The sequence below is a fragment of the Notamacropus eugenii genome, chromosome 2 (assembly GCF_028372415.1).
Source record: "Notamacropus eugenii isolate mMacEug1 chromosome 2, mMacEug1.pri_v2, whole genome shotgun sequence".
NCBI lineage: Eukaryota > Metazoa > Chordata > Mammalia > Diprotodontia > Macropodidae > Notamacropus > Notamacropus eugenii.
In genome coordinates this window covers 185,366,250-185,438,338 of record NC_092873.1, presented here as the reverse complement: position 1 = coordinate 185,438,338, position 72,089 = coordinate 185,366,250, and the positions used below count along the sequence as shown (strand labels likewise).

The 72,089-nt window shown below is 39.7% G+C and overlaps 1 protein-coding gene across 4 annotated transcripts; it reads right to left on the bottom strand.

Annotated features, from left to right (window-relative positions):
• Positions 1–37,352: 37,352 nt before the first annotated feature.
• Positions 37,353–62,793, bottom strand: PRDM1 (PR/SET domain 1). 4 transcript variants are annotated; one of them, XM_072642951.1, is made up of 7 exons: positions 62,502–62,793; positions 60,533–60,781; positions 53,032–53,151; positions 48,889–49,141; positions 42,270–43,381; positions 41,292–41,420; positions 37,353–40,902 (listed from the first exon to the last, which is right to left on the bottom strand). In XM_072642951.1, exons 1-7 carry the CDS (start codon positions 62,541–62,543, stop codon positions 40,327–40,329), a joined length of 2,481 nt encoding a protein of 826 aa, XP_072499052.1. In that variant the 5' UTR covers positions 62,544–62,793; the 3' UTR covers positions 37,353–40,326. The 4 variants fall into 4 exon arrangements, with proteins under 4 accessions (XP_072499052.1, XP_072499053.1, XP_072499055.1 ...); XM_072642952.1 differs by lacking the exon at positions 62,502–62,793 and adding an exon at positions 61,069–62,452; XM_072642954.1 differs by lacking the exons at positions 53,032–53,151; positions 60,533–60,781; positions 62,502–62,793 and adding an exon at positions 50,581–52,989.
• Positions 62,794–72,089: the final 9,296 nt, after the last annotated feature.

The following is a 72,089-nucleotide window of genomic DNA, read 5'->3' as shown; positions in this document are numbered from 1 at the left end:
TATAATCTAATGGAACAACAAGAAAATAAATATAGAGAGAGTAAGGATACGTATACAGCATACCTACTTCAGAGGATGGCTGAGAATAAAGTGTTTTGTAAAACTTGAAAGTGTTATAGTAACATGAGTTAGTATTATTAAAATTATAAGTATCAATAATTGTGCTCTGATATAATAAAAAGATTCCCTCAGGAGCTACTGAGGAATGCACAATCGCTATACTAAATGATCCCAGATGAATATGCTTCCTAAGTTCTTGTATCTGCTTTTTACAGTTTTTCTGTCTCTCTTTTCTGCAGTACTTTCTTAAGGCTATCAATGGGTCTGCTCACACCCTCCCCTGCCTGTTTAAAAATTTCCTGTATGTGATCAAAGACCAGAACACTAGATTTATTAGGATTAAGGGTATGCAAAAGTCAGTTCAACCAAGGTAGTATTGGTTAAATTTTCAGCATATGCATCTACACCCTGAAAATTGGCAAGTATGGCATAGCACGGCTTGATTCTTTGCTTTGTTGATTGGCTTAAGAAAGTGATGGAGAAAAATTTATAATGCAAATTAAAAGTAAAAGTATGTGGAGTGTATCTTTCCCTCCCCTACTGTTAAACATTTACCACCATGTCCTTAATTAGGATTGTTTGTAAGCTAAAAATCAACAGACTCTGAGTGATAACCTGAAAGGCTTGTTATGAGTAAAGTACAGATATATTCCAACTGTTCAGACTCTTGTTAGGCTTATTTCCTTGTTTTCAACTATGTTCCTGATAGAAGCAATTGCCAGATACTCAAGTTCTAAAAAGATAAGGTTGTACTGTATGTTATTTTAAGTTGAACAATACTTTTTTTTTGTAATATATCACATTTGCCTACAAAAGAAGAGACAGACTGGCATAGTGGATAGAGGACTGACTTTGGAGTCAGGAAGATCTGGGTTCAAGTCATACTTCTGACACATACAATAGCCATGTGACCATTAAAAGTCCCTTAATTTTTTAATGTTCCAGAAAACTCACTAAGATTATAATTATACATGAGTAGCCAATTTGAATTAATAGAGAGTTTCCATAATGAGAGTTTCCCACTGAAGAAATCACAGGTCCAGACCAACCCCCATACTTCTCATTATGTTCTTTTTTTTTTAAACTATCTTAATTTATGACTCATAACTAAAGTTCCTCACACTATATGGAGTCCACCCAAGTTGTTAAAAAAAAAAACAAAACATTGATCAGAATCAAAGGCACTAGCAAAATGTAGTTGAAAGAACACTGGATTTGGAATCAGAGGTGGCCATTTTACTCCTTGTGTGACTTTGGGCAAGTCACGTCACTTCTTCTAAGCCTCAGTTTCTCCCTCTGTAAAATGCAGAATCTGGTCTAGATGGCTAACTTTCTTTCCAGATCTAGATGCTATGAACCCAAGGATAAATTGACAGGAATTCATAACACAAGAACCACAGTTCATCAAAAAAATAATTTTTAAGCCTAAAATCATTATGTTTGTTGAGATAATGATTAGGTAGGGGGAAATGAGACTGTGAACTAAGCTTTGAAATGGAAAGAAAAAGGAATGAGGATACCCTTTCAAAGCCTCTGTGACTATCCCTATCCCAGTCTCTACCCCTGCCCCTACCCTTGTCTGCATTTCTGCTCCAGGGGCCCTTAACCTTTTTTGTGCCATGCTCCCTTTTGCAGTCTGGTGAAGTCTATGGACCGCTTCTCAATATAATAGTTTTAAGTGTATAACAAAATACAGAGTTTTACAAAGGAAACCAATTATATTGAAAATTATTTATCAAAATATTTTCAAAACTACCTTTATGATCACAGATTAAGGATGACTACCCAGTTCCTATTCTGGATACCTTCTGCTTTAGACTTTGGGGACCCAGGGTTGAGGGAGGTAGGAAGAGGATAGCATAAAGGAAAAAAAAACAAAAGGGAACAAGAGGAAACTTCAGAAAGGTTTGCAAATGTCTGGAACTGTGGAATGGAATTTAAAGATGTAAAGGAAAACAAGTGTATTGGGCACCTGGGCATCTAGTAATTTTTTCTTTCTCTGAATCCTCAGTTCCTGGTACCTAGCAGGTGCTTAATTAAGGCTTATTGATCAACTGTCCCTTGTCTTAAGCAAAAATGATTGCTTCTCTTCTGCAGACATCTAGAGCAGGATAGAGAAGGAACCTACAAAGCAATCTATGCTCACCTGGAGGGGTGATTCAGAGTGTCAGGATAAGATAGACCAGCTCCATTAACTTAGGGTGTTCCATCCCTGTCTTTGTAACTGCAACAATTAGCACAGTGCCTTCCGTGTTGTAGGTGCTCAATAATGGCTTGTTGCATTGAATTTGATGGAAAGGAAGTTATTTCAAAAGAACAAATACGGATTTTAAAAAACCTGTTGTGGGATAGAGGAAAGAACACTGGCCAGAATCAAAGATCCTGGATTGGACACTTACCAGCTGTGTGACTTTGGGGAAGGCTGAAAAAAAGGGAAATTGACATGCTAAGTTTATTTTTTATTTAAAAGGAATAGCAAGTTACACATTATACATTTGCATTTTCACATGATTTATTATTATTATACTATATTATGGAAATACTTGTTTTATTCCATAAATTAAAAATTAAATAAATAAAAAATTTTTAAAATGGAAAACAGAATAGTAATACTTGACTATGTATCTTGCTGGGTTGTTGTAAGGCAAAAGTGCTTTCTAAAACTTAATGTGTTCTGTAACTATGAGCTATTGTTACTTTTCTACCCCCTTTGGAATGATTCCTTAAAGCATACAAGCATCTCATATGTAGTAGAATGGATAGAGCATGGGACTAGGAGTCAGGAAGACCTTAGTTCCAATCTAACCTCAAACACTAACTGTTTGACCAGTCCAGTTCAATCTGATAATTATTTCTTAAATGCCTACAACATGCTGGTATTGTGTCTTTATATAATGGGGATACACAATTAATAAAAAGAAAGACAGTCCTTACCCTCGATGAGCTATCAATGTAAAGGGGGACTTGACTCTGGGCACTTACTTTCTGTTGCCTTAATTCCCTCAACTGTAAAGTGAGGATAAAAATTTCACTTCCCTTTCCAGCATTGCTGTGATGGTCAAATGAGATAATATTTGTAAAGTGTTTAGCACAGGACATGGGACATAGTAAATGCTTAATGAATATAAATTTCCTTCTTTCCTTAACAAATTCAAAAACTATTGACTTGAAATATGGTAGTTAAAGTTTTGAAAGGCCAACAGCACTAATGAATGAAACTAGGAGTTAGAGTAGATGAAAAAGAACTGTTCCTTCCATAATTCTGTACTTCTGGGAAACTTGTCTTAGAAGCAAATAGTTAATTCCAAATTAACCATACAAATCAATATGGTTAATTACATATTGATTCTTTCAATGAAAGGTTGGATATATGGTATGAAGTGTTGAAATGCTCAAATTTTCTCCATCTGAACTGTTTCGTTGTTTTTCAGGGGGAACCTGTAAAGTCATTTGAGAAGTGATTGGAAAATGGGGTAAACAAAGTCAGGCAGAAAGATTTTGAAGGCAGTAATGGACAAAGCACTTGGCCTGTAGTCAGGAAGACCGGAGTTAAAATCCCTCCTCATATACTTATTAGCTATGTGACCCTGGGCAAGTCACTTAACTTCTGTTTGCTTCAGTTTCTTCAACTGTAAAATGGAAATAAAATAGCCCTTGCTTCCCCAGATTGTTGGGAGGATCAAATGAGAAAATATTTGTAAAAACCACTTATCACTTAGTTACTTACATTAATCACTTAATGCCTGGCCTCATAGTAGGTGCTACATATAAATGTTTATTTCCTTCCCTTTTGAAATCCAAGGGCCTAGACACTGAGCTCAGGAGTTGTTCAGTGAAAGTCAGTGAGTTTCCTCACCTCCCTTCTGCAAGAAAATGAAAGGACCAAGGAAAAGCCTCACTGATCAGCCTGAATCATGAGTTGCTCCAACTACCTGGAGAGATTTTGGCTCCATGAACACACCATGAGCAGCTAGCTGGAGGGTCTTCATTGTAAACAGTCATAACCCAATAGCAGGCTCCATTACGAATTAGGATGTGGATGGTGATCAGTTTTTGACTCATGCAGCCTAGGTAGAGGAAATCCCATTGGTCAGAGGAGGAATGAGACGAGACAAAAATAACTCAGGTGTCTGTGAACCAGGGTGGGGATGGGAGTGGGGGAGGGAGGGTGATTCATAATCATGACTAAGAGGAGCCAATTCTTGTCATTAGAAACTCCAAGGAGTTCATAGTCCATGTTCTTTAGTCATTACTGAAGAGGAAGTGTATTTTATTTTTAATCAATTGAAAGTAAAACATGTCAGGAATCCAAAGGTGAAACTTCCAGTGGGAATCCCTAGGGCTTTTGAGGTAAGTAAATATTTATGGAAGCTATGAAACCCCATTAGTAAGCCACTGGGATAGAGTGTCTACATGGTTTTTCCAAGATAATCATGTGGCCTTAATTTGATCACAAACACAAGGAGGGTTCTCACTTCATAAATGGACCTGTGGTGTCCGAGAGAATCTTTATTCATGCTTTCTTATCTTATTTTTCATGAGTTAAAAAAAAATAAATCCCATTGCCAGGACTTTTGTCTGTCTTTCCCTGGGTATAGAGAATCATGGCAGCTAGGTGGAACAGTGGATAAAGCACCAAGCTTGGAGCCAGGAAAATCTGAATTCCAACCTGATCTCAGACACTTACTAGCTATGTGACCCTGGGCAAGTCACTTAACCTTTATTTGCCTCAGTTCCTCATCTGTGAAATGAGAACGCACTGGAGAAGGAAATGGCAAACTGCTTCAGTATCTTTGCCAAGAATGAATAGAGTCAAGACACCAATGAACAACCAAACAGCAAAAATCCCTAGCATAATGCCTAACACAGGCACTTATGCTATTGATTTTTCCCAATCCAAGATTCTCTGAGGCTTCTTGATGGTCTTGCTAAGTCACACACACCAATGATAAAAATGGTGGCCTAGGTTCAATTTTATAAGGAATGATCATTGATTAAGGGAAGTAGGGGAGACTTTGATACTGAGGCTGTTGAGCTGGATTTGATCAAGGATGGCTGATAATCTATGATACAATGGAAAGAGAACTGGCTATGGAGTCAGAGGCTCTGGGTTCTGATAATTACTATCTGAGTAACCAGTAGCAGCCATTTAAGCCCTCTTAGCCTCAGTTTCCCCATCTGTAAAATGAAGGAACTTGATATGAATGGCCTCTGTGGTCCTCTCCAGTTCTAGATCTCTGAGCCTGTGATCCACTAGGCTAATTTGTTTGAGGTCTGTAAGAGAATTTAATTTCTATTCAGGTTGGGATACCCTAGTAGAACACTGTCTGGATAACCTGGACTTTTCTCACAGATTTCCCTGGACGTTCCTTAGTGTCCAAGGCAAACCAGGAAGTTTTTAGACCTTCCATCTTTTAGGTCATTAGAATTGTTTTAATTCTACGCCTAGTGGTTGCTTCTTTTTTGTGTGGGAGCTTATTGAATTTTTTTTTTATGTAAATAGTATTTTATTTCTTCCAATTATATTTACAAATCGTTTTCAACATTCCTTCTTTTATAAAATTTTGAGCTCCAAATTTTTCTCCCTCCTTTCTCTCCCCCTTCACCAAGACCTTGAGCAATCTGATATAGATTATCCAGAGGTTACTTCATATTACCACCAATGGTAACCCCACTGAAAGCCAAAGATGCCAGGCCTAGAGGCCTGAGGGCTACCCGAGTCTTACCTTACCTGTCCCAGGTCTTCGGTTGGCCAAACCGGATAAACGTATGAGAGAAGAGACTTTCCGGAGTCGAACAAGGGTTAGGCTTTATTCAGGGTCCTGGTTACATGTGCAGGGAGAGCTCTTCCTTAGGAGGGAGAGAGAAATCTCCCAAGGAGGCAAGATCTTACGGTAAGAGATTGGAAGTAGAAGTGTAAGTGGGGAGAGAGGGGGAGGGGAGAGCGGAGAGAGGAAAAATGGAGCCCTCTGTCCTGTCAGGGCCCCTCCGTGCTAAGAGCTCCTTCAGGCTTTCCTGACCCTAATTAAGCTCTCCGGCCGTGTAGTTTGCACCTGAATACCGTGCCTGTTAGATAACAACAGGTGTGCCCAGATCCGGGACAGTCTCGAGGGCGGGGATGCTCCTCCCATCACGTTTCTCACGGGAAGAGGCGGAAATACACGAGATAGCTCGGTCTCACTCCTCGATTCCCTGGTGTTTCATGGGGGGCCTCATGAGAACTCTAAGATTTAGAAGTTCCCACCTTTACCCGCCCGAGACTGTCCACATGGAATTGAGCTTCCATCCCCAACACAAAGAAGGTTGTACTGAATTGTAATTAACAATGATAAAGGTTATCATATCTGCACTGAACATTAAAGGCATATTGTGAACGGTTGGTGGGATTTCCAAACCTCCAGGAAGTAAATTCAGGGGGTCCACAAACTTGGATAACAAAACAATTACATCTTTATTTTGATATGGTTTCCTTTGTAATTTTATGTATTTTATTTTACACCTTTAAATATTTTCTTCTGAGTAGGGTTCCATAGGTTTAATGGGACTAGATAAGGGTCCTATGACACAGAAAAAGTAAGAACTTTTGGTTTAGGACAAAGAAGACTGAATGTCAGCTAGCCAGATGGTATATACCAGGACTGTCCAATTCACTCTCTACCCTAACATAATAGATTAGTTATAGGTCTTTGGCCAATAGATGCCTTACTTGATGATTTCCCTGACTGACCTTCTCTCTGAGACCCTATAGAGTATTTTGTTCTGTAATACCCTCCTTGCCAGGTGTACCCTATCTTTAAATCCTAATAGCGATCTGTATTTGAGTTTTAACCCTTGACTAGATTGTAATGTCCTTGAAGGCAGGCATTGTGTTTTGTTTAAACTTTGTGTCTCCCAGAATGCCTACAGTGTTCTACATTCAGGAGGCATGTTGCAGTCAACGTATTTAGCATTTCTCCAAGCTGTAGGGCAGTCCCTTGGAAGTCCACTTGTCTTCCCCTGGGTGAAACTCATATGGGGTGACGCCACTAAGAATTTTCAGGTCAGGAAGAATTGCTTAGTCAATTGCATTTCACTCTTTGTCCCCCCACACAATCCTATGCAATCTTGCCTCACCGTCACCAGGAAGAATATATCATTGAACAGGGGTCAGAAAACTCTGCGTGTGGGACAAATAGGGCTGGTCTCCTATTTTCTTATGGCCCTGATCTGTGAAAGGCTTTTATATTTTTAAATGCAATACAACTTTAACTAACAAAAGTAAAAACCATTCTCAGCTCTTGGGCAGCACCAAAGAGGGTGGGCTGGATCAGCCCTACAGGCCAGCTCCAGCGTGCAGACCAGGCTGTTTTAACACAGTCCAATATATGCCAATATATCCATATTGTTGTTGTCTAGTCAATTAGTTGTGTCTGACCCCATTTGGAGTTTTCTTGGCAAAGATATAGGAGTGGTTTGCCATTTCCTTCTCCAGCTCATTTGACTGATGCTGAAACTGGGGCAAACAGGGTAAAGTGACTTGGCCAGGGTCATACTGTTAGTAAGTGTCTGAGGCCTAGTTTGAACTCAGATCTTCCTCATTAGATCAGCACTCTATCCAGTGTACCACTTAGCTGCCCATTTATATACGTATATGCTATATACCAAAGTTCTGACTTATTTCATGCATCACTTGCTCTAAACTTGTTCAATCCAATCCACACATGCACTAAGTGTCAGGTACTATGCTAGGCATTGAAGATACAGAGACATAACTCAAGGGAGTTTACATTCTACTGACTTGGGATTCCATAGAATAACAGGTAGGAAAGAAAACAAAATTCTATATAGGAATTTTGTACTAATGAAGCCCCAGAAGAGGTCTTGGGGTCATCTAATACAATCCATTCATCTTGCAGAAGAGAAAACTGAAGTAGCCTGCCCAGAGTGTATCAGCAAGGACCTGTCACACACAGGAAGGTCTGCTGTATAGGTTCTTAGATCTGCTTTTCTAAAAGGAAAGTAACTTTTGAGGGGTCAACAATCTACTTTAATAAAGCATGTATATCATTCACTTAGTTCAGGGGAAAAAGTCAGCACCCTGAACTTCAGAGAAAATACAAATAAAAACCAATAGACAGAGCTTCCAGCTGTCTGATGATAAGCAGTACATACATCACAGATCAACAGTCAGCTCCAACTGTCTGACCATTGGATACATACATAGTTACCAGAGAGAGAAGTACCAATATCTGGGTTTTCAAAGCTGCGGAGCTCCTTAGTGGCTTCCCAGAGTCTCATCTGGTATACAAATCTTCCAAAAATGAAGTCCCAAAACAAAACCTCACCTCAGAATATTTATATACATTTCAGAGCCAGAGGGCAGGGCCCTCTGACCCAGTGCCTCAATAAAAATTAACAAAAGGTATTGAGGTCTATCAATGGGCAAGGAAATCTTTAACTCTTTCCCCCACCCACCATTAACCTTAAATTACTGTTACACAGGGTCTTGCCTTTAGTAACTGGCAGGAATTTGTACAAAGGTGTTGACTTCATATCAGTGCTTTCCCCAGTCTATCTACCAAAGTTGTCACTTTTATTAGTATCAAGTAGGTATCATGAAGTTAGAAATTATGACTTATCTTCTGCACCTAACTCAGTAGTACTCTGCCTGCTCAATTAAATATGTTTGCTTAGTTTGATGGATTAAATTTGATCCAGAAAAAAATAAGTAACTCTTAGAATAAGGGTGCAGTCAGCTAGGTGGTGCAGTGGATAGAGCATGGGGGGCTTGGAATCAGGAAGACTCCTCTTCCTGAGTTCAAATCTTGGTCTTAGACACTTACTAACCGTGTAATGCTGGGAAAGTTGTTTGCCCCTATTTGTCTTGGTTTCCTCTTCTGTAAAATGAGCTAGAGAAGGAATTGGCAAAACACTCCCAGGATCTTTGCCAAGCAAATCCAAATGGGGTTACCAAGAGTTGGACACAACTGAATAACAAAAATAGCACAGCAGAAGAAGAGTGAAATTTCAAACAGTTGTGATACAGTGGAAAAGGTCTTCTGCCTCCGTCACTCATTATCTGTGTGACTTTAGGCAAGTCAGTTAATGATGCTGGGTCTCCATTTCCTCACTTGCAAAATGAGGGATTGCACTCAGTGATCTCTCAGCTCCTTTCCAACTCTGAATCTCTGATCCCAAGATGCTAATTTTCCTTAAAATATAGGACAACAGGAAACTAGGATAATACTCATGAATTCCCCCAGTGTGGTTGTGGCTCTGTTTGCAATGGAACTAGAAAAGCCAGATAGCTCACTAAATCTCTTACCTTTCAACCTTCCTTCACAGATGAGAATCAATCTTATTTTTAAATGGCTTTCTGAGAAGAAAATTGTACTTACTCTTGGTAACTCAATTGTTTTTTTGCAAAATTAGGTTAAATTGCCCAGAGTTAAGCATAGGATATTGACCCCGTTTCATTGAGATGAGTAGAGGAATTGAAATATTTTCTCCTCAGAAAGTCATCAGAAATCATCAGATATTAGCTATTGAGACTATCTTTCCCACAGTAGAATATTTAAGCGTCATTTATGAGACTATTCCACTGCATCATTCTGGAAGTTTCCGCAAGACCCATCCATCACTTTGGGAGATGAGTTAAGTCTTCTTACTGAAAACTGGCTGCATAAATGTCATGACCCATCCACAAAATGGTGGCCCAGTGGCCTAGTAGAATTATAGTTTCTTTCTGAGTAGCAGACAGACAGATAGAAAGAAATTTCTGCAAATTCCACCTGACTCAACACAGGAGAAGGACTGTGCCATTAGAATCGTGTTCCTTGACGTCAAAGACTGGTTAAGTTTTGTCTTTGTAGCCTCACCTTGGTGCCCAGAAGAGAACCTGGTACCTAATGTTGCTGTGGTGGTTGTTGAGTCATTTCAATCATGTCTGATTCTTCGTGGCTCCATTTGGGGTTTTCTTGGCAAAGATACTGTAGTATTTGCCATTTCCTTCTCCAGCCCATTTGACAGATGAGGAAACTGAGACAAACAGTCACTTGCCCAGGATCACAAAGCTAGTAAATGTCTGAGGTTGGATTTGAACTCAAATCTTCCTGACTCTAGACCTTGAGCCATCTAGCTGCCCCCTAATAGGAGCAAAATAAATGCTTGTTGAATTGAATTAATTGAATTGCTTTAAGGACCAAATGAAATTATATAAAACCTTTTCTAAGTCTCAAATCACTTTATAAATTCAGATTTTAAGAAGGAAAAGGAAGAAGAAGGAGGAGGTAGAGAAGCAGCTCTGAAAATGAGTTCTGAATGTAATGTAGTTCTGTAACATCTCAGGGAAAAAGAGAGACCAAGCTGATGACTTTGATTGTCCCCACACAGCTGTCATCACTGATACATGAAGAGAATGTCCTTTTGTTCATAAACAAGGAGGGTGTTGTTATCATGATTCCTGATGAACACTCATTAGAACCAGGTAGTCTGAAATGCTCTGTCTGATTGGTTGATCTCAAAACAATTATGCCGACATCTGATTGCTTAAAGATGATCCTGTTGCTTACTTTTGTAACCTAACACCCCTTAAAAAAATCCAAAAAACCAAGACCAGTTTGCTGTACAAGTGGGCTTTTCATTCATTGTAATGAAAAAAAAAATACCAAGTCCTCTGACAAAAGATAGAAACTTTCTTTTGCCTCTGAATCAGAAAAACTCAGGTCTGCATAGATCTAGGCACTTGGAAGGGCATTTGGAAAGACGTGATCCAAACCTCTCATTTTCCAGAGAAAGAAACTGAGGCTCAAAGAGGTTAAGGGATAGATCCAAGGTCACACACGTGCTAAATGTGAGCAATAGGACCTAAACCCTGATTCTCCTTATCCAGAGGTGATGGGAGTTCTTTGTACCATAGGACACCGCCTTGAATCTGTGGAGAATGGGAAGAGCCACTGACACAAAAAATTCAGTTTCCTTAGTTTCTCCATACACCCCACTATCCCATCTATTTTATTTATTTAATACTTATATGTATACCTGTCATCTTCTTCAGTGGAATGTAAGCTTCTTGAGGGCTAGAGATGTTCCATTTTCATCTTTGAATCTCTAACACCTACTAAAGTGCCTGACACATAGTAGGTGCTTTTTGCTTGTTGATTGAGAGATTGACTTGATCTTGTCTTTCCTGGTTCACTAAGAAATCTAGCTCCTTCCCCAAATATCTGGCTTGGAAGTCAAGAAATGATTCTAACCAGGAAGAACTTTGTAGATAATTGATCACTGAAATGCAAGAATAGAACTTAATTAGCTCAGATGTAATTTGTCCAGAATTTGGAGGTTGACACCCCTGAGCTTATGAAAAGTGCTCTGGAATGTGTAATAAATGGTCTGCATTTTCAAGTTGTGCCTCATCCCAAGGTGATATCTCTATCCTAATAGCGCCACCCTTGGCCTTCCATGCAACATGCTGAATCACCCTCTAGGGCAGAGTGCTGAATGCTGACTCATCAGTACCACCTCCCAAAGGACTGACCCAGCCCTGACAGGCTTTCCCTCCAAGTCTGGACCCCACCTTATTTATCTTTGGAAAGCTGACTTAAGCACCACTTGTGATGATGGGATGTATATGGGCCACTTCTCCAGGTGGTAAATAAATGCTCAATTTCTTTTTATGTCAATGTATTTTAATAAAATCTATTATATCAGCATAGAATTTTAGAGCTGGATTTTAGAAATCATCTAATCCAGGCAGATAATCTCTTCTTTCAGATGGGGAAACTGCGATGATACCACAAGCTGTGTCAGAACTGGGGTTTGGTCTTAGAACCATAGAATTTAGGGCTATAGAATTAGGGAGAAATCCTGTGGTTATTCAGTCATTTTTCCCTTGTGTCTGACTCTTTGTGACCCCATTTGTCATGTTCTTTGAAAAGACCCTGCAGTGGTTTGCCATTTCCTTCTTTAGTTCATTTTACAAGTGAGGAAACTGAGGCAAACAGGGTTAAGTGACTTGTCCAAGGTCACACAGCTAGTAAATGTCTGAAGCTAGATTTGAATTCAGGAAGATGAGTCTTCCTGACTATAGGCCTATTATTCTATCCACTGTGCCACCTAACTGAACTCATTTTAGAGATGAGAAAACTGGGGGCAGGGGGCGGTAATTGACTTTGCCCAAATAGTAAGTAGTCAAGTCATGACTTCAACCCTACTTCTCTGATCCCAAATCTACGATTGAATCCTGGTCTCCTGATTTTGAGATTAATCTTTTTTTCTTTTAATGTCTTGCTTTGAGTGTGTGTATTACATGCTGTAGAACTCTATTTTTTTCTTTTTAATTTGTTTTCAGTTTTTAACAATTACTTCCATATGTTTTAAATTTTCTCCCCCTCTGTCTCCCTTTTCTTCCCAAGACAGCATGCAATCTTATATGGGTTTTACACATACATTCTTATTAAACACATTTTCACATTAGTCATGTTGTATAGAAGAATTAAAATGAATGGAAGAAACCATGAGAAAAACCAAAAGCAAACAAATAAGGAAAGAGAAAATAGTCTGCTTCATTCTGCTTTCTAATCCTACAGTTCTTTCTCTGGATGGAATGGCATTTTGCAACAAGAGCCCTTTGGGAATGTTTTAGGACCCTGCATTGCTGCAAAGAGTTAAGTCTATCACAAACAGTCCTCACTCACTGTGGCTGTTGCTGTATAAAGTGTTCTGGTTCTGCTCATTTCACTCAGCATCAGAACTTTCTATTCTAATGAAGAAAAAACAGGTCTTCAAAACTGACAAAGCAGCTGTGTCTGACAGCTTAAGCAGCATTCCACACCCACAGTCCGCCATTTATCAATGAAAATGTTTCATCGTTGGGCCTCTGGAACTCAGGGAGGCAATCGGAGTGAATCTGGGAATTGCTATCTTTTATTATTATTTTCATTTACCTTATTGTGGTTATTGTTTTCTTCTGTTTACTTCACTGCATCAGTTCATGCAGGTCTTCCCATGTTCCTCTAAGTTTCTCATAGTCATTATTTCTTATGGCACAATAATTATTCAAATAATGATAATGAGTTTAAAGTTTGTATACTGCTTTGCTTATATTCTCATTTGATCTTCATAAGAAGCCTGTGAGATAGATGCTGTTACCCCCATTTTATAGATGAGGAAACTGAGACTCAGGTGAAATGTAGGTGATCTCAAAAGGAAGCCACTTTCAGGAAGGAGGACCTGAAAAAGTCTCTTGCAGAAGTCTGGACCAAGCCAAGAATCATAGAGAAAAGGAAGGAGAACATTCTGGACACAAAGAACAGCCAGTGTAGAGGCACCAAGTCAGGATATAGAGAATCTTCAACGTCATGATGGCTTTCCATTTGTTCAGCCATTCCCCAACTGAGGGGCATCCACTTGTTTACAATTCTTTGCTACCCCAAAGAAATGTTGCAATGAATATTTTGACACTTTTAGGATGTTTTTTTTCTGCATTGAACACTACAGGGTTTCTGTCTAATCATGGGATTGTTGTACCTAAGTTTTTGTGTGCTGTTTCCCCTACACTAAAGTACCCTCTCTGATTATACGAAATATGTGGCTCCATCATGTTTTTGCTTCTGTTGTTTCCTTCAAAAATACCTATTGTTTTTCTTTTAATTTGGAAGCATGATTTGGATCTTCTTGGGATAGTAACAAGAAAACTAGGATATATGGATATATTGTAGATATATAGATATATAAAATAACATATTATACATAATACGTAAATAAATGGAGATAGATTCATAGAAAGATAGCTAGTTAGAAGCAAAATTTCATCTTGCCTAGAGATTGGACTTTAAAAATCATCTAATCAAATTGGATGATATTAAATTACAGATAAGGAAACTGAGGAGATATCACAACCTCTGTCAGAGCTGGGGTCTTAGTATTACTTAGAATTACTACTTTGGTCTTAGAGTCATAGACTTAGAGCTATAGAATTAGAAAGAGTCTCTACTGATCTTGACTAGAGATGCACACTCCTGAAGACCAATGTGTATTGTAGGAAATTCTTCTCTATTCTTATAACATGTGAATCTTCCTACTTACTTACAGTTTTAGCTCAAGGATCCAGAAGCTGAGCATCATGAACTAACTCTCTCTCTCTCACTCTCTCTCCAAATCCTGAGAAATAACCATTACTGAGAGGCAAAGCAAGGTTAATATATTATATGTGTAATGACAATTACACGTAAAACAGCCCTGATGACAATAGCACATTAACACAGTCCTTGAAGGTTTGCAAAGCACCTTCTTCATAAAAGCCCAGTCAGGGAGGTAGGACAGTTATTTCTATCCCCATTTCACAGATGAGGAAACAGGAGCTCAGAAAATTTAAGTAATTTTTCTGGGTCACATAGCTAGATATCAGAGTCCAACACCAGCCAGTGATGGCAGCAAAGAACAATTACTAAACTGGGGATGTTGTAAAGAGTATTCCTATTTCAGGTGTAGGAGTTACTAGAAGATCTCTATGTTCCTTTTAACACTGAGATTCTACTATTCTGTAAATCATTAATTATTTTCCTATTTATTTTTCTCTTAACAAATATAATATGATTGATATAATATGATATGATACAATAATATTATAATAAGGACAAGGTTCTACTTTAACTGCTACAATAGTAATGACTGCATTTCCAGTGGGAAAAAAATGATGTCACTGAACAGGTGGCACAGTGGATAGAGTGACGGGCCTGGAGTCAGGAAGACTCATCTTCGTGAGTTCAAATTCTGCCTCAAACACTTAATAGCTTTGTGACCTTGAGCAAGTCACTTAACCCTATGTGTCTCAATTTCCTCATCTGTAAAATGAATTGGAGAAGGAAAAGACAAAGCACTCCACTATCTTTGCCAAGAAAACCCCAAACTGGATCACAAAGAGTCAGACACTACTGAAAAACAACCCAACAATAGCCATTCTATTATCTTCTTTCTTACTGTATTTGATAGGTCTATAGATGCTATAGAAATGAGTCAGCTATACCATTTTACTACCAATGGATGATGGAAATCAATGACAGTTGGGAGATGTTACTCTTATTTGGCTGATCTTACTAGATTGAAGGTGTCTACAAATACTTTATAACAATGACCAGTCCTTAAAAGTTAGGCCAGAAGAGCATAAGCTTTTGTAGTTCTTCCAATATAGAAAAGCTTTGAGTGAAAGCCAAGGGAAAGACTTCTGGATTTGAAGGTTGAGCAACTGGCTTTCTTATGTACTTGCTGTGTGACCATTCTTTTTTTCATCTCAGTCCCTCCTCTATAAAATGAAGGGATTGAATTAGATGATCTCTAAAATCTCTTCCAGTTCTAAATTCTTGATGTAAACTGCTTCTGCTTCCCTCTCCTTTTTCTTTTCCCTTTCACCATGACAGATTCTTATTTCTTGTTTCTTTTCTTTTAATATGTTCCTTGACTCCCTTCCTGATCCATCCACATTCCAAAGTTGGAGTTTGCTTTGCTCCCAGAATCTTACCTCTCTCTTAGTCTCTCCTTCCCCTTCCCCCAATTTCCTCCTGTTTCCTCATTGAGATGACTGTATTTCCTTATCACATGTGTTTGTGTGTGTTTGCCATGTATATTTGTGTTTTCCTCTATGCGTGTTTGTGTATGTATGTTTAACCTAGTGATCCTGATGGACTGTGTATTCAGCTTCTAGGGACCAGTCTAAGAGTTCAAAGGGTTGGCTACCAGGCCATGAATATTTTTTGGTCACACTATTCATGAAGACCATCTGCTAAAGCACAATGAGCTTGTAATCTATGTCAGTGAAATGAGTACCCATCTTGGTGTCACCATAGATACTTGTACTATTGTACTATACATCCAATATGTTATGTTCCAGTACTCCAATGGAATTGTGCTCTTATAAATGCAAACACTCCTTCTAACAATGAAAATCAGACCATTCATGCCTGCCCATCCTGTGGGGGGCTCCTATATGTGACCTCCACTGAATCATCCATGAGGGGGAGGAAGCAAAGGAAGGGTCTCATTCACATGTTGAAAGCCTTGATATTATTTGTGTACCAAAGTGGGACACAGACCCTCTATCTAGTGTCTCTCAGTCTTACTATGTGACTGATCTCTCTCCCTTTCCAGTCAGATATCTTTCTGACGTCATCTTCTGTGCTATTTGCATCATTAATAAGCTACTACTGCTTCTTATATACTCTACCATTTGTTCCTCCGTCGTCCCTTGGATGGTCCACAATCTTGTTTCCTAAGAGATCTATGGCATTCCATGATTTGTCAACATACAGCATCTCTAGAAAATTATTAGGGTACATTTCAGGGCAAAAGTCCCCATTTAGGTTACTTTTTGTTTTTTTACTTTCTATTTCCTCTACTGTAAGAATGGCTCTCAAACTTAATAGTATAGAGAAAATGGGCTTATGACTCATGAATCATGTGTTCACTGCCACCTAGTTCATTTACTTTCAGTATTGGTTATCTCATGAAGGAAATAACCCAGGGAAAGGGGGAAAAACAAGTCGAGTGGAAGAAAACAAAGCTCTCTGGATAAGGACTTTTTTGTGTGGTTCAGATGTGTGATTTCATTGATGTAGGGAAACCTTGGGTGAGAAAATCTTTACCAAAATAAATCAGAAATTTCTCTGTAATATTTGGCCTATAGAATAGCAGGGGGCACTTGTTCAGGGTCATAGCCAACAGGGTATAACCAAGGAAGGACTTGAGCCCTGTTCTTCTTGGCTCTGAGGCTAGTCCTTAATCCAGCACTCTATGGGGCATCTCAAGTAGCTGCCCAGTTCAGAACAAAGTATCACTGGTACCTTTAGCTTTCAACAATTATTTATGGTTGTAGAGCTCCCGAGCATTTGGGGGGGAAGAGGAGCCAGCATTGAGCCCCCCACTTTGTAGCAAAGAAAAGTAGTTAAATGGAAACAATCCAAACAATGACTGAACCTTACGGTTCAAGCAACAAGCACCTTGCCACCATAACCCCCACCTGCCTTTTGAGGGTAAGGTGGTATCATGGCTCACTCTCTGTTCACTGGAATCATGATGGGTAATTATAATTTCTTAAAGTTTGCCTCCCTATTAGTGTGATTTTTAAAAATATATATGCTACTGTAGTCTTCATGTATATTTTTCTTCTGATTCTGCCTAGATCTTTCTAGCTAGTTTTTATAAATTTGTTTTTTCCACAAAGATGTCAAATGACAGAAAAAATTATTGAGGCACCTTGGCACAGTGGGTATGCCACTGGACTTTGAGTCAGGGAGAGCTGAATTTAAACCCTGTCTCATCAGTGATGCACACTTTACCAGTTGTGACCGGGATAAGTCATATCATTTCTCTAAGTCTCAATTGCCTCATCTGTAAAATGTATATAATACGAGCACCAACCTCACACCTTATTGTGAAAATCATATAAGCTAATATTTGTTAAAAGATGTGCATACTTCAAAATGCCATACAACTCTGAGCTATTCTTTTCACATACAAATTTTATTTTTTTCAATTAACAAAATCTATTTTCTGTCTCTCTACCTCTCCTCCACCACTGGAGGAGGGGGCAAGAAAAGTGAGATCCTTTTAACAAATTGGTACAGTAAAGCCAATCAAATTCCTTCATTGGTCATGTTCCCAAAACGCACGTCTCATTCTGCACTGCATCCATCACCTCTCTGGCAGCAAGAGAAAGCAGGGTTCGTTACTGGTCCTCTGGAATCATGATGATCACTGAGTTGATCAGATTTCTTGAATCTTTCAAAGTTAATAGTTTCTGAGAACTCTGATTGATAAAAATGACCACTGTTCCAGAGGCTCAGAATGAACTGTGCTACTTACTTCCTGAAAGACAAATGATTGACTCAGGGTACAATATATTTTTGGACATAGCCAATGTAGTTTTGCTTAACTATCCATTTGTTACAAGGGTTTTGTTTTTCTTTTCTATCTTTTTCTTTTCAATGGGGAGGAAAGTGGCAAGGAGAAAAATAGATTTTTGTTAATTAACAAATTTAATTTAATTTAATTGTAATTTTAAAAATTAAAAAGCTGTCATTACAATGTTGTCATTGCATAAATTGTTCCTGGTTCTGTGAACATATTTTAAATTCTCACATATGCTTTAAAAAGAGTCTGCGACGAGGCACTCCTGTACATGCGTTTGATTTCCCTTCGTCCTGCTGTGAGAGGCCTTAAGGGAAGGCCAGATCATAACCGGCTGGAAACTGTTCCCACTGGGAGAAAATGGGCCCCACTGAAAAACAAGCCAGCCTCACCTGGGGACTTAAAGAATGCCAGTGTCATTTACAGAGTGACACAGTCATGCTGTAACTGACCGAACACATTCCAGAGTTCACAGTTGTTGTGTAAGAGCAGTACATCCAGGGGTGGCTGAAGGCACGAGGCACAACACACCCAAAGTGTGCGGTTGATGCATAGGGAGCCACACCCCTAGGAATGTCTGATTGCTCAAATGTTCCCAGCCCTCTCTCTCTTTAGTCTGACAGTGCCGTGCAGGGGAACAGGCCCAACTGGAGGGTTAACTCTATTTTAGGGGATGACAAATTTATTGAGCTGATTGGGTGAGAGTGCCTATTTTTCCTCCTCCCACTGCTCTGTTTTTAAGGATAAGCTGCAGGGAGTATTTGTTCCAGATTGATTTGAATGAGGAAGTGCTTACTAAGTACTAAATAAGACTTTGATTGGGGTCTGAGGAAAATCTGCTAACCCAGTTGCCCATTTACTCATCATGTTCTTAAAGACAAGAGGGAGTCAGAGAGGACATTCCATTGAGAGGGAGGAGGAGACAAGATGGCGGCTGTAAATTATATGTCCCATGGCCTAGGAGGCTTGTAAACAGCTCAGGAGTTGAGTGTTATTTTCATTCCTGACTGGTTTGGTGGTGCAAATAACAACTCCATAAACTACTGAAGCCCAGCTGAAATGCTGATGACATAGACTGACCAAGGTGCTGCGTGGCCAGCTTATGAATATTCAGAACTGGGTGAATTTGACCTGCTCCCCATCTGGTAGTAGTGAAGAGTTTGACTGGTGCCTAAACTTTGAGCAGCTAGAAGTGTGTATGGAAATTTAATTTTATAGCCTGCACAAAACAAAAGCCACCACTCTGAGTGACATGAGGAAGTGACAGTCCAGTGGCCAACCTATTGTAAAACTGCCGGAACCAGACAAGCTGTGCTCTTCTTCCTGGGCTCCTTTTCCTTTCACTCTGTGGTAGAGTATCCATCCTACACAGCTTGGCTATACACTAGGTGATTCCCAAACTAAAACAGGTCAGAGGGTCATGCTTCTTAATAAGAATAACTCCTCTGTATAGTTTAAAGTTCACAAAGGACTTTTTTTGTGAAACAACTCTGTGAGGTAAGCAGCAAAAAGAACCCTAGACTTGGAGGCAAGAGAAACCTAAATTCACATCTGGCCTCTTAACCTCATTAGGTATATGACCACGGGCAAGTCACTCCACTGAGCCCTTATTTCCTCATTTGGAGGTAATAAATAGACTTAGGGACTTGAGATATCATGTCTTCAGATATCATCTTACAGAAGAAGAAACTGAGGCCCAGAGAGGTAAAGGTGAATTGTCCAAGGTCACATGGGAAGGTAAATAGCAGAGTGGGTGTGGGTTCCAGCTTAGTTCCAACCTGTCCAAGTTCAGAACCTCTACCACTACAACACATAACCACATTCTCTCTCTGTAAAATCTGAAGAATGATGTCTGGAATTCTTACTATATAATGTACATGAAGCATTTTGCACACCTTCACATGTGGAGTGCTATTTATAATGTCAATTAGGATCATTATACCCATTTTTCAGATGAGAAAACTGAGACTCAGAGAGGTGAGGTGACTTGTCTATCATAGCACAAAGCCAGTATTCAAACAAACATCTACTTATGTTCCAGGTGCTGTGGATGCAAATACAAAATGAGATTTTCCCATTACCTTCAAGGAGTATATTGTCTATTCAACCCACTTTTCTTGTCTCCAGAGTTCTTTCCACAACTTCTGAGACATAATTTGAGCTTGCTGATGTTACTGCCCTTTTTTTTCGTCTAAGTTGCTACCTAGGCCTCATTCTTAGAGTGACCATGAATACAGGAAGCTACCATAAAAGCAAGCTTGGTTGATTTGGAGCATGACGTTTGGCTTTTAAAGCCCTTCAAAGCCTAGTTCCAACCTTATTATATATTACTCCCCATCATCCAGCCAAACTGGTCTTCCTGATGTCCGTCACACATGCTGTACCTTAACACCTTTCTACTGGCTATCCCCCACAGCTGAAATGCCTTCCCTCCTCACCTCTGCCTCTTAAAATTCCCCTTCACAATTCTGTTCAAGGCCGTGTAACCCTTCACCCACCTCCTAGAGACTGTAAAATTTTCAGTGTGAATGTTTATTTAAATCTCAGAAATCAGCAAACACTACAAATCAGGGCTGGATTTATTGTTTTATTCACTGTCTAGACTTAAAGTGATGGAGAAAATGTCAGTCATGGAGATTAACTTAAAAGTATGTCATACATACACTTTTAATAATTGAAAAATTTTATTTTTCCTTAAGGAGACAATCAGAGTTAAATGACTTGCCCAGGGTCACGCAGCTAGTAAGTATCTGAGGCCAGATTTGGACTCTGGTCCTCCTGACTTCAGAGCAGGTCCTCTATCCAATTCACCCACTAGCTGCTCTTATATGTACACTTTTTAGAGAGCTGGTTGTTAATATTTACCAGCATGCCTCTGCCTCCCTCTCCCCTGATTCAATTCTACGTTGAAATTATTTTGTGTACATTTGCTTATGTACATGTCACTCCTGGAGCATGTAAGCTCCTTGAGGGCAGGAAGTGTTTCATTTTTGTCTTTGTAACCTTAGCACTTAGTATGGTACCTAGTACATGGTGGTAAATGCTTGTGAGCTCACTGATTGATGGATGATGCTCAAAGACTCGTAAAGTTGGTGGGATACCTGGAACCCAGGCCAGAAGAGCAGTGTTTTATAAACTTGGCCACAAATGCCCATACCTCTCCTCCCTTCATCTCCCAACACCACCCCTGCCCACCCCAACTTCAGGGTGGAAGGGGACTTTCCCTCTGTAACCACTAGGGTCTATGGTGGTGAACAAATATAATGACAGAAGGAGCTATGTGGTTTTTGCTCTATTAGAAGCACAGAGGGAAAAAAAACTCTCAGGCAGCCTGTAGAAGGGGCAAAAAAGGTCAGTAGGGAAAGAAGGCCCCAGTTCAGAGACAGACTGACCAGAGATAGGTCAGCTGCGCCCCTTCTTTCTAAGAGCTTGCATTGGTCTGTTCCCTCCAAGCCCACCCCACCTCTGAAATCTGGCTTACCTCTTTGGAGAAACCCAAATTGCCCTGGGGCCCATGGGCCCTGAGTGCAGACCTGGGTCCAGGATAAACATCCTTGAAAGGAGATGGGAGATGAGATGATTCTGTATCTCTCTAAAGAGATAATCTCCCTTTCCTGAAAGCTCTGTTTATAGCAGATCCTTTTCAGACTCTCATTTCTTTGGTTTAACCAAGAAACTGAATTTTGAAAGCAGCATTTCCAGACCAATATCCATTATTTCTAAGCTCTCCAACTTGGTTTTCTGAGGAGGCCTGGTCTCGTAAGAGCATATAATTCTTCAGGTTACAGATGAACAGTAATATATTATGCTATTATGTTAACGTTGGGATTAGGGCTTGAAACAGCTGTAACCTATCTATGATAGGCCTGAAGTGGTGTGCTTTGGGGAATATAATTTTGGGTCTGGAACCCACATGTAGGTCGGAACCAGAGAGGACAAAAACCACCAATTTGAGGCAACCAGACTATAAATCTTCTAAGGTTTCTGTGGGCTGCGAAATCTTTATAACAGGTGGGAATATTGAAAGGCTTCTGATGATCTTTGGGGGCGGGGGTGGGGGTTGCCTTTTGAAACTACATGGTTTATAAAGAGAAAAAGGTATGACAGCCTGTAGTTCCTCAAATTTATGATCTGCCTACCATGTATACAGATTAATAATAGGCACAAAAGCCTATCTCCTCAACTTCAGGAGAGACAATCTATTTTCTATGCTCCCACATTGGGGCCTATCATCTTTTGTGTCCTCCCCTCCCTTCTTCTCCCATACATATTTCTTTGCTGGAAATATATATCCCGTATGCTTGAAAGCTAGATGAACTCTAAAAGCAGTTTATCCAAATTGTGATCCAGGAGCACTCAGGGAGTTTTGCAATTGGCCAGCACTTACAGGTGGCATGATGCCTGGAGTCAGGAAGACTCACCTTCCTGAGTTCAAATCTGACCTCAGATACTGACTAGCTGTGTGATCCTGGGCAAGTCACTTAACTCTCTTTGCCTCAGTTTCCTCATCTGTAAAATGAGCTGGTGAAGGAAAAGGCAAACCACTCCAGTGTCTGCCAAGAAAATCCCAAATGGGGTCACAAACAGTTGGATACAACTGAACAACAAAAAGGTCTATCTGAGGATAGTAACATACACTGTGCATAGAATAATGAAACCTCTACCAAGACTGCATGGTTTGGATGTTCTCTGCGTCTCAGTTTACCATTTTGGGTAGTTACAAAAATGAATTGTATCCTTTCCTGAAGGCCAAAGGATGATTTGAGGGCAAGACCTCTGAGGACTGATGTCCATCACTCTGCCCTCCTCCTAAAGTGTCCTCTTGTACTACCTCAGAGCCTGGTGACTGGCCACCTCGGGTGTGTTGCAAAATTTCCCAACAAAAGATACATTTGAAATGAACTCAGCTGCAGGTGAGAGAGTGGCACATGTGACTTGAAAGTCAGAGAGATTACAGAAAACAGCCCAAGAGTGTAAGTCATCCATAGTTCTCTAAGACTATGTGTTCCCTCAACTCTCTGCTGAAATGTCTGCAGAACTAGTTAAAAAGCAAAGCGTTCTGACAGGGGAAAGGATGTTAATTTAACGCTCTATAAAATTTTGCAGTTTTGGTAAGTCTGTCTCAAATGAAAACAACATAAATGATTCCTCAGAGTCCTGTCCGATTTCAGCAACAGGAGAATTGTCTGACTTACTGCTCCAGAGATTCCAGAGTCAGGTAGCTCGAACTCTGTTCCCAGTTCCAACTTGTTGGGTCACTTTGGGTATGTTAAACCTCTATATATCTTAATTTGCCCATCTCTAAAATGGGTATATTGTAAATTGTAGAGAAAATCTTTTCAGGGTATCATAACCCTAGAATCAAAATGCTAGCAAGTTCTGTCTGTCTCATGGCAATACTAAAACAATGAAAACACTGGGGTAGCAGGAAGAAGAATATTCTTGGTTATCAAGCTTTCCCCACCACCAACAGAGCAAACACTTACTTGGGCCTCAATAGCACATACCAAGGTCTGTTTGGGTCTTTGAGGAAAACCTTAGAAATTATTGGCCAGATTCCGTTGCAGAGTGACCCGAACTTTCCAAACCAAGCAAGAGCTCATGGGCATTTTACTCGTTATTTCATTGCACAGGTACCTCTCAGTTATCTGTGGATTATCAATAAACTCTTAGATTACCCACTTTGGGGACTGTCTCTTTCAAATATTTTCTTTAGCCATATGGCATGTTTCAGGGCCAGCTGCTCACCGGAGCCATCCTCATCAGCCAGTGTGTGCTCAAAAATGCCAAGCTCATTTGAATATTACTATAAAGAAAATGATAATAAGTAAGGTAAAGCTGAACCCCACAAGGCCCGCCTCCCAATGATATTTATTATAATTTTAGCTCACATTTATACAGTGCTTTCTGGTTTATAAACCCTTGGAGACATGTAGTACAAGCACTTTTTCTAATAAGAGTAAGACAGGGACTATTTCATTTGAAATAGTGCCTAGCACATAGTAGGTGCTCATTAAATGCTCATTGACTTCCCATTTCACAGAGGAAAAAGTCAGACTCAGAAACATTAAGTGACTTGTTCATGGTCTCATGGATTAGTAAACAGCAGTCAAGCCTCAAATCCTGGGCTTTGGACTCTAGGGTCAAAGCTTCCTTCATTATACTGCTTTCTTTCAATATAATCTATTCTAAAGTAAGTGCTAATTCATGTTAGATTATCCATAGGTACCATTCTTCTAAGGACCCAGAGAAGTGAGAGACAATGACATAGACAGCAGTGTTGTATAAGAGAAAGGCCTTGGGGTTTGAAGTCAGGAGAGGCCTGGGCTTGAGAATATTCAAAAATATGGATGTAGTGGAAAGAGTTGTGCTAGATTTAGATCCTTATCCCATTGTGACCTGGGACAGGTCACTTCTCATCTTATTCTCATCTGTAAAATGGGGGTACTGAACTCGTGCCTTCCCCCATAAAATTCTCGTGCATTTTCTTTATATATACTCTCATCACCATGCTGCTTCCCTCAACAGAGTGCAACTTTCTTGAGAGCAGGGAATGTTTCATTTTGTCTTTGTATCATGACAGTGATACATAGTAGGTGCTTAATACTTTTGATAATTTGATGACCACTAAGGTCTAGTTCTAAATCGATGAGCCTATGATTCTTACCTTCAACTCTTACTAATTGTTTCACTATATACTTAATATCTTTAAACCTTATTTTCTTTCGTAGCATTGGGAGAATAATAGCTGTCATTTTTACCAGAGATGAAGGATATGGTATTTGAAAGCTAGGGAACCATGTAAGCAAAAGTTCGGAGATGGGTCTGGGTCATGGCAGATAATTCAGTTTGATCAAGATATAGATCAAGGGAAGAAAAGAAGTACGAGATAAGGGGGTACTAAGTCATGAAGGACCTCGGAATGCCAGGGTAAAGTGTGTGGCTTTTATTCAGGAGGCAATCAGAGGTCATTAAAATATTTTAAGCACTGAGTGTTAGGATCAGATAGGTCTACGCATAAGGAAAATGAACTAGGCAGCTATGTGCTATGAAAGGAATGGATTGGAATGGGGAAAGAGTAAAGGTTGGAAGACTAATTGAAAGGCCATTAGAGTTGTCTAGGTGGGTGGAGGCAATGAGATATTCATGTAGGATGTGACGGATGAAAAATTTTACAGAGGTAGCATCAACAGAAATTTGGTTCTGGATTGGACATGGAGAGAGACAGACAAAGATAGAGAGACACAGACAGAGATAAAGAGAGACAGATGGTAAGACAGAGAAAGAGAGAGATACAGAGAAAGTGAGAGTGATAGAGACAGAGAAAGAGAGATAGAGTCAGAGGAAGGAGAGAGACAGAGAGAAAGTGAGGACAAATACAGAGAGATGGAATCAGAGAAGAGAGAGAAGACTAAGGTATTGAATACAAGGTGACTGGGTGAATGGTGATGGCAAGAATTAATATAATGAGAAGGGAAAGAAGAGTGTTTTGGGGGAGAAAGATAAGCTTGGTTTGAGACACATTGAGTTTGAGGTCTGTTTGGAATCTCTTAATCAAGTTGAAAATCCGGAATTGCATTGTTTATGAGAAACATCCCCCATGGTCTTGTGGGTGTCTATACAGCTCTGTACAATCACACCTCTCCCTGGGTGCTGGGGTGGCGGTGGGGGGGGTGGCATGCTGGAGAAGGAGAATCATAGTGGTAGGACCAGTCTACTTCCTTCAGTGCTCTCAATACTTCCTCAAACACGCAAAGGGGTGTAGGGAGTGCTACTTACAACTGTCACTTGACTAACTGGGTCTGAGACCAAACCTATTTCTCAGTAGAGTCTCCTTTTTGATAGCTCTGAGCACAAGTGACCTACACAGGTAGGGACAATGAAAAAGCCAATGACAGCGGTCCTCCTGTGGAAAATAGCAAATGACTTAAGAAACAGGGAGGGAGAGAGAGACACAGAGAGAGACACAACACAGAGAGAGACAGAGATGGAGACAGAGAGACAGAGACAGAGAGAGAACACACACACACACAGAGACAGAGAAAGAGAGAGAGAGAGAGAGAGAGAGAGAGAGAGAGAGAGAGAAGAAGGGAGGGAGGGAGGGAGACTACACAAGGAAACCAGGGCCATTCTAAGATGCTTGATATGGCAGCCTTTGGGGGTAAAATAAGGAAAGCTAGCATTTTTGCATGGGCTTTAAGCACTTTGTGTGTATCACCTCTTTTGATCCAGTAAGGTATTGACTATTATCCCCCTTTTGAAGATAAGGAAACTGAGTGAGACCCTTTATATGTGGTCACACAATTAGTGAGTCTGAGTCAAGATTCAAACATAGGCTTTCTCTAAGGCTGGCATTCCATCCACGATTAAGTATCTGTTATGCATTGGGTGACTAGGTAGGGCAATGGAAAGAGTGCCAGGCCTAGAGTCAGAAGCCTGAGTTCAAATTGGGGGGCCTCAGACATTTACCAGCGGTGTGACCCTGGGCAAGCCATTTAACACTGTTTGCCTCAGTTTCCTCATTTGTAAAATAAGCTGGAAAAGAAAATGGCAAACCACTCCAGTATCTTTGTCAAGAAAACCCTAAATGGTGTCACAAAGAATCTGATACAACTCAAAGATGACTGAATAACAACAAATGTACCAGCCACCATGCTAGATGGTTGACAGGAGTAAGAGAATAGTCCCAACCCACCTCCAAGCTTCTCACTCTCTCTCTGAAGACATCCCATCCTCCTCCTCCTCCTCCTCCTCCTCCTCCTCCTCCTCCTCCTCCTCCTCCTCCTCACTTCTTCCTGCTCTCAGTGTGTGTATATCCCTGTACTCTCTCCTCTGAAGGAATTTCAGCTGAACTGTGCTGTCAGCAGGAAGGGTAGATGACCAAGAAGTGTGTTTTTTCAGGGTTCTGAGCAGTAACGTGGCCCACATGTCTCTCTGATCGAAGGTAATCACAGTGAAACTCGGCACTAAAGTAGAAAACAGTGGCCGCCCACAGGAACTGCAGTGTGTGCACCCACCCGCCACAATGTAGGTTAGTAGCAGAGCTGCCTCAACGCCGTGGCCCTGAGCTTCCATGAGCTTGTGACTCAGTCATGACTGGAAATGGGATCACTTTTTCACTCACTGTTTTTAACGGTTTATTCATAAAGCAATTTTTCACTTTTCATTTATTTTCACATCTCCTCATAGTCTTCTTCTGCTTTGCCTCCGCCTTACCCTTACTCAAACTTCTTTCTGTTCAATTTTTCTCAATCCCCTTTATAAACTTCAAACTTTAGATGGTCAAGGCCTTCCTCCCTTGGATAACCGAAAAGTTTCCTTGTAGCATCTCTTCTGAGTCTCAGTTCTGAACTCATTCTCCTTCTTTCACTACCAATGTATTTCTGTCCCAACTCCTTTTCGTTACTTCTGTAAGGATGGAGGGAACAGCATTTGACTTCTCTTGAAATGTTATTCACTCAAAAGCTAACAGATCTCTTGTTAAAAATTAAAAAATAAAAAAAAACCCACCTCCCTCTTCCCATGTAACAGCATCAGGGGAATACTGAGGCAGAACGCTGAATACAATATTATCCAAGGGCACACACATTAATAAAAATATCAGTGGCTCAAAACTGAACAGATCCTACATATATACACACATATACATACACAAATGTGTACATATATACATATGTGAGCACATACACATGCATATATGTATGCACAATACATGCACATATGCATGCATATGTGTGTATACATATGCACATGTGTGTGTATACATTCTAAATCTGTGTCTATCATCCATCTATCTAATCCTCTATTTATTCATCTATCTACCTACCTATTTATCATGTATCTATCTATCTATGTATCTATCATCTATCTATCTATCTGCCTGCATCTCCCTCCTCCCATGCAGGAGAAGTAGGGGACTACTGAGACAGAACACATTCTTTACCCAAGGGCAAAAAGATTAATTAATTTTAATTAAACAAAAACTTTGACTGATAATCTTTGTTACAAGAAAGGCTCAGTATGGAGGGGGCTAGGAAATGACTGTGAAATAAATATTTTTTAAAATAAAGAAAATTTAAAACCCCATCATCACAATAACAGGCAAATTTCTTTGTTATCTTCCTCATCACAGGAAGCTGGACCCATTACTACTGGGGAAGTCACCTTATTTCTTTAGAATGAGCCCATTAATTAAGGAGAAGGTCTTCTAGTTTTTTTTTTTTTCAGTTTTTTTTTTATTTTGATTTTTTAATGTTTAACAATCACTGCCATACAATTGCGATTTTATACCCCCCCACCTACCCACCACTACCCCCCTCCCTCCCCACGACTGCATACAATTCTGTATAGATTCTACATATACTTTCCTATTGAGTATATTTTCACTATAGTCATGCTATGTAGTCAGACTAAGATAAATGAAAGAAATCGTATAACAAATCAGAACATGATACACAAACACATACACATACACAAACATGATCTGCTACATTATGTGAGTGACTTCCATATTTCTCTCTCTGCGTGTGGAAGGCATTTTGCCTTGAGATCCACCATTGGGATTTTTTTTTTTTTTGTAAGAAGTTCTTGTGTTATTACAAAAATCTAAGTCTACCAGAAAAAACTCACACACTGTGGTCGTTGCTGTGCATAAAGTTCTCCTGGTTCTGCTCCTTTCACTCAGCATCAGGTCATATAAGTCCTTCCAGGCCTCTCTGAAGTCTTCTTGTTCATCATTTCTTATGGCACAATAGTACTCCATTACATTCATATATCATAATTTATTCAGCCATTCCCCAATTGATGGACATCCCCTTGACTTCCAGTTTTTGGCAACTACATAGAGTGCTGCTATAAATATTTTTGTACATGTGGGACCCTTTCCCATTTTTATGATCTCTTGGGGATATAGTCCTAGTAGCGATATTGCTGGGTCAAAGGGTATGTACATTTTTGTAGCCCTTTGGGCATAGTTCCAAATTGCTCTCCAGAATGGTTGGATGCGCTCGCAGCTCCACCAACAATGAATTAGTGTTCCAACTCTCCCACATCCTCTCCAGCATTTATCATTTTCTTGTTCTGTCATGTTTGCCAATCTTATAGGTGTGATGTGGTACCTCAGAGTTGTTTTGATTTGCATCTCTCTAGCCAATAGTGATTTAAAGCATTTTTTCATATGATTATAGATAGCTTTAATTTCTTCCTCTGAAAATTGCCTGTTCATATCCTTTGACCATTTATCAATTGGGAAATGACTTGTATGATTATACATTTGGGTCAGTTCTCTATATATTCTAGAAATGAGGCCTTTATCCCCGAGCTTAGCTGTAAAAATTCTTTCCCAATTTACTACATCCCTCCGGATTTTGGTTGCATTGGGTTTGGTTGTGCAAAAACTTCTCAGTTTAATGTAATCAAAGTTATCCATTTTGCATTTCATAATGCTTTCTATCTCTCCTTTAGTAAAGAATTCTTCCCTTCTCCATAGATCTGATAAATACACTATTCCTTGCTTCTCCAGTTTATTCATGGTATCAATCTTTATACCTAAATCATGTACCCATTTGGACTTTATTCTTGTGTATGGTGTCAGGTATGGGTCTATGCCTAATTTCCGCCACACTGTTATCCAGTTTTCTCAGCAATTTTTGTCAAACAATGAGTTCTTATCTCAGAAGCTGGGGTCCTTGGGTTTATCAAACAGAAGGTTGCTATATTCCTTGCCTACTGCATCTTGAGTGCCAAGTCTATTCCACTTGTCTACCTCTCTGTTTCTTAGCCAATACCAAGTGGTTTTGATAATTGCTGCTTTATAGTAGAGTTTGAGGTCTGGTAGCGCTAGGCCACCTTCCCAAGCATTTCTTTTCATTAGTCCCTTTGATATTCTGGACCTTTTGTTTTTCCAAATGAATTTTGATATTATTTTATCCAGCTCTAGAAAGTAATTGTCTGATAGTTTAATTGGTATGGCACTAAATAAATATATTAATTTGGGTAGAATTGTCATTTTTATTATATTAGCACGGCCTACCCATGAGCAACTGTTTTTCCACTTACTTAAATCTGACTTTATTTGTGCAAAAAGTGTCTTGTAATTGTGTTCATATAATCCCTGGGTTTGTTTTGGCAGGTAGACTCCTAAGTATTTTATACTGTCTACCCTAGCTTTAAATGGGATTTCTCTTTCTATCTCTTGCTGTTGGACTTTGTTGCTAATATATAGGAATGCAGAAGATTTGTGTGGGTTTATTTTGTACCCTGCAACTTTGCCAAAGTTGTTTATTAATTCAAGTAATTTTTTACTTGAATCTCTGGGATTCTCTAGGTAAATCATCATATCATCTGCAAAGAGTGATAACTTAGTTTCTTCTTTGGCTATTCTTATTCCTTGAATATCTTTATCTTGTCTAATTGCTACAGCTAACATTTCTAGTACCATATTGAATAATAGTGGTGATAATGGACAACCTTGTTTCACCCCTGATCTTATTGGGAATGCATCTAGCTTATCCCCATTGCATATAATGCTTGCTGAAGGTTTTAGATAGATACTGCTTATTATTTTATGGAAAGTTCCCTTTATTCCTACGTTCTCCAATGTTTTTAGTAGGAATGGATGTTGTATTTTGTCAAAAGCTTTTTCTGCATCTATTGAGATAATCATGTGGTTTTTGTTAGTTTTGTTGTTGATGTGATCGATAATGCTAATAGTTTTCCTAATATTGAACCAGCCCTGTAGTCCTGGTATGAATCCTACCTGATCATAATGTATTAATCTCGTGATAAGATGCTGTATTCGTTTTGCTAAAATCTTATTTAAAATTTTTGCATCTATATTCATTAGGGAAATTGGTCTATAATTTTCTTTCTCTGTTTTGTCTCTTCCTGGTTTGGGTATCAAAACCATATTTGTATCATAGAAAGGTCTTCTAGTTTTTGAAAAATTATGAGGGTTCCTGTGCTGTAATTCTCTTTGCCCTGAAGTAGTTACAGTGGTCCTGCGTACATGTGGTGGACCCTTCCTAGACACTGGTTCTAAATTCTGTTTATAATATCTCAGAGGTAAGAAAACTAAAAGTCCTACAGCTGTAATACAGGCCTCCATGAAAGACAAAGCAAAGAAAACAGAAAAAGAATCTTAACAGCATGGAGTGTTGGAGATGGCAGAAACTCTCAAAAGAACATCATCTTATGTCATTATTTTACAGGTCTCCAAGGTACCTGAGGGCAAGAAAAATTAAAGTGCCTTATCTATAGTCAGAAGGAGTCTTCGCGGCAGATCTAAGACTAGATTTAGGGGATCCTGCCCCTTTTTCAGTGTCCTCTCCATGTGAGAGAAAATTAGAAAATTTCTCGAGAGATTCCTCATTACTCAGAGATTACTCACTTGAGTATTTTTTTTAAAGTTGTGGCCAAGTTGACCATGGAAGGGTAGACTACACTGATAATTTCAATGCAGGGTCTAATATAGGCCTTTCTTCCATCTTCATCTGCTCTGTCAGTCTGGGGAAGCCTATGAACCCTTTCTCAGAATAATGTTTTTAAATGTGTAAAGTAAAATACATAATATAATACACATTAGTATTCAATTGTCAGAATATTTTTTAAAAAGTTAACAGACCCCAGAGTAAGAATTCCTTCCTTAATGAATTTTAGCTGGTAGGAATTTCATCAATCTCTTTTGTAGCCAAGGCTGCCTTTTCCCTTTTCCTGCTACTCTGCTCTGTTTCCCAGGGGGATGGCTCCCAGTGTCTCACAGGTAAGCTACTCCCTCTTGAACGACTACCATGTGACTTCTTAACATAGTTGGCACTGTGTGGACAAGTCTCAGCTCTCAAGGTCTCCCAGAGGCAGAAATTCAGATCATTTGATTCAACAAATTAACAAAAATGTGACAGGGTGGGATCAGGGGATGCTTCCTAATATGCTGGACTGGAGCAACTCCCATGGAGCTAGGCATGAGTACTTCTGCCCTGTGAGAAGAGGCACACTCTGATTGAGCAGATGGGGGCAAGGAGTAGGCTTGCCTGATCATGATTATTACATACACATTCGGTTAACTCTTGCCTATACATTAAATAAATATACTAGATCATGGGGCAGCGAGGTGGTACAGTGGATAAAGCACCAGTGCAGGAGTCAGGAGGACCTGAGTTCAAATCCCACCTCAGACACTTGACACTCACTAGCTGTGTGACCCTGGGCAAGTCACTTAACCCCAATTACCTCATCCTGGGTCATCTCCAGTCATCCTGATGAATGATCACTAGATTCAGGTGGCTCTGGAGGAGAAGTGAGGCTAGTGACCTGCACAGCCCTCCCTCACTCAAAACAAAGTCAAGTGCAAGTCATGTCGTTATTTCTCTGATGGCATGGTCTTCTTTGGCAACAAAGGACGAACACATACAAATACTAGATCATGGAGTCCCACACCTAGGTTATTTGAAAGGCTAATGATTATAATTAATCCCAAACTAGTGATCTAGAAGAGGCCTAATGCTGGCTTGCCCTCTGCAGCCAAGTAAGGTATTTCAGGCATCTAAATCCTCTTAATAGAGCTCCAGAAAAGGCAAACTCACCAACTTTAGAGGTAATTCATTTTACAACCCTCACAGGATGGATGTTATTCTTTTTGTTTTTGGAGGCAATTGGGGTTAAGTGACTTGTCCAGGGTCACACAGCTTATAACTATCTGAGGTTGGATTTGAGCTCAGGTCCTCCTAACTCCAGGGTGGGTACTCTATCCATTGTACCACGTAGGTGCCCCTATACCTTTTGTTTTTAACCAACCTCCCTTCTGCTTGTTAGTTCTACCTACCAACTTTATCCTACCAACCTCTGCAGCCTGGTACCTCTTTGCCACCCCCTCTTTTTCTCTCAACAACACTGAAAAACACAGGCATAAATTAGTCATTCATGCCAATGTGTCAACACACCGTGATCTCAGCGATGTGGGTATGGCCTCCAATGATGTGTACTTCGACCTAGGCATGCGTTGCCATGGCCATAGAATTGTCACTATCCTATTGGGCGATGAGCATTTCCACACTTAACCAGGCTGATTCTCAGGACAGATGATAACCTGGTCATAGGATCATACTTGAAGCCTTTCTTGAACCAGTTGTAGCTGGAGAGCCTAGGATTTGACAACTGTATTAAGTATCCTAGACAAAATTAAGTCTCTTAAATCTTAAAGGGGAAGGAAAGATAAAGGTATATTTGATTATTTATGATATTCTGAGAAAGTTAAAAATGCAGTTCCTTGATTTTACCAGGTTAAAAACAAAAATAAACAAGGCTGGCAAAGCAACGCTTTGGTTTGAATCATCTTGGGAACGTATATGGCTTTGCCCTATATTACATCTTTAAAAAGAAGGTGTTGGATTACCAGTCCTCACAGGTCCTTCCACTTCTTAATCCATGATCATGTAACAAGGACTAGTGATGGACTTCATAATCTTCCATTCTTTTCAAGAAAACTATCCGATATTAATGACATGCCCTTCCTTTACACTCATCCAGAGAGCAGGTGACAGCAGCACTTCAGAGAAATGGACTCTGAGGCCTTGGACTATAAAGGAATATAAAGAAAGGCTGGGTGCAATCCAAAGATGGCAAAGCAGAATGGATCTCCAAAAGAGCTATAGTCATCACCTGCAGCAACCTGACTGCTTCTGAGCAGAATTTGGCAAGATAGTCATAATAGGGACAAAAGTGCTGAACTCAATGGTTCCTGAAATGGGAGAATGCTCTAAGCCAGCTCAAGGGAGGCATCTCCTTTGTGGTTTCTCTAGCCATTCAAAATCTCATATGCTTGTCTTGGTTCTCTCCTCTGTAGAGCCAACCATCCCAGACACCTGATTTTTTTTCCATGGAAACCACTGACAATGTGACTCTAATTATTTGCATTACTTTTTGTGGGGCTTTATTATGTCCTTTTAAAGATGTCATCAGAAGGCAAAATAAACCTTTGATGGTGGCAGTGGTGGTGATGGTAGCCTCAGCCACTTATACAAGCTATTAAGTCTTAAATGGATTTCATCTTAGGAAAGAGAACTAGGAGTGTGCCCAGTTAGGGTCACTTCCCCCAGAAGGTGTTTACTACCTGGGAGATTGAGGATAGGATTTCAGTGGTAAGACTTTACTTAGCTAAGAGAAAGAAAGACTTAGAAATTTAAACAATATGATGGCATGTCCTCTGTCTTGAATATGAAAAGGGCTACTTTTAAATGACCTCAAGCCAACCAAACCAAAAAACCCAACCAACAGCTGCTAATTTTAGCCCAATAAGACTGGAACTTAACATGTTCATTGTCTTTTCCTGTGTTTTATTAAACATTGTTTAAAATCCATGAAGTATTCTCAGGATATAACTCTTTAGGGCAGGCCCATGGTTTGCCAAGAAATGAGGTATGATTTATAGTGGCAACTGTTACCCAAGGGGTTACAGAAATTTTTTGTTGTTGTTGATTTTTTTTGATGGGGGACTTCAAAAGTGATTGTTGCAATGGTTCTGCAAAATAGAGGTACAGAATATGCACCATTTGGCACATTTATGACAATAGAGCTCTGGTTTTTTTAACTCCACAGCTACGTATTGGCAGGATTTCAAATTCTTAGGACAGATGTTTAAGTGAATTTAAAGGAGACAGTGGAACACTTTAAAAACACCAGATAGTGAAGGGTTACAATATGAAAAAGATCATGATTTCCTTTACTTGCAAGTATCAGGTTAACGTGAAAGCCGGTAGAAAGAATTCTGTATTCAAAGAACCCGGGTTCAAATTTTGACTCTGCTATTTACCGTTAAGTGGCACAAAAGAGAGAGTGCTTGGCCTGTGTGACCCTGGACAAGTCACTTACCACTGTGTGCTTCAGTTTCCTCATCTATAAAATGAGCTAAAGAAGGAAATGGCAAATCACTCCAGTATCTTTGCAAGAAAACCCTAAATGGGGTCACAACGAGCTAGACATGACTGAAAAAATGACTGAACAACAGCTGAATCCTTGGGCAAGTTAGTTTCCTTCTCTGGGTCTGTTTCCTCATCTATAAAGTGAGGGTGTTGGAATCCATGACTTTGAAGGTCCCTCTTAGACCTAATTACAGAAACCTATGGATCCCAAGATAGGAAAGGATAACACAAGGCCCTTTTTGGACCCAGAAAGGAACAAAATAGCAACCATGAAATTATTTTTCTTTGGAAGATAACAATAGATTACAAGATTTCCAAAGGAATAATAAGATTAAGTGGTCTTTTCCCCAAAAGGGGGCCCTTAAAGTCACACAGTCAGTCAACAAGCATTTATTAAGTGCCTACTATGTGTCATGCACTGCATTAAAGGCCGAGGATACAAAGAAAGGCAAAAGAGGGAGTCTGCTCTTGAAGACCTCACAGTCCAATTGGAGAAGACAATATGCAAACAACTTAGCAAAAAATAGACACAGAAGATAAATTGGAGATAGGTAATAGATGGAAGGCACTAGAATTGAGGTGGAATCAAGAAAGGCTTCTTGTAGAAGATGGGATTTCAGCTAGGGCTCAGAGGAAGGCTAAGGAGCCCGGGGGTGGAGATAAGGAGGGAGAGAATTCCATGCATGGGTCACTAACTACTGATAAAAGCACTTAGAATAGGGAGATGGGAACATCTTGTGGGAGGAGCAACAAGGAAACTGATGTCACTAGATTACTGAATAAACAAAATAGTAAAGAAGAACAGAAAAGTAGGAAGGGCCCAGGTTGTGAAGGGCTTTGAATGCCAAATAGCGGATTTCATATCCGACTCTGGGGGCGATAGGGAGTCATTGAAGTTTACGGAACCCACTTGTGTGTGAGACACGGTCAGATCTGCACTTTTGGGAGATTAAGCTGAATGGAGAATGGATTGGAGTGGCCAGACTAACCAGCAGAGCATTAGAGGCCTGAGGTGATTGAGGGCCAGTACTAAGACGACGGCACAATCACAAGAAGTATATGAGGGATGTTGAGAAGGTTAAATTGACAAGACTTGGCAAAAGATTGGATGTGGGAGGGGTGAGAATGAGGAGAGTTGTGAGCCTGGATGATGGAGAATGATGAGGCCCTTGACAACAATAAGGAAGTTCAGTTTTGGGGGTGGGGTTGGGAGAAGAGAAGTTCAGTTTTAGACACGTTGAGTTTAAAATGTCTATTGGACATCTAGTTTGAGATACCTAACAGGCAGTTGGAGACTCAAGTCTGGAGGTTAGGAGAGAGGTTAGGGCTGGATAAATGGGAATCACCAGCATAGAGATGATTGAGACTACAGGAGGTGATGGAATCACCAAGTGAAACAGCACAGATGGAGAAGATGAGACAAAGACAAGATATTTACACACAGGTCTGAGATTTTAAAGGTTTGTTTTTTTTAAGCCTGTAATACTAACAGCATAATTCACTTAATTCCTGAAGCAATGCAGCCCTCTCAGATATTCACATTGCCATAGCTCCAATGGGACATGTTTGATCTCACATATACATGGCTGACCTAATCCTAGGCAGAGTTGAGATTTGCCTGTGTGTCATTTCTAGAGGTCGAAGGCCACCCTCTGTGTCCACACCCTTCCTCCACTATGGCTTTCCTCCCATTCCTTTAATAGAACATACCTTTCATTCCATAATTAGAAATGACCTAAAATGGGGAGAATAAAAATTGACTGGCATGCCCACTAAATGACCAATACCAAAGACTTTGAGAATGAGAAGGGACCTTAGAAATCATCTGGTGTAAATGGCTTTACAACCAGAGATCTTTTCCCGGAATCAGGTTGGAGGGAAAAGCCCTGGCACCCAGAGGTTATGCAAGAGGCCGACAGGCTAGGTTTAGAGCCAAGACTTTCTCTACTTCCAAAATCTGCCTACTGCATAACCCAAAGAGATCTAAGACAAAGGTTCCATTTACTTCAAAATGTAGTTACAGTAGTACCTTTTGGTGGCAGTAAAAAAAAAAAAAAGGGGAAAAATAGATGCCAATTAGTTAAACATAGTGGTCTGTGAATATAATAGATTATATAAGAAAAAGCCTCTGAAGAATTCAGAGAAACTTGGATACTGTCACATATGAGGACAACTTACACTATGAGAATACAGTAACGTAAAGGACAATACTGAAAGTCATGTTCTGCTAGCTGGTCAGAGACCAATCTTGACTCTGGTCTTCCTCTCCTGGGCAGAGGTGAGAGGTGGTAAGGTGTACCCTCCAATGTACGTAGTCAGATACGGCAAATGTGTTTGTTTCCCTCCATTTCATTTTGGTAAGGCAGAGTTCTGTAATGTTGGTAGATCAGGAAGTGACATTTAAAAAAAAATAAAACTTTTAAAGTCAGCCTAGGGGCAGCCCTCTTTGTATACACACAAGGCCACTATGGAGACAGCTGAAGACATGGCAGCGATCAGTAAAGCAGAACATTTATATTTAATTTACATTTTGACAATTGTACATAAATAACAATGTAAACCAGTTCGTAAACATAAGATAGTTTGTTGTTCTAGCAAAGTAAAAAGCCGATTAACTTTGGTCAGTTTTTCCCTTTGAGAAAAGCAAAACCACTTCTGATTGTTTGCTACATTCACATGTAAGAGGCCCGAACAGGGGAAGGTCAGGAGAACTATGGACAATAATGAGAGTTCGAAATTTTTAAAGCTGCAGTATATAAATCTTTAAAAAACTTCAACACAGAAGCACTAAAGGCCAAAAGTCGGGGAGGGAAGAGGGGTTTAGGGTGAGAAAAGTGTGTCCAGTGTCCGAGTAGTGATACTTTGGTCTATCTACATGGAAGTACTGTTTTTTAACCATACTGCTACGCCTGAATTTCTCAGCCTTGCTGTTCCTAGAGGCCAACCTATTAGCCATTTTTATTTTCATCATAAAATCCTGTAACTTATAAAATGGTCTGATCAGAGACATGTAAGTTAGTAAGGACAAAAAGGTAAGGTACACTGAGCGGTAATGGGTGGAATTGGATTTGCTTCTGACACTAGGTGTGACCACATAACTCAGACGTGGCAAAATGAAATAAAGCCCTGACACTCAAGGATCATTTATCTTACTCCTATCCACTGGTTTTCGGGGTGTTAGCATACATAGGATGGGATTTTTATTTTCCTTTTCTGTCAAGGTTTTGGGGCCTTCCCTGTTGGCCTTCTAACCTACAGAAAGGGAGCATACACATATGCACATTAAGATTCTTTCAAATGCCCACACATCATCATCCTGGGTTTGAGGTCATCAGGTGTGATGCAAAGTCCTCTGAAAAGGTTTGATTTTCATCTTTTATGAAAATTAGGTTCTGGTCCATGGTTTGGCTCACAATGTGACATAAATATATATACACATATAGTATTAGTGGTATAAATAAAATGTATAAATATACACCATTCTTTGCTACACCTTGAATGCCAACATGAGATCTTTGGGCTTAGCAAACTGAGAAAAAAAAGGAACACTCATGCGCTTGGAGGAGAGAGAGAAAAAAATACAACAGCCTCTTTGTGATGGTCTTCATCTGGCCCACCATTCCGGTGTGGTCAGGGGCACTGGTACAGAGTGGGAGGTGGGGGGGTATCCTTTTCCTTTCCTGAATTTTGAGGCCCCATTGGTAGCTATGTTTTTATGTGTATTATGTTTTAGATTTTAAGCTCCTTGAAGACATGCACTTTTCTCCATTACCTACATATTCACCACAGTGCCTTGCACAAAAAAGGAGTACAATATGTACTTAACTGACCCTATACTCATGCTCTCTCCCTAACCTTTCACCCCCACCCCCACCTCTCTTTTTGATCCCAGTCCTTCAGTATGATGTTTTAAATTTTCGGGAGACAGAGGGAAACCTAAAAAACAGTAACACCACATTCTAAGATTTCTGTGCACACTTGGTTTCTTCTCTAAAGTAGCAAAGCATTAGACAAAACAGCATTTCCTGCACTACTGGACACACTCAATGAGGTAATTGTTGTTGAATGACTTTGCAATGCCCTTCTCATCTTCAATTAAATTAACCACAAAACGTACAAATGCAAATACTGAGGAAAATCTGAGTTTTACAGAAAACAAAACAAAATTGATGTGCTGGAACAGGAATGTTCATCACCCACTTCCACTCAGAGATAATGAGAAAATACCCGTTTTGATTTTTTGTTTGTTTGCTTAGTTTTTCAAAACGTGGCCCGAGTCTTTCTACCCCCTAACTCCTTCCTGGGAAAGCACCATTTTTGTGCAATTCTGACATCTAGAAATTAAAACACACATCATACACACACAACATCCCAAACTACAACCCGAAAAACTAATACACAAACCACTTGTGCTTTTAACAGTGGTTTTCAACATGGCATTTGATCATCTTCACATTTTCGGTTGCTACAATGGGATGGCAAAGTTACGTGGCAGTTTGCCATGGATCTTTGGGGTGACTTTGGGGTTTTGTATTGCTTTTAGAAAAAAAGCATAAGAACCCAGAAAACAATCTCAACCAACCAACCAAACACAACCACCCCTGCTCATTGGTATAAAAGTCAAGTTGGCATAGCTTTCTTGTCATGTCACCTTTCGGGGTAGAGCTGTTAAGTAGTGGGGAAAAAAAATGTCTGGACTACCTACAGAAAGGCAGGCAGAGGATTCCTTTCCGTATTGCCACTATCCAAATTATTATTGGGTAATTCTGCACATCTATCCCCAAGTTACACAACATTGTTCAAACTAAATAATCTCCAGTATGATTCAACTTATCCACCTTTGGCAATACAAAACCTCATTTTCAAACCTTTAGCATGTAGGCATATTGACTGAAGTAATGTATTTTTGTTTTTCCAATCTTAATTTCACCTTAATTTAGACAGATGTGCAGAAATTATCTACAAAGAATGGCCACAAGACAAAAAAAAATAAACATTTATACTCAAATTACAATGATTTTTCCAGTCATTGTAAACCTTTTCTAATTATTGCTTTTAGAATGATAAGTTGCATAATAAATTATAAAGTACTATCATTGAAAAATAATTATAGATAAGAGATTGTCTTAGTAATGGGAAAGGCTACGCAAACATACTTACAAACATATTCAAAACACAGTCAAATATATATATATGTATGTATGTATGTATGTATGTATGTATAATACGTATACATAATAGTCTATTTTCTTTATACCCTGAGATTACAATAACTTCAGAGTTCCTTCTTTGAACTGGAAGAAAAGTGAAGGAACTTATCTGTGATGTCAGGAAAGCTTGGCAGCATTGGAATCAACGTATAAACAATTTGCTACAGGCATCCTGACTTCTTGCCAAGTCATAAATTAAAATTATTTATATATATATATGTATATATACATATATAAACCACTTCTTTCATTTCCTGAAAGTCTTAAGGATCCATTGGTTCAACTGTTTCTTGTTTGACCTTTACGGGTAACAGAGGTAGTGGGTGACTGTGAGGCAACTTCATAAGGGATGGGTCTGATGACTCGTAAAAGTTACACCCTGAGGAGATTAGTCCATTTCCCATGTTCCTTTGCAAAGACATTTTCAGATTGGCTCCTTCCATTTCTCTTCTGAGCAAAGCCAGGATCTCCTTCTCCACCACAGAGGTCATATCAGTACCATCCTCTGTGTCTTCTAGACGGTCTGCATTGTCACTGATGTCAAACTTTTCTATTTCTTCATTGATTCGGGTCAGGTCCTCCATGGACAGGCCAGAAGTTGGATCTAGGGGGCAATAACCATTTAGGTGAACCTTGAGACTACAGAGGTGGATGTAGCTCTTGTGGCACTGACTACATTTGTGTGGCCTCTCCCGGGTGTGTAGGCGCTTATGGAGTTTCAGGTGTACAAACTGGGTGAACTTGGCTGGGCACAGTTTACACTGGTATGGTTTCTCTCCAGAATGAAGTCGCAGGTGGGTCTTGAGATTGCTGGTGCTGCTGAATCGCTTGTGACAAACCTACATTTGAGGACAGAGGGGAGAGGAGACAGGAATGCCAGAAGGTTAAAAGCTGCAAACGGGAGGGGTTTAAGTTCAAAAACAACCTGCAACAACTTGGGAGGTGAGAAGCAACATGAGGGCTATTAAGCAAATAGGGCTGTGTGGGCATAGCCCACAGGAGGTGGTGGCTCATTTCCTTGTCCCTCTGCCACCCACTGGACACTAAGTCTGCCTGTTTGCTTGCAGATTATAGGACATGGCTGTGACACACAGCAGCAATCAATCAGTGTTTAAGAGGAGCTACATATTTTGGCATTGAGCTTCAAACTCTACTGGGCATGTTAGGAACTGGTTGGACAGATTTCCAACCAGTTTAAAAATGTTCCTCCCTAGAGAAGTTTACCCACCTGACATTCGTGAGGCTTTTCTCCAGTGTGGACCAGGTAGTGTTTCTGCAGGTGGGCGAGCTGAGTGAAACCCTTATTGCAAGTTTGACATTTGAATGGTCGCTCTCCACTGTGCACTCTGAGGTGGACCTAAGAACAAAGCGCAAACATTAGGATTATGTGATTTCTTTGTAATACTGGTGTTATTTTATCAATTGTCTTGTTGGTAGGTTCTGCGCACTTTATTCCATCAGTTTTTAGAGGCTTTCCCAGTGATCTCTGAAAGTGCTCATTTCCTCATCTCTTATGGTATAATAACATTCCATTATATAGCATACTTTGTTTAGATATTCCCCACTATGTGTGCATTCTCTTTAAGTTTCTAGTTTGGCCTTCCACGAAAAGAACTGCTACAAATGTTTTTGAACAATATGGGTCCTTTTCATCTTTCTTTGATGTCTTTAGAGTATAGAACCAGTGGTGTGGTATGGCTGAGTCAAAGGGTATGCACAGTTTAGTGATTTTTAAGACCACAATGTCTTTGAGCCTTTTGGTTGGAAACATCTAAGGTACAAATTTCTCAAGAAAACAAAGAAGGAGATTCTTTTCACCATTCTTAAAAGCAACGTTATTATTGTCGAATCATACTGATAACAACAACAGTAGCTCATATTTACACGATGCTACGGAAGTTACTAAGTGCTACCTTCACAACAGCCCTGTGGGGTAGGCAGTAGTACACATATTATCCCCATTTAAAAAATTTTAAAACCGAGACATAGAAGGATGAAATGGACTTGGCCCAAGGTAACCCAACTGTATAGTGAATGGTGGAACCAAGACCAGAACTCTGGTCACAAAACTCTTTTTTTTTACAGTTATAAAAACATGATCTTTTATAAAAAGATAGGGAAATTCAAAACTCTATGTGTGCATGCATGCACGCATCGATGTATGTGTGCCCACGCACAAATCAATAATTTGATTTTCAATACCTACCTTCAGATTTGAGAGTTGCCCAAAAGTCTTGGAGCAAACGTTACACTCATACTTAATCTTTCCATTCTGTTTCTTCAGTGGATATGGAAGTGTTTTGTAACCAGTCATATTTCTCTTACTTTTCATGAGATTCATGGCTTCTTCACTGCTGTTGGCTGCCAGCATCGCTGAGGTAGCTTTAGGTTGCATCATGTGTTCAGATGTGGCAGCAGTCCCAGCAGTTGGGGACCCACTGGTTGGGCTACATGGCTTGTCTTTCATGCTGGTGGCTGCGCTGGTGATAGAAAAGGCACTCTGGGGTGCAGGTATGAGAACATCTCTGGGGTGCTCCGGTTGGAGCAATCTCCGGGATCCTTCGGAGGGTAATGAATTTGGGAGAGGAGCTGAGTTGAACATGGTATGAGGCAAGCTGCCACCTCCACTGAGGATGTTACTATAGACTGGATATAATCTTGGGAAGAGATTAAAGTTATTGATGCTACTTATACTGTTCACAGTACTCAGGCTATTACAGTTCATACCATATGGAGGTAAAAGTAACTTGGGATAATGAGCATTATAAGAGGGGAAGAAAGCTGGAGGAAGATGACTAGGTGGTATGTAGCCAGGGTAAGATCCCAATCCTTCTGTGCCATAGTGTGTATTCAAGTAAGGGTAAGATTCTCGATGTTCTTGAGAAATGGGAGCCAAAGGGGAAACTGTGTCCCCTAGGCTACCGTGAGGACTGGAGCTTTTCAAGCTTTGGTCTGGGCTGCTTACTGCAGAGGGGCTAGGAGTGGTGGACGATGGGATGGGGGAGTGAGTGATGTAAGTAGGTCTCTCCATCCTGTAGGTCAGAGAAGCTTTCAATAAGTCTTCTGCATGGGGAACTCGGATTGGGTAGATGACTCGAGGGCATATAGGCCTTTCAGGGCTGCAGTTTTTCCTCAAGTCATCCATGTCCTTTTCTGGAGTGATGGGTGAAATGCTAGCATGGAAGAAGCTCTTTCCTTTTGAATGGTTGGAATCATCTTTCAGAATTTCTTTCACACTGTGCTCTCTCTTTGGGACACTCTTGGGACAAAGTTCATTTTTCTCAGTGCTTTGTTGCTTTGGACTGATGTGTGTTTGAGCTGAAATAAAGAATGCACAGTTACTTAAAGGGATGTGAGAAAATGGCACACCATTGCCAAAGCAGAGAGAACTTCTCTGTTTTAAGACCTTTTTTATATCCCAGTTTTCTTGAGTAAATTAAGTCAAAGGAGAGGGAAAACAAAGGATGAATGATCTAGAGACTCATTCAGGGGTTTAGGCTATCCCCTTTGTAGATGGCTCCAGGCAAACCATTAAAAAGTTACTATATCTCATTTATTTTCCATTCAAAATGGAGAAAAGAAAGAATACATACCTATCACCTATCATAAGAGGGCTATTGTCTGGATTATTTTGTTTCCATTGTTAAAGAACATAGAATGTGAAAAGTGCTCTTCAAGCAAAAGATCAAACTTGCCAGAACAGATAGCTTCTATTAAAATGGGGTGGAAAAATATCATGAGGTGTCAGAAGCTAATAAAATAGTCATGCTGATGGTTCACAGTTCACCTAAAGGAAATCAGCATATGCACAATGAGCTAGATTGGTCAGATTAAAACTGTTTTGAGTAGCATCAGTCATTAATTTTTACATCAATTGTGTTTTTTTTACATGAATTTGATTAAACTCAGTTATAAATGCCTATGTGTAGGTGAATTAGGAAACTAAAGGAAAAAATCCAGTCAATACCCTCCTCAAACCACTTGTCACCATACAAAAATTTAGCCAGGTTTTGCCCAGTAAAACTTGGCTCCCAAAAATGTTGTCCCCTGGAATCATAAGGCATGACAGATTAACCTTTGCCAAACCACAACATGTGCTCCACCAGCCAGTTCAATTACTTACAGTCCCAAAGAAAACATAAGCAACTCGGATGAAAGCCTTTTTTTTTTTTAAACTAAAAGAAGGTATTCTATACGAACAAGCATGGCATTACTTAGTAAATACACTATTTAAGAAGATGAGCAACATGGGACAGCAGTTACAAAATACTAAACTCCTGCACAGGACAATAGAAAGTATATAGGTCAAAGCAAAGAAAACTAAATTCGTGGGACTCAGTCTACCCCAACTTGTATCAGACCTGAAATACTAAAAAAAATCTGCATTTGGAAACCTTTTGTTTGAACTATGGATACCTGACAATCATTGGCAATGTTGTGCTACCACCTACATAGCAGTTATGATATGGAAAGATGTAAAACAAAGAAAACAGAATGACTTTTGGGAGTAGCAGGGAGATAGATACACTGCAGCTTAATTTTCCAGGGTTTCAAAGTAGAGTTTGATGACAACTGAGTGGGTACCATCATTCTTTAAACAATCTTTAAAAGGATATGCTTTAAAAAAGTATATATAAGTAAAGACACATTTGGGAGAATACCCTTAAAAATTATCTGCTTCAATTATCTGAGAGAAAAAAAAGTGAATGTCATATGTGACAATCTGGTAGGTCCAGAAATTAATGGTACAGGAACGCTAGAAACTTTACTTTCTAAATCAGTACACTGCAGGCCACCAGGCTTAAGAAAAATTCTCTTCCATCTTGAGAATCCCTCAGAGAATGTTATCTCAACTAGCTTTTATCAGTTACTCCTCACAGAGCAGGCAGCCCAGAATAAACAGGGAGAGGGACACTTATCAGGAAAGGTGCTGATCAGTGGGGATTGATAGGCAGCCTATGGAGGGACAAGGGTTTCTGAAGCCACTAGACCAAAATAAATATCACCTTATCAGACCAGTATCAGTCTTTCAGTGGGGCCTGGGAGGCAGGAAGTTCAAATTGTCACTTTTGTTTTTTAAAGCTAAATGGTAGAGGAAGAGAGAGACAGCTAACCTGGAAAACTGATAGGGGAGCCTCCTCACTGCTAAGGAAAGGAATTTAACAAAGATGAAGTGGAATGCCTGGTAGGAAGAGTTCTTAGAGAAGGCTACCTCACTTCCCTACCTCATTTGCCACAGCTCAACCCTCCCTCATGAACAAAAAAGGTACAGGTATAGCAATCTACCGTCTTCACTTGAGAGAACAAATTTCACTGCCCTCATTTTCTTCGGGGATCTCAAGAAACCCTTGTCCTTGATCAACTGAAGTGTAGGGGTGACTACATCAAGATGTCATGTGAAATCCGTCCAGAGTACTTCCTCGTTTTTGTGGCACTCACTTTTCTCTTATATCCTTAATTGTGACACTTACTCTATGTCATTACTAACAAAAAACTAAAACAAAACCAGTTTTATGATCATTAAGCAGATGGAAGAATCATATTTTTTTCAGAACTGTTGAAAGAAAACCAGATTCTGAGTCAATTCCAAGCAATAAAAATCCCATGAAAAAGATAAAGTGAAATTTTTTTTGGTATTTTTGGAATTAGGAATTTGCTATTCCTCTTCCACACAGCCCAGAAACAGATACCTGCTAATTAGAGCAAGTTTTCCTCCTTAGAAAAAAAAAGCCTCACAAAGAATCCTCATTGGAAAGTCAATATGTAAGTGAATATGAATATTTTTTTACTTCCCTGGTTTCCAAACCCCAAAGTTACTAATATTTATCAATATCTGAACTTCAGAAAATCATACTTGAAAAAGGCTGCTTCAACCTAGGACAAGAATCTAATTAGAACGTTCTATGAGAGTATTTTTGAAGGGATAATAAAAACAAAACAAATGAACATTTGTATATTTATACATAGCAAATTATCCTTTAGCACCTGCTGAATCATCAGTAGTTCTGTTATTTCTAATTCTTCCACTCAGTAATAACTTAACATTAAAAAAAAGAATAAAAAAAAGATGTTTTGTTCTTCAATTTTAAATGGCTGTAGGCGGACAGAGTCATTTCAGTAGTAAAATGCTCCTGAAGGCCTTCAATGGCTTAATTATGCCGATTCACATTTTCAGTCTATAGTAAGAGCCTCTAAGGTTAGAAGCAAGAGAACCTAGAAGTTCTATAGAAGGTAAAATAAAGCATGTTTTCAATTGAAACCAAGAAAGCAAACGAACATTTAGAAGTCTGTAATCTGGTCATCTATTTTCTAGATGGGTCTATGGCTCATCTTTTTGTGTGCATGTTATCAAATAACTTTTCCCTGCACTGAGTAGGAGCAGAGAAAGGAGGGGGGGCATAAATTGATTGAATTCTGATTCACGTTTGAAATCATATTCTCTCTTCTAAAAAACAAAAAAAGTATCCGATAATTTAGATTTTAAAATTTAGCTGTTATCCTATCAAAGTTCTTTTTTCTACCCTTTCTGTCTCTATTAATTAAGCCATCATTATTATTCACTAATATCCTTTGAATCCCCAGTGGGAGTCTGGCACAGACTTGCATTGTGCTTTAAGTGTGGAAACTGAATACAGCTCACCAGTCAGAGGCATAATCTACTTATTAGGACTGATGAAAGAGTGGAAATTTTTTTGATCAACAGTCTCAATCATCAACCACCACACCTAAGACAACTGATTTCACAACAGGCAATAAGAACCCTCGGCTGAGGGTGACTAGTTGTTATAATTCAAAAACTGCAAAACAAAGGCTGCTCTGAATCTTAATGGCAAGTGATACCTGAAAATGTTATTTTTCCAGGGTACAGGAGAACCTGGAGAAAAAAGCATCTACTTAAAAGAGGTCCTATCGGACAGGTAATAATGGCATCTCTAACTAAAGAATGGATTCCAAGTGATACAAAAATCTGAAAATGCTGTGTACATACTGACAATTTTAGGACGCAATCTGAAATAATTTTATTTTGGAGGAAGACTTTCTTTCTCACTTTGTAAAGTAGAAAAGAAGAGCAAAGCCAAAGAACCAAAGACTCAGGAAGAGAGGCCTAGGGGAGTGTTTACTGTTTTGGTTTGGTACAAGTCACCGTAACTGCTCTGACTGAACCAATGATTACCAAGCTACAGGTATCCCACTGGTGTTTCCATCCAAAGGGTGTGAAATTTACTCACTCTTGCCCATTGAAATAAGAGGATGCTGAACTGTATGTGAAATGCTTACAAAGGTTAAGGAGTAAGAAATTAATTTTGGATAACTGCTAGAAGAACAAGCAGAACTCAATTACTCTTCAGGGGGGTTCTGGGTGGAGAACTGAATTATTTCTTCACATCCCATCCTAACTTACCTGAAAAAGATGGGGGGCATGACAATATGAAACTCACAGAAGACCCGTCTAAGTGAGTGGCATGATACTTGAAAGTAACCTGGAGATGCTTTAAGCTTTTTCATCTCCATCTAATCTTATACATTCTCAAGAATTACACTGACCTATTATTCACTCTGGTCAGAAACTTCATTTCTGAATCAGCATGGTGAGTAACTCATCTCTAATGAGGATTGGCTCCTAGAATTACAGTTTGTACATTTGTGTCCTAACAGCAAGATTTCATAGGATCACGTATCGAGAGATGGAAGGTATGTTAGAAGTTATCCAAACTAGCCCTCCCCCTCCCCAATTAAATGATGAAGACACTGAAGGCCCAGCAAAGTGAAGTTACACAGACCCAAGGTGACACAGTTGGGAGGGGCCAAGTCAGGATTTTCATCTAGATACATCAATTCTCTGACTTGAAAACCATACAATGTTAAGTTTTGTTGATATGTCTCATTAAAAACAAAAATGAACAGTCAAGTCCAAATGTTTCAAGACTATGATTTATCCTTGAAATTAATTGGCTCTGTCTGGTTTAGGGAGCACAATGATAAATATTTTACCATTTTAAAAAATGGCAGATTTCTGTGGGTTTCATAACACAAGAAAAGATTAGAATTTTCTGATTTATTGGAAGACTGTCCAAGAATGGCCCAAATCACTTATACAAGTAAGACCTTTTCTAGCAGATAGGGGCAGAAGGGGGTTACAGGTCCAGGTCAGATAATTTTACCTAAATAAAAAAGTGAAAGCCTATAAACCTAACTGAGGAACTGAGAATTTGTTAGATAAAGTGATATGCAGCTTCTGTCAAACAGATTAAGACAGCAGATAATTAAAATTTTACCATAAGGAAGGAAGTTAGATATGACATCTTCAGAACTTCCACTTAGAACAGCCTTTCAGGAGAAAGCTAATTGCTCATTGTTTCTAGAAAAAGCCTTGGATACTTTAGAGTATTTACTCTTATGCTATCTCTTGGCTGATGGTAATTTTGTAGTTGGCAGTTAGTTGACTTGGTACGTCATGAGATTCATTTCTAAGCAGCAGTAACTGATTTGTTCAATGATTTCAGGTCCGTTGTACTAGCCATATTTTTTTTTCAGTGCTACCAATCCTAAATCACTTTTCTCCCTACAGCTTTATAAATTTCACTCTCAAAAAGCAATGCTTAATTTTTTAAAAGTGCCCCTAGGATGGGCAAACGGAATGCAGAAAGAGAGAAGGCAAAGGAAGGAAAAAAAAAGAAGGAAGCAATTCCTCTCTTTCTGATCCAAACCACCTACCCTGGCACAACAGTTGATACAGCCATATAATTAGCCACCATATTATCAGATTGTACAGAGAGAATAGACATTACTAGCATTCTTTTTTTTTCAAATTGTAATCCACTTACTGAGGTTCATCCTCATCAGCTCTCCGGAGGAAGGATAGTGGAGTCTTTCTGCAAAGTCCCGACAATACCACACAAGAAGTTCCTGGTTGGCAGGGATTGGCTTAATAGTGTAGAAATAGATGTTCATTCCATTCTGACATGCTGCCAAATTCTGCTCCTGAACAGAGTGAGCAGGGTTCACATAACGCATCCAGTTGCTTTTCTCCTCATTAAAGCCATCGATGAAATGGTGAAGCTCCTCATTAGAATAGATCTGGAGGAAAACAGAAGACACCACCACTGAAAAAAAAAATGACTAAAATGCCAGAGGCTTATTTTATTCTCCCTTCCTTTGGCACAACATAAGCATGGAGATGAAGTGAAGAGACCGATAGGCGCTTCCCCTTCGCCAAAATTAAATAAAATCGGAGCGTTCTAGATTTAGCAGAAATAAGGGAGTTACCAGTGAGAGGTGGCATTTCTCTCTCTCTGTCTCATTACCTTTTCCATTTTGGTTAATTTGTAATGCTGAGGAAAAAAAACCAAGACCGAAACAGTTTCATGGAAGGAAGGGGCCAGGCTGCCTCTGACTCTCAGAGCGCTCTTAAAAGCGTTAGAATGGCAAATGAGTAATACTCCTAACTCCAGTTCTGATTATGTGCTGACTTTGAGTCACCCAGGTACAAGAGCAGGCTGTGTCAAACCCGAGTCTCGGCTTTTTTTTCTTTCAATTTTAAAAAACATTTTTATTCAAATTTTTGAGTTCTAAATTCTATCGGTCTCCACTCCCCCCAGCAAGCAATCAGATATAGGTTATATGTGTGCATTTATGTAAAACATTTCCACATTAACCATTTTGTACAAGGCTCAAATGAAAGAAAAAAATGAAAGAATAGGATGCTTCAGTCTGTACTCAATCAATACCAGTTGTTTCTCTAGAGGCGGATAAGCATGCTTCATCCTTAGTCCTCTGGGGTTGTCCTGGATCACCGTATTGCTGAGAATAGCTAAGTCATTCACAGTTTTTCACCAAACAATATCGCTGCTGCCGTGTACAAAGTTCTCCCGGTTCTGTTCTCAGCTCTTTCTATGGGCCTCTCTTTACTTGCAGTTTCCAACCACCCCCGCCCAGAGGCTTAAACTATGCAAACATCCTCCACCCCCCCACAAGTCCTAAAGTAACACTTGCTCATAAGAATACTTGGAACCTTGCCTTTTTGTGGAAACACTGGGTGGGGCAAAGGTGAACTTCACCTGCCATAACAAAGTGAAGACCTGGACAGAGGCCAAAATTTGACAGTCTACTACAGAGAAGTCACTTTTCCTCTCAATGGACATGTTTGGACCTGTACTTTTCTTTTAAACAAAAAAAAAAGCGGGAGGGGGGAGAGGAAGAAAGGAAGCCCTATTACTTTTATAAGGGGTAGTATAAATCACCACACACTTCTCCCCATTAGCTGGAAAAGAAAAAAATGTGGTTTGTTGCAGGACAAGTAAGATGAAAAAATTAAAAGCTTTTTCCAGCGTCAGTCAGAGTAGTTAATAGATCTAAAGAGTAAAGGGCTAAGAAAGAGAAAACTCAAAGCAACCACTTGCTCCGGTCAGCCACTCCAATCTTCCGCCTGCATCTCTCATCGTTCCACAGAACCTTCCTAACTCGAGATGCCCCTTCCCTCTCCCTCGTCTCACCGGATTCTCTTTGCCAACCCATACCTGATGCTTTGCAGTGTGTGGTCTCCAGGAAGCCTCATCCTGTTCACAGCCCAAGAGTATCCATGGGGCAAGCAGTCTAGTGCGTGATTCTTACTCACACACCCTGACTCTGGCCATAAAGCCTTTCTTATGTCTCTCCAACGCTATCAAAATTAAAAAGGGAACTCTGTCCCTTTAACACAGGCAGTAAACACCAGAATCACTTTCTTTTAAGAGTAACTTCCTGTAAATTGTGAAGGGGGAAATACATGTGGCTTCATCAAAGAAGCTTGTGAGAGATTTTGCGGTGTGTTTTGTTATGAGAAAATGGAACAGGGCTGGGTGAATTCTGCTATCAAGAGGAGTCTTCAAGTTTGTTTACTCTGATGTGCAAACTTCCAGGAACATGGGGTTCCATTGCTCTGCACTCTCTGCTTTGGGCGGAAGCTGCTTTCTAAAGCTAAGGGCGATGCACCTTCCAGTCAGCTTTCCCCAATTTACTGTCCCCCCCCCATTTGAAAAGGGAGATGACGATCCATGAAGTCACAGGCTCACACCCACAAAAATAGAAAATAAAAGCAAAGTCTAAAATGAATGCCTTTCCCTATCTTGGGTCTCCATATATTATCATGAAGATTAAAAATGTGCTGACTCACAGTACGGTTACAAGAAATAATGTCACTCTGTGGTTTGCTCAACGCGAACATCCCTTCTCCTCTTTGACTATGTAATTTGCATGGAACTTTTTTTCTTCATACAGCAGATGTTCCTATCCCTGCCAGCAAAAGCAGGACAGTTTTTATAACATGTGGGAAGTTATCTCTGACAATTTCCTTTTCATGCGCAAGACTGATCCAAATCCTTAGTTACAAAGAACATCTTTGGGGCACAATGGAAGCTTACTGACTTAGGAATTTTTAGAGAGATGGAGGAGCTAGGAAGGTGCTGCTGTTGCTTTTTTCAAGATAGCTTTGCAAAAAAAAAAAAAAAAAAAAAAAAAAAAGGCTTATACATCGGATGGTCTTAATTGAAGACTTAGTCACTCTCCAGGAAATTATACACCTCCATGGCTTGCTTTTAACTGAAGAGGGACTTACTGGCAATAAACTCAAATGAACCCACCCACTTTTTTCTAGGAAAAGCCTGTAACACGCACACGTATGTGTGTATAAATAAGCTTTGAGGAATTAAATAATTTTGGATTTAAAAATATAAACATTGTTTATATTTTGGGGAGAATCTAAATATCATCTTTTGTTTAAAGTAGAAATAGAAATTGGAGACAACTCAAAGTCAGTGAAAAAGAAGAGAATGAGAGAGCAAAAGAAAAACAAAGGAAAAAGAGAAAAATTCTTAAGGGAAGAAAACCTATTTCTCAAGGACAACTTGAACAAAAACTTGAACTCACAGCTTAGCACTACACTGTGGTTTACATTAAAGATAGGATGAGAGAGAGAAGTCAATTTTTTAAAACCAGCCTGACAGACATCAGTAATTAATAACATTACTTTTCAGTCATAGTGACTTTTTCCTAAGAAAAGATTTCCCTCCGAATTATCACAGCATTCCTTCAAGAAAAAGTTGTGATGGATCTGTGGGTCTTTCTAAGTGTGAGAAACTGAAATCACAAAACAAACAGTGGTAGATTGAGGAAAGGAATCCAATAATTGGGGTGCTTTATCTTTTTGTGATTCAGTCTTCTTAGTATATACCTAGACTGCCCCCAAAATGTCTTTTATCTAAATTTTCTAGGTCAGGTTTCAAAGTTTTTAGGGATTTTATGGAAATATTCTAAATTAATGCATGTAGTCATGAGAATATACATTCCAATAAACTTTATGAACTGAAACCCAAATTCTGAATTACAGCATATTCATTTTAAAGAACTACTCCTGCCCTTGCTTCTCTTCCCATACTAGCCCTGTCACCCTTCCCAATGAAAAAGTTTTGTTTTCAAGATATTATATATATTTCATTGATTTCAGTTAAACCCATAAATTAAAGTTTTAGTAAGAATTCAAGAATATCTGAAATTGAAAGCCTTAATGACTCATTACTTCCTTCTTGAAGAGAAATGCAAATGAATTTACTCTGGAAGCAAGTAGCAAAACGGTTTCATTCTATCAGGAAGCTCTTATGAGTTGCAAAAATTCAAGTCGAGTATAGTCCATGTTATCTCCTTTTCCTCCACCTACAGGCTTTTTTTTTTCCCCAGAGGACCCAGAGACTTACTCAGCTACTTTAACATCCACTCAGAATTTGTATTCTATGCACCCATGGGAGAATAAAGTTTCATTTGTACATAAGCAAGTGCACATAAGCATCCAGGCAGAAAGACAGACAGACAGATACACACACACACACACACACACACACACACACACACACACACACAGAGGAAAGGAGTTAGCACCTCTTTAGTTTTGCTTTTTTTGATTATTAAATTAACTTGGAATTTTAATTTTTCCTTACCCGCCAAAAATACTGTCTGTTGGCATTCTTGGGAACTGTGTCATTGGTATAGATTTCACCTATCAAAGGTCCAAAACGTGTTCCTTTTGGTATGTATTCTTTGCTCATTACTCCAATAACCTAAAAGAGAAAGAATATAATACAATCTATAATCTACATTTCAAAATGACAATCCCAATCAAATTGATTTTTCATAAAAGGATAACACAATAAGGTAAAAAAGAAAACCTCCTCAGGGGACAGAAATGAGCAAGTAGAGGATAATACCAAACTCTAATTGTCTGAATAAAGTTATATTTCCAAAAACTTAAAAGTGATGAAACTCCATTTTCAAATTATTTTCACTTGCTGAATTAGGAGCCTTTGTTCAGTTTGGGAATGGGAGAAGTTAAGAGTCACACAGAAAAGAGAACAGCTTCTTTCTGAGAATTAAGAACAAAATAATTTTAGAATAGATGTTCTTAACCTTTTTGTCATGGACTCCCTTTCACCATCTGGTGAGATCTATGGACCCTTCAGAATACTGTTTTTTTAAATGCACAAAATAAAATATATAGGATGGCAAATGGAACCAATTATACTAAAATTTAGTTAAAAATAAATACAAACATGTTCAGAGACTTCCAGGTTAAGATTCCCTGCTATAAATAGTCAAGATTACACAGAAATAGACAGATTAGACAATCCAGCCTGCTAACATTTCCCTTCAGTCTCATGTCAATTTTAAGGAATGGAATATTTAGCCTTGGAAAACAAAATCACATTTTTCAAAGGGTTAAAAACCAGAAACTCCTTCATTATACTCTGCTAATTCCTGATAAGTACATCATAGTTTCCTGTTTCAAATCATTGTTTTTCCCCAAATGTGCAACAGGACATCCAAGCCTCTTCTTCCTACAGAAGTGTGGCAGGAGTCCTCATTAACAATTATCTTATGGATCTGGCATGGAGACAACATTTTATGTGCCCTCTGCCCCTCCTCCACCCCCGATCCTGAGATAAGGAAATGACTGAAAATCTACTATAGCCCATATTTCTAAAAGGCTTTGGTAAAGAAACACATTACGCCAGTTCCTCCTTGATGGTAAATTTCTTTTGAGTAGGGTAGAATCACCAACCACAAATCAGGAAGCAATTCATCACTATTCAAAAGAACTCATCTGTGAGTAGTCACTTACAACATTCTGCTGAGTTACTGGTATTTTTCATCCCCCCCCTCCTTGATTTTTCTTCTCTTGTAGGGTGGCCAGCAGAATTGACTAGATTTTAACTAGAACTGATTGACAGAGAAGAAAAAAACTGTACAACAATGTTTTTAGTTTTCTTTTTTTACAATGCTTCTTGGTGACTTAAGTAACCTTTTCTGTTTGGGCCTGTGGACTGGATAGGCACTGAACAATGAAAAAAACCTCTATGCTTCATCTAAAGTATTTATAGATAGTTCATGAAGAATGATAAATTTCTGGCTACAGTTGCACTTATTCCATGCTGTTCCTAGCAATACATTAAGCCCCACTTCAAATGAAAAGGAACCTGAAACTTCCATGGAATCAAACAGCTAAGCCACAAAGCCGACTGAACAACTTTGGCAGATGCCGCCTTTTGGTGCCTGCTCAGGTCCCATTTCATATCAGCAAGTGATTAGGAGCACAATAGTCAATATAAAAGTCAGCGAAGCATTTAAAGGCATCTGGTATAGGGCGAAAGGGGGAAAGGCAGGGGCAAAAATTTTCCTATACCCAGAGTAAGCTGAAACAAGGTTGTTGGGCCAGTTTTATTTTGAGTGCCTTTCTGCATTTCTGGCAGAGCTGAAAAAAGCAGATGTTCATTTCATCCTCCTCTGCCCTCATTTACATCTATCTGACCTTTCAATAAAGGCTCATTATTATTGGTAATCACTACAGCCCAACTGATGAGAAGATATTTATAAAGTCTTGGGCTCTCCAGGCCTCAGTTTCCTCACCTGCGAAGCGAGGAAATTGGACTAGTGATCTCTCAAGTACCTCAGGGCCCTGGCATTCTATGATTCTGTCTGTGTATGCCCAGTGAAATTCTCACTGTCTAGAGCATCCTGAAACAGTCAACTCAAAACATTCATGTTGGCTCTCAGGATGAAGCAAATCTTCTGACACTTATGTTTGACTGATCATAACACAGCATTAAAAAGCCCAAACAGGAACAGCAAATAATGCCATTTGCTGGTCAGCCAATAATTAACAGCTGATTTTTCAACATGTCCATGTTAAAGTAGTAATTTTAAGAGAGGTACTCAACTGGTTCACCAACTTTTGTGTCTGCTGGAGACTATAATTTTAAACAGTCTTGAGAGACAGTACATGATTACCAACAAGCAACATTACATTGAGGTCAGTGCTTTTCCACCTAGTGGCCATTCTGTCTACCAGAATGAGGTGCTCGTTTTTCAGAATTAAAACTCCTCTCCTACCAATTAAATTCATGCTGTATTATGAACATATCCAATAGTTTTCCAAGGTCAAATACAAGGGGACAGGCTAGAACCTTGGTTTCATAAAAGCATTACTGCCTTTCTTTCATTGGGAAGGTGTTACTGAGTAAATTTTTTTTTGATTGACACCTTCCCAATTAAAGTAGAGAACACAAAGAGGTATAAAACCTAATTCCTACCCTGTGGGAGGTGACAATATAGTTGAGATAGGGAACAGATATATAAAAAGTAATTTAGCTCTAAGGCCTATGAAATTTACCTAAAGGTCTCAAAACTACAAGGGAAAATAATTTTATTATAAGGGTCTTACATTAGATTCATTGTCTTTTTGAAATTCATATGTTCCTATGGTGTAAGTGTACCTTTGCTCCATACAGTGGAGTTAAACAGACCAGAAGGGACAATATAAATTATGATGTGGTATAGAATATTAAGTGATATACCTTGAATACACTATATATCACTAATATCTTCACTAAAGCCTGTTTAAGATAAAGCATGGTGGGGCTTGTTATCCACCCATATAGACATACTTACATAATAGCACAAAGATAATTAATTTTATTATCAGCTAGAAAAAGTTAGGTTTCCCTCAAACAGGCAGGGAATAACTTTCAGTTAGAAATAATGTTAAGATGTAGCATCAGATGTATTCCTTCATCCAACATGAAAGTTACAGCTTTAAAACAGAAGTGTGGTCAGGATACTTTCATGATATAGCAGACCAATCAATCAACAGATATTTATTAGGCACCTACTTGGTGCCAATCTAAAAATTAGGCACAGACATAAAGGAAACAATTCCTAACAGCTTCTGTGTAGTTATAAATACAGAGGTATCACCCTATAAGATAACAGCATTTCAATGTTTATAAAACCTGATGTTATTAATTTTGCCCCTTATGAGATAAACATTTCATTAAACCTCCTAAGACAATTCTCCTCTGCAACTATAATGATTCAAGCTTTACAATCGGTCTGAAAATGGACATCCTTCAACGTTCTCTTCACTGTCCGAGAACTAGCAATTGCCGCACTAGGACTTTGGTGAATTCCCATGTGCTAAAAAGGCCACTTAGGCTAGTGCTCACCTAACCCAGGAAGGAAACATGATTGGAACTGACCAGGGTCCTAATGAATTACTGTTGGGGTAAGGCAGCTGCGTGCCTTCTATAAACATATCAGTGAGAAGACAAAAAGCTTCAACACTTTCATGCTTCATCTATCCCTACAGAAGCCCGTACACAGGATGCTTTATGAGCAGCACCGACCTTCCTACCATTTTGGAAGATCTGTCTCTGTCAATGGACTAGGTCACGGAGCACATCCTGACACCCATGGCTTCTAGACAAAAAACAGGACTCCCCAGCCTCTTATTTTACAAAAATCAAGGCAATTAAAAAACTTTGGAATAGCTAGGTATTTAATGCATATCCAATAGCAGTAGGGAAAAAAAAAGGGTTCTCAAAAAGCAAATCTCTCCTTTAAGGGACTATGTAGATCTTTCTAAAAAGCACATTAGAACTTTATGGTTTCCAAAGTGTTTTACATACATTATCCCACAACACTCAAAACCCCACAACAGCGGTATTTAACCAGAGCAATATCATGCAGGTATATTCATGATGTGGTCAAACTTACCCTAAATCATTAAGATCACAAATTACTAGTTCCCTCTGACCCCCCTCCTCCCCATAAAACTGATTCAGTCTATTAACATTCTGTTTTGGACCTAAGACTATTTGCACTGTGATGATTGGGATTCTACAGATGGATCAAGACCTAAAGTCTGTAATTCATCTGATTTTTTTAAAGGGGTGGAGTGAAAGGAAATGTTTTCAGATGGTTTCCTCCTTAATTATCTTTGTATTAAAGGAAACACAGTAACAGCCTCCCTGTATCATCTTCAAAATAAAAGACCATCCCCAAGTACATAGGATTGCATGTTGTGGTGAGATACTTTTTTCAGATGGCTTAAGTTAATAATGGACTTCAGTTAAAAGAGGCATATAGCAGACTGATTTTTATCACAGTATTACTTTAGAATTTCCCAGAACTGAAGCTTCCCCAGTTGAGAGAGAAGCGCATTCAAAATCTCGGCTTTTTCAAAGACACAAAACGTCAAAACTAATATTTTCTTATTTTTAAAAATGCTCAGTTCACAAAATACTATTTGAAGCGAACAGCAACTAAGTTTCCACAAAACGAAGAACACAAGTAAAGACTTTAGTAAATGGAGATTAATATATATTTTAAAATGAAGTTTAAAAAAACTTAGCTGTAGAAATAAGAAACAAGAATAGACTCTTTAAAAACGTATAATTAGCCTAAATAAAATCTAGAATCACCAAGGGAAAGAGCAGAAATTTTTTTTAAATAAAAAAGGAGCTGACACATATGTGAATGCATGATGAAAAAAGAAAAAAAATTCTAGTATGTCAGCAGAATAAAAGATAACATAATTTGACATCTACTACCATTTAAACAAAAAAAAATTTAAAAGAGTTTATAAATCTGATTAAAACTACTTGCAAGAGTTTTTTTCAAAAATTCCCATGGGAATTGATGACAGCCTGCAGATTTTGTTAATCACGAATATTTGTTCTTAAATTTGCTGTATTCCCTCCCTCCTTTGAAAATTATTGTTCTTTTTTAACAAAGACTATCATTCTAGTACAAATTCCGGAGTTAGCTGCTAAGTAAGTGTGCATATGAAATTTGTATCGTCACTGATTCAAGCAGGACTCCCCAAGATTGTTTGTTTCTGTTAAGTATGATTTAGCAAAGGAAAAGGTAAACACCAGATGCCTAGGTAGGCTCACTTCTCATGTAACCACCTTTGCAGGGTATTAAAATCTCTCCTAGATTAATTGAAGTAATAGGTTCTGGGTTGTATGGAAGAGCCAGCTAAGTTATACCTTATAGGCAAGTAAATAAATAAAATCATGCTGGGACCCAAAGTAACAATCATGTTACAATACAAAGAATACTGGCCAGTGTTAGGAGACCCGAGTTTGAGTCCTGGCTCAGCCAATAATTAGCTGTGTGTAGCCTTGGGCAAACCACTTAATTTTAAACCTCAGTTTCATCATTTGTAAAATGAGGGTGTTGAACTGGATGATCTCGAAGGCACCTTCCAGTTCTAAGATGAGGCAGAATGGTATAAACTCTGACAATGGAACATAGAACACACACTAGTATGTGGCATATTTAAAAGGAGAGGGAGAAGTAGCTTCTCTTGAATACTAGAGTATGGATCAAGATCAAAGTTTCTTTAAGCTGCCTTTTGAATAAAATGGGGAACTCCAGAGAACAAAAGAAGGGAGGAGGCTCTAATACCTTCACCCCCAATCTCCTTCCCTAGTAAAGAGATCCATTTCAGTGAAGTTTCATATTGGGGGTGGAGGCCAGGGGAAATGCTACTCTTACAACCACACCAACAAAAATCAACATTAAACAATTCATAAAACATGTCAAGGTAGCCTTTGTCATAGAACTGTGACAAATAACTCAAGATGTTCTACTTAGAAAAATGTTTCTATTTAAGGGGATGCATAAGGGTATGGTGGATTCAGGGCATCTCCAGCAATTTAGTATGAGATAGGGTTTCTTGTACAAAAGGCAGCTTGTCTCTTGAGATACTTAACAAAATATCTTTGTAGAATTCTCTCTTTCAATTCCCCAACACCTCTGCCTCTAGTTTTAATAAGTCAGAGGCAATAAGTGGCTAGCGCTGGACTTGGGAGTGCTAAAAACATGAGTTTCAAGTCCTAACTTAGATATTTACTAACTGGAACTCTGGGCGATTCATTTAACTTCTATTTCCTCATCTGTAAAAGGAGCAGATTAGACTCGGGCTCTAAGGTCCTGTTTGTAACTCTGAATTTATCAATTTAGGAATACAGTAAGTTTTCTTTTAAACAGCTTTGTCGCTGAACTCACAAAAAAATTCAACTCTGGAACACACAATCAGGAAGAAGACAAAGCTTTCCCCAAACGGTTGCCAGGTCCTTTATAAATGCTACTCTTAGGGGTAAAAGAAGACAATTTAACAGGGTTGTAACAAATATTCCTAGGAATAAATTCTAGATTCCTAAAGCAAACAAATCCTTTCTCACTGCTCTCTTAAGACACAGTAATATAATTTACACATGGTGGAGGTGAGAGTGGGATAAGAGGAAGGAGGTAAGCAGAATCTGGGGACAGTAGCAGCACAGGTAAAAGAGGTAGCTGTAAGTACCAGAAATATAAAGAGGCTGTTCCTCAGATTACCTAGCTGAACATCACACCTGGCTACGCTAGTTACACAAATGGATGAACACAAATCAAACTGCCCTTTCAGGGTCCTGGGGCAGCCTTTTGGAAATGACAACAAAGGGCAGCCCCACTTCAGAGACTGGGGGTGGGTGGGCAGGCGTTTGCAAGTCTAGCAGGGAGCAAAGGAACTTCAGCAGATAAACAGTGGTTAACTCTTAAGTCATCCTGACAAAGGATACTTTTCCCAGTTTATATACCATCTCTCCTGTTCATAAACACGTCAATGTTTCGGGAATAATTTTAGAAACACAGCTAATAAAGCCAGCTCATTAAAAAGAATAAAGCACTTTAATAACTGAAGACAGACAAAAGAAAAGACTAAGGAAACTTGACTTTTCTTTCCCTCCCTAGAGCTATTATACAACCAAGGCAATTTAATCCAGTGGCCAGAGGCAATGGATACATTGGCTGCTAACAGCAGTTTAAAACCTGGCTCAGGGGTCTACCTCCTCCCCACCCCCATGCTGCGAAGCATAGACCTCTTCTAGGCACAGTACAGCTTGCCAGAAGATTTTAACTGCTTGCTAATTGGTATGATGGAGGATGGGGGGGAAGCAGAAAGAAATTGGTTCAAGGAAAGAGAATGCAATGAAATGGCTATATTATTTACAGGTACTTACAAAGGAGTCTCCCAGACTTATGGGGCCTCAATAGAAGTGTATGGGAGATTTGGCTGTCAGGTGCCTATCTTCTTCAGCAAAAAAACCAGAGGCTTACCTCTTTGCAGTTCGATGCATATTTGAAAACTAGATTCCTTGGCAAAGATGCCTCTGCCTGAACGGCAGTTCCTCCATCAGCACCAGACTCCCAGGGGTGGTCATTCACAATGTACGTGCACTTCTCTTCAAAATCCGCCTCTGTCCACAGAGTCATGTCCGCATCTTCCATGTCCATTTTCATGGTTCCCTCTGCCCCCTCTACCAAGATCGGAAAATTTACGGTGTCGGAGCTACACTGGGTGGCAGCCTGGAAAAGAAGGAAAAAGCCTTTAATCCCCATTGTCCTGCAGTTTCTGTGGTTTCCTCTGAGACACTGTGACTAATACAGTAGTCTGTGGCACTTGAAAAGCCTATGCAGAAGAGCTGGTACAGTTGAGTAATAGCCAAAAGAGCAGCAGAAACGAGATTGCCCGGACGGAATGGAGCAAGGGTTTTCAAATGCTAGGCTTAGCTTTAAAAAGAAAAAAACAAGAAGGCAGCCCAGCGGGGGAAAAATCAAAACAAATCAGCTCAGAGATCCATTTCTGGCTTTACCTCTCAAAAGCCCAGAACCCATTTTCTGGGTTCCCAATCTTGTATCCAAGAAAGCCCGGGGTCATGGCCACCAGACCACTCAGTGCCTGTGGAAAAGCTGCCTCAGAGAAAAAAAAGTGTCATAAACAAGGAGAGGAAGAGGAAGGAGCTGCTGTCTGCGTCTGAATGAAGCTAAAAATGGAAAGCGCGTGTTGCAGGAGCGGAACCCAGCCTGCCTTTTCCAAATGGGGAAGACTGAACTTTCCCACCAGCTTCCAAAGCACAAACAACTTTCAAAACAACCTGCCCCCCCATCATCCTTCCCCTTCTGCCTCACTCTCTTTCATCCTCTAGCAAGGAAGACAGTAAAAGGCTGCATCTTGGCCAGCATCCTGGTAGTGAGAGCTGGTCACAAATCATTGGCATGCACTCATTTGGACCAAAGCGGGAGAAGGGAAAAATGGGGTTTCTGTGATTTGCTGGCATCTCACGCCATCACGAAGAGGAACAACAAAAATGTGAAACTGTCCAATGGTAAGCTGTCCCTAGAGAGAATTCCTCAGCCACCTCGGCTACAAATAGTACTTTCTGTTGAAAATATTGACCACTCATTCCATTCTCAGAAGTCACAAGTGCTTCAATTTACTGTAATGAAAGCTATAGTAAATATAGAAAAGTGAGAGACTAAGTAAGCCCTTCCTCAACTAGTGATGGGCTACTTTCCCCAAGCCTGCCTTACTCTCTAGGTCAGTAATAAAGACTCTCCTTCCAAATAAGAGGTCAGTGGCTTCTCTATTTCCCCCCACAAAAGTTACCCTCTCCCACACTAGGATACAAACTAGGTGACAAGGGGGAGGGAACGTGTCTCAAACACTTTACTTAGTTAAAATCATACCCAGGAATTCTAATCAAGGATTTCTACATTAGAAAGAATACTCACTTGATTTTCAAAATAAGATAATGTTCCATGGAAGATATTAAAAGCAGACTTTATCTTCTTTCATTTAGCCCTAACTGATGGGGGGAGGGCGCATTGATGCATCCAATAAAAGAAGCTGGGACATATGTCTTAAACTGTACAAAATTAGAACAGACCTGCTCGTCTTATGGATGTCTCCAGCATGTATAGTCATGATGTTAAATAAATATTAACTAATAATAAAGCTGTTAAAATTAAGCCACCACCGAGTATTTGTTCTTCTTTGATCTTAAGGGGAGAGGGGAGAAAAGAACTGCTACCGAAACTTCAATGAACTGACAATTGCAGCCAGAACTGAAAGGGTTAATGATTCATAAGGAGGAGAGAAAAGGTCTTATAATAAACACGTTTGAAGTCGAGAGTGCACCAAGGCAAAAGTATTACTTGCTCGCAACTGCTACTGCGTTGGTTAAGCAAGGAGAAAAAAGTTTCAACAGCTCAAGAGCAAAGAAACAGACAAAAAGGAAATTCTTACCAAGGTCGTATCCACAAGTTTTTCCAAACAAAAATCCAACATCTAAGGTAAGTCACGCTCATTTCTACACAGTAAACATTTCTTCGTCCTTCCAATTGCCGGCGGAGAGTAAGACTGACTCCCACCTCCAGGGTTAACTCCTTTTTCTCCGGTATCTCCGGCCCCCCGCCAGCCTCGCTCTTTTCTCTTTCTCTCTCGTCTGTCAGACAGGTGCTGCGGCACTGCTTTTGCCTCGCCGAAACACTGGAGGGCTGAGTGTTACAGCACTTTGTCTGCTTAACCAAACAGACTGAGCATTTACTCAATAAGCTAAAGCAGGGGGGTGGAGCTATACCTGTAAATTCACAGGCCAATCAAACGAGCCAGCCCAAGAAGAGGGATTTCCCCCCCTCCCTCTTCCAAATAGTTCAGGCTTTATAGGTTTTCCTCTTATTACACGTGAAGTTCACCATTCACTTGGAACTTTCTTACTTCCCCTTGAAACACACTTAACCTCAAAGTGAAAGAGCTGACATTATCTGCTTTATGCTACAAATTTATTAACTATTCCCTTCTTCCAACTGAGCTTGAAAGTACCACAAACACTTCAGTCATTAAAAAAAAAAAATCTTGGTTAAAACTTCTTTTGTTCTGATAGGAAAAGTCCTGGTTAGAGAAGGAGAACTTTACATTGGGCACACGGAATTGGAGTAGGGGTGAGCGGGAGTCCCTGGGGGGAGGGGAATGGGTGTCTAATATTTTAGTATATAATGCCATACAATTCAGAGACCCAAGTTTCGAGTAATTTCCTGTGAAGCACCTTAAAACTTGTATTGATCTGTATAAGCTTGCAAAGAAGTAGGTAATTAAATAATTTTCCATTCGGCATAACTTTCCCCCTTTAAAAATCGTTGGGGAATAATGAAATGAGAAGAAACCAGAGTCCCTTCATGTAGAAATCTCTTTGCTCTCCCTCCTTTTGTCTTTTCAGGTCCAAACCGCCAGACTCAAGCTCAACATCCAGATCAAATATAAAGCACTCATAATTTCACCATTAGAGAGCATAATGGCTCGGTCCTTCTTAGAGTGTGTTACAAATTGCAGAAGTATTGGGCTACTAATTAGTGGGTTCTGAGTTCTTGTCAGTCTTTTCCTCCTGTTCAAGTCAGTCTGGCTGAAGGAAGGACATCCTGTGATGATGGCATACAATGTCCTGTTTGTTTATTATTAAGAGCAAGGACCTAGCATTCCTGCTCCTCATTACAAAACAAACCAGATGCTTTACTTCCTTCAATGGTCTTATTCCCCCAGCAAGGAATTCTTTAATTCAGAGAAAAAATGATGCAAAAGATCCATTAATAGACAGTCACTCTGTTGCAAACACTTTTTAAATTCACAAGGGCAAGTCTCTGATTTTTCCTGCTGGCTTCGGATAGTCAGGTTTATTTATCATCCCTTCCCTCTGCCTCAGGATGCAGTGTCTTTTCTAACATTTTAAACACACATGTGCATACACACCCACCCACACGTACACACACCCAGTCCCAACCTACTGATACCAACTTAGTCATAGAATGAAGTGGACATTTGAGTATTTGTTTACAGGAAGATCAAAACAAATTAAAGAAAAAAAAACCCAACTCAATCACAATTGTGTCTATATATATATTTCCTTCTTTTTTTTTTAAAGTCAAAACAAAACTTTTCTATAGTTCTGTTGGCTAAAAAGTGAGGCAGGCTTACTACATTTGAGAATGGCATCTGTGTCTAAAGGTCTTGGGCAGGCTCTAATCAACACCCACCAGGGGATATGAGTAGAGCTGAAAGCTGCCCTCAGCGCCCTGGTATATCTGCTATAGCATGAAATGCCACAGGGGACGCTGGCTCGTTAGAAGAATCGGGGCCCTCCTTTGGGAGATGTGGTAGGGGTGTAAAACTGAATGAGCACTTCCTAAAAGAGATCTCAGAAAGCTCTGAAGATGATAATTAAACCAGAGAAATCCAGCCTCCTTGGGAGGGTTAATTAACTGATGCTGAGTCAGAGCCACATTGGACAGAAAAACAATGCAGTCATACTGGAGGCAGGTCTTCTATTAAAACACAGTCTCACTTTGAGATGCAGATGTTGGGAGAGCTTTTCACTTCCCTCTTAGCATCAAAATCTGTTCTTAGGTCACACATGGCATAAAAGAGCTATTTATGTCCATCTGATACAGTAAGAGAACAGGAAAACTGGGTTTTGTTTTTTTTTTTTAACATTTGCAGGGTGATGGGAGGGCTTGGCTGTTTTAAGGCAAATATTTACTTCAATGACTGGAGGATGCCAGTGATTCAACTCACTGTTAATTAATATCAGCCTGCACTCACCTTCAGAGGCGGTGAAAAGGGCTTGAGTCTAGGGAGGACGCACACTTCAAATACCTTTGTAGGGCTTAGTCAGGCAACCCTGAAATTAATTCCAGCTGTTTCAGCTAGGCTGGATAGGGCCACAAGTAGAACTGTAGCCCTTAAGGGGCAGAAATGATGGAGCACAGGAGTATAGGCACATGGGGACTCCCTCTAGGGTTTGTTTCATCACTGTATAGATAATACCAACCCAACTCAACCATCTTTTGCCTTCTGTAGGATCAAAGGAGCACTGATTTATCATTGTAGACGGCCTTAGAAAAGAATGCATTTTGCAGAGGTTGAGATGGGGTGGAAGTGACTTGCCCAAGGTCACATGACTAGTATGTGGCAAAGATGGGATTTTGAACTCAAGTCTCTTGATTCCAAATTTTTAGTGATCTTTCAGGATGACTGACAAAGCTAGAGTGAAATTCCTCTAATAGTTCATTTCAAAACAGCACAGGGTTTTTTTTTTAGTGAAGAAAATAAAAGGCAGTGGGTAGTGCCTCTTGACCCCCTATCCCTTTAGAAAGGCATTAAAAATAGTGTGCCATATTGTTGACTAAAATTGGGGAGAAGCTGCTGGCTGGCCTATTACTGCACAGTCAGGCCTATCAAAAGTTGTCTTTGTCTGGACTTTTATGTCTCAAAATGTTCATTTCAAAGTAATAATTTGGTGCATTTTTAGTCACGGCATTTCCCCCCTCCCCTCCTGATTCACAAAAAAGTGCACTAAAAACCTCAATTATTTTATTAATCAGCATTTCTCAGGCAGAGCTCTCTTTGTTGCTCTCAGATTGGCAGCAAGTCATGAATGGCCTAACCAGCTCTGATCTCAGAAATCCCCAGCCATTTTCTTTGATGCTATCACCACAGCTGATGTTACTCAGCTTTAGCTACTGCAACAGTCTTCTGGTGGGGACAGGCTAGCATATGCTTGCTCAGAGGAGCCTATGATCAGTGAGTGAGGGGATGGAAAGAGGCAACTGTTGAGTTAAATGGAGTTGAGAATCAAATCTTCAGAATTGGCTCCAACAGGAAAAACAAAACCAACAACAAACTTTCCAAAGCAAGCCAAAAGAAGGATGAAACATGCCCAAGATGAAATGTGGTCTCATTTTCAAATTCAGTCCTCCTTTACCAAAACAGGGTCAATGAAAGACTAACCACATCAAGAGTAAGCCCCCTCCCACCCTCTGCTTAGGCCCTCCCCCTCCCCCCCCTCATTCCCCACTTCCTGTAGGTTAGGGCATCTTTATGCTGGTAAACATTTGGGGACCAACTGCAGTCTTTCCTCGGAAAAGAAGGGCACTGGGGCCTTTGAAGCTCTCCCACATGTCTTAAGAGTCAGGCTGAGAACCAAAGGCCCTGACTCTCAGTGGGACACTCGATTTTTAAACTCAAACAGCCTTTCTCAAGTGAATCAGCTCAGCCCAACTTTCTGCCTGCTTCTCTGAATTTTTTTCTCCCAAAGCTGACAAGGGAAGCAACTATGTGTGCATGAAGGAGAGAATGTATGACACACTCTGGAGCACAATTCGGCATGTGTCATTGGTATGATTTACGTGCATGAACCAGTTTGGTAGTGAGTGAAACAAAGTTTAAAAATAGAACCATGTTTCCCTTCCGGTAACAAGGCTCTCCAAGCTAACCAGATATTTTGGTTTAAAACAACAACAGAAAACAAAGAAAAAAAATAAGGACTGAAATTTTGATCTTAAGACTATGATATTTGGGTCAGCCTTCTTGGATAAAAGGATGGAAATGAGTCCTCCCTGCAAATCAAAAATGACCTGATTTTCAAATGAGATGTCCCCTTCCTAGAAATATAGATGGGATGAGAAGCACTGCCACTAAAAGCCTTGTAGTATGGAATATCTCCTTAAGTGCAGTTCTAAGGTATAAATAATACCAGAGATATAAATGCTAAAAATGTACAGAAACATCATTCGAAATGTTAATTATATGATATTAAAATATGGATTTTTAATGTAGATTCAATATAATTACTACTGTCTTGTGTTATATATTCTTTAGCCAATTTTCAATGTAAAAACTTTCTTTTGTGTGTCAAGCATGTTTCTAACAAGCTGTGGCTCAGAGAGGGAAAGGATTGCACTTGTAATAGTAGCCTTAGGATCATCCAGAGAATGAGGTTTTGATGTGATCACAAAGGAAAGAATCTGATAAGGATACATTAGGTGACCAAGGTGGCCAGGTAAAAGAACCTCCTCTACTAATCCACAGGTCTAAGAAAGTATAATCCACAAACTGTGCCACATGTGATACATAATGTCATAGTAACCTAGTACACTAAAATTAAAACTTACTATTCAAAATGCACAAAGTTAATAAGTATAAGAGAAATGTGAATAATTAAACTCTGAAGTGGTGTTGTTTGGTAAATTTGTAGCATTTATACTTCTGAAGTTATCAAAGTTTCAAACTGCAATAAGATTTTTGGGACATGCCATATGTGCAGGTTAGAAGAATGTATTTTTAGCATCCTGGTCATTGTTCCACCACCTTTTATTGGGAATTTACCTGTAGTTTTCGATCTTGTCTTAGGACACAAGTAGATTGGCATGCTGTTATGCAGAGTAAGCATAGAACTCAGCATTTACTTCTAATTTGATATTCTCAGTTAAATTGGTTAGAACCCATAAAATAACAGGTATAGATATTATTATCACCTATGGAAAAAACCTAGATTTTTTTTCTTTCTATTTTAGATAAAATATGGATAATCAATAGTTACTTAGATTTACTTAAAAGGTGAGTGAAGGGGGGGGAAATTAATAACTGGTGATTGATAACTACAGAAGCTTTTGACTATCTTACCTTGAGAGCTATGGTGGTACCATAACGGAAAAAGGGAAATGAATGGGTTTGGAAAGAAGAGGATCTGGGTTTGAATCTTTTTTTCTGATATGTAACTATATCCTTATGACTTCAGGCAACTCATTTTACCTTCTAGGTAAATTCTAGACTTCTCATGTAGAAAATGAGGTGTTTGAACTAGATGGCCTCTAAATTGATGATCATTTATTCAGTCAAGGAGGAAGAAAGAACTGAAATTATGGATCCCAGAAATCACTAAAGTTTAAGGCTATTGAGACAAGGGGAAGAGAAAGAGAAAGGAGCCAAATCTAAGAAACCAACTTTCTCTTTACTTAGAGAAAGAAAGTAAACCTGAAGCACTAGGAATAAAAGAATGTGGGATTTTCTGGGCTTGTTACCACAGTGGGGCATCACCCAGTTTCCAGATGCCCAAATGAGGCTCCAACTGGAAGTCACTAGGTCTTCCTGTCTCTCACCGCCCCCCCTTCCTTACCAAATTAGAGTCAGAAAAATCTCTAGCTCTGGAAGAGAAATTGTAATTTCATTAAATCCAATGTACTCATTTCACAGATGAAGAAACTGACACCCCGAGAAGTTGTTAACCTGCTCACAGTCACGCAGATAATCTGTAAAGAGGCTTAAGACCTATTTAGATTTTTTTATGTACCCCAGAGCTATTTTTCGGGGTTACTCTAAATATGTCTGACATTCGCTTAAGATCTTGAGTCACAAACACTATTTTCATTAATAAAAGGTTTCCTGGATTTATAATAAGCAAACACCAGTGAGGTATGCCAACAGGCAAACAAGCCCTTAACAGGTAAATGGATAAAGTGTCAACTTTAAAAAGTTATCCCCTCCCCCTCTCCCCCCCCTCCAGTGAATACCAAGTGAGTTACTTTCACTTCCTCTCTCTAAAGCTACACAGGTAGGAAAGGGGGATTCTGGGAGACACGTATTCCCAGCACCCTCGTCACCTCCACCTTCCCCATTTTCCGGTAAGGGTTATTTTTCCTTTGAAATGTCTACAGTTTTGCATACAAAGGGTACTTCAGAAAGATAAGGTTCCAAATGTCATCCTTTAAAGAAGCTTTTAGCTTTCTTTTGTTCAGTTCAATACAATGTTTATACAGCACCAGGAATATGCTGAGCATCTGGAGAGAAAAAGAGAGGAGACCATCAGGGCCCTCAAGGACTTTATAATGCAGTGGTAGACGGGAACCCGAGAAAGATGCCTACTAAATGGCATAACCCACTCCCCACTCCAGTTCTCAGCCTGTGCTCCTTTTCCTTCTCCCATCTTTGGTATTAATAGAAAGTCCCCTGGAATTAGGATCCTGGAGACCTGGGTACCAGATGTAGTGGCTAATTAACTATGTGTAGGTTTGAGCAAGTCATTTCCTCTCTTTGAGTTTTAGACTCACCGTGTCTGGGATACAATGAATAGGGGGCTAGGACTGGAGTCAGGAAGGCTTGGGTTCCAGCAGAGCTTCTGATACTTTCTGGTGGCTGAGTATCCATGGGCAAAGGACAGAATCATATATCCAGAGCCAGAAGGAACCTCAAAAGGCCATCTAGAGTAACTTCGTTGCCCTCCTAGGTTACAGGGATTTGAACCCCTCTGACCCTCGGTTTACTCACCAAAAAATTGGGGATAATGAATATCTGTGAGAGGTAATAAATTGTAGTGGCCTTCAAACCGGGTCAAGAAATGGATTCCAGAACCATCTCTGATATAGAATGGCTCTGTGATCCTCGGCAAGTCACTTAAGTTTTCAGTGCTGTAGGCAATTCTCAAAGATTATAAATTACACTTGACATGGCAGGAGTTTCCACACATGGAAGCTACTTATACCCCATGAAATCACAGGACCTGTCCCTATTCTAATAGCAATAGTATTCACTGCACCGGGTGAGAGACTTTAAATACACCAGAGACTTTTAGAGACTTCAGAGAGCTATATAAATATTATAGTCTCATTATGATTATTTTTCCTCTTTCACTGGAAGACAGGAATGACTTTTGGAGAGAAAAGTTGGCCCATAGAAAAAAAGAAAAGGAAGGCTGTGTACAGGGGCATTTCCTAGGTTGGTGTCATTGAAGGAGGGCAGTGGCTAGGTTTTAAGAATGCTAGAAGCTCCAAGGGCCACTGCAAGGAATTTTTATGTATGTAAACAGAGAAGCCCAGAAATTCTGTGCGGTTCTTTGAAAGAGAAAGCTGAACAGCTTACCATAGATGAGTAGCAAAAGTGTCCCAAAGTCTACCACTTTAAGATGTGAGGAGCGATGTTTCTTTAGAAAATCTCGACATTATAGGGAGATTTGGGTAAGTTACCAGACCAGTGATAGATTCAATGGAAAAAAATCAAAGGCCTTAGAATTGGAAAGGACTAGGGAAATAATCATCTAGTCCAAATTTCTCACCTTACAGAGAGGGAAGTCAAGATGCTAATCGGTGATATGACTTCCTCAAAGCCACAGGACTACTCTCTAGGTCTCCTGGAGCCCAGTTCCAGCTCACTTTCCATCATTTCCTAGATGGAGTTGGAGAAAGGTAGAGGTGAAGAATGAAGAGTAGGGAAGTGATCATGCCACTTCATGTGCTTTCTCCTATCCAAATGGACTGTCTAATTATGAGCTATTTTCAGGCAGAGACTATGTTATCTTTCATCTTTTTCTCTCTGAATACTTGGCCTATTATTGGAATTTCATAATGTTTATTGAACCAAAGTTTTCTTTTCCTTTTTTTTTTAAGTATGACATTTTGAATGAATGAATAACAAAGTATTCACTCAGCAATACCAAAGTGCTAAGAGTGGGTAGGTGAGGAGTAAATGTCTGACTGGTGGAATACAAAGACAAAAGCAAAAGATCTTCCCGAAGAGAAAGGCTCATTAAGCCTTTCAAAAATGCTAGGTGCCCAGCTAAATTCTGGGGATACAAAGAAATGCAAAAACCTTCGCATTCTCTGACCTCAGGGAGGGTACACTCTATCCAAGGTTTTTATAGTACTACTTGTATGCAAAACAGTAGACATTGAAAGAAAACAGAAGGAGGTGGAAGAGAGGTGAGTGTGGGGAGGGAGGGAGGTAGAGCTAGTAAGGTGAAAGGGTGAGGGAAGAAGTCCATCACCTCAGTCCATCTCTATGAAACTTCTCTTAGGAGCGCACCCTTCAGTCAGTCATCTGGCTGCTACATCACTGCCAAAGTGATTTTTAAAGCACAGGTCTGATCAAGTCATTCCCCTTCTCAGACCCTAGGGGTTTCCTACTTCTTCCAGAATCAAGGAGAAACACCTAGAGTTAGTTTTTCAAGCTAACCTTTGCAACACTTCACAACCTTGTCCAATTTAGATTTTCAGCTTTCTCTCCCTCCTTCCTGAATCACCCTCTTCAGTCAGACTGGTCATTTTGTTCCTTTCTAGGAAGCACCATCTCCCTTTTCCATACCTTTGCAAGGGTAGCCCCTACATGCCTGAAAGGTACTCCTTTACCAATTTCTCCCCGTAAACTCCCTCTCTTCCTTCAGGATACACCTAGAGCAGCACCAGAATCTCCCCAAAGCCTTTCCTGAGGCCTTCAACTACTAGTGTCCTTCCTCTCAAACTACTTTGTCAGATTTGTTCTGTATACATTCTGTAGCCTAATATATGGTTTGTCAAGGAACGCAGGCAGGGAAATTCACAAAAGTTTGCATGTGTATAGACACACACACACACTCTCCCTTTCTCTCTCTCTTTCACTCACTCTCTCCTCCCTCTCTTTCTCTCACTCTCTCATCTCCATTGTTAGAATGTAAACTTTCAAGTAGCAGGCTTTTTCATCATATTTGTGTTTCCACTGCCTAGTAGGTATTTAATAAATGCCTGCTGATTGACTATGAGAAAATAAGGAAAAATAACTCATTGATTCAATTTAAAAAATCTCTTTAAAAAGCTGACATTTTATCTCCTTCATCTGGCTAGCGTCTACCTCACAAAACCCAGAAAACCTTTTAAAAATGAAGACTGTGTGGAGACTCTCTGAGCCTCAGGGCCCGGGCTTATCTAATCTTTATCAGTAGTCTATTGTTTCTGAGGGAACTCATCGAGGAAGAGGTAGTAAAGGGTTAATATTCACTAAGTCCCTCCAGGTCTTCCTCCTTCTCTTCCCCCCCTCCCCCCCCCCCCCCCCCCACTTTAGGTATAGGCAAGAAAGAGAAAGAGAACTTTCAGCCAGGGAGTGGAAGAAATTCTGGGCCCCTGGTACCTCCTTCCAGGCATTCACCCTCAAACCCACCTTTAGAAGAGCAGCCCATGACCTGCCCCAAAGGAGAGTCCATTAAAGGTATTAGGATTCAGGCAGCAGCCGTGATCTCCAAGAGGAGCTCTTTCCTGACAA

What these genes read in the sequence shown, in the direction of transcription:
- PRDM1 (XM_072642951.1), bottom strand. Translation starts at nt 62,543, where the DNA reads ATGTTGGATTTTTGTTTGGAAAAACTTGTGGATACGACCTTG. An exon ending in GCTGATGAGGATGAACCTCA is followed by an intron (nt 43,382 to 48,888) that starts GTAAGTGGATTA and finishes TCTTTATTTCAG; the next exon opens with CTCAAACACACATCAGTCCA. An exon ending in GGCAACTCTCAAATCTGAAG is followed by an intron (nt 41,421 to 42,269) that starts GTAGGTATTGAA and finishes CTTTGTTCTTAG; the next exon opens with GTCCACCTCAGAGTGCACAG.